The sequence below is a fragment of the Mus caroli genome, unplaced genomic scaffold (assembly GCF_978045245.1).
Source record: "Mus caroli unplaced genomic scaffold, Mus_caroli_1 scaffold_10, whole genome shotgun sequence".
NCBI lineage: Eukaryota > Metazoa > Chordata > Mammalia > Rodentia > Muridae > Mus > Mus caroli.
Window position 1 is genome coordinate 73,443,366 of NW_028227265.1, and position 72,089 is coordinate 73,515,454.

The 72,089-nt window shown below is 38.0% G+C and overlaps 1 protein-coding gene across 1 annotated transcript; it reads right to left on the reverse strand.

The window, feature by feature from the left end:
• Positions 1–15,925: 15,925 nt before the first annotated feature.
• Positions 15,926–44,039, reverse strand: Hpgd (15-hydroxyprostaglandin dehydrogenase). The gene is made up of 7 exons (XM_021170107.3): positions 43,746–44,039; positions 43,396–43,519; positions 39,961–40,067; positions 30,733–30,829; positions 19,073–19,149; positions 17,835–17,998; positions 15,926–16,942 (listed from the first exon to the last, which is right to left on the reverse strand). The coding sequence occupies exons 1-7, from the start codon at positions 43,836–43,838 to the stop codon at positions 16,795–16,797; spliced, it is 810 nt and encodes a 269-aa protein (XP_021025766.1). The 5' UTR covers positions 43,839–44,039; the 3' UTR covers positions 15,926–16,794.
• Between the last annotated feature and the right edge of the window lie 28,050 nt (positions 44,040–72,089).

Consider the following 72,089-nt stretch of genomic DNA (forward strand, 5'->3'; position numbering starts at 1 on the left):
GCATTTGAACTTACTGTGCTGGCAAATAGCTTTTGTGGTTCAAATGAGGTCCGTGTGGCCTCCCTAGATCCAGCCCATAAACTAGCCCTTTAAAGGAAGACTTTTGATTGCTAGCAATTTTACACAGCGTCATTTTCTCTCCATACTACAATTTTATTCCTCCAAAGTGTTTTCTTAAGATGTATTTTGAAAATAAAACATTAGATTAATATAAAATTATGTTAGCTTTATATTTTAATGTATCATCTCTTCCCTTTCTTCCTGATTTGGGCTTAGAAGAAAGTGAAAATAATTACTTCTTTTTAAAGACAGATTTGCAAGACCCTTATGTCCCAGGATGGCCTGGAAATCTTTCTGTATTTTTTTGAATTGAGCTCAACAAGGACAACAATAGACATGCTAATGTGGATGTGAAAAATACTCAGGCGGCTTCAACATTATATAAAGAACTATAGGCAATCAGGGATATGTTTGAATTTGTCATTCTTCTATATTTACTTCCCAAGTAGTGTGACTGAAAAGGTGAGCCACCACTGATTTATGTACTACTTGAAGGAGAGGAGAGGTCTAACTTCATGGATGCTGGGAAATCAGTTTACCAATTGAGCTACACATCCAGCCTCAAATATTTATTTTTAATATTTTTATCCTAGGGAAAAATCGCTTTCTTAAAGTGTCTTTTATGAAGATTTTCTTTCAAAGTACATAGGAATACCTAGAAGTATATCCAAAACTTAAATGTATTTGGTGTGTTAGAAGGAAAAAAAAGGTACCAAAAGATGTAGCAAATGGACAATAGACCTTGGGAAAGTAAAATTGATTAACTACAACTGGAAAGAGCTTCAGTATGTCTAGATGCTGTCCTAGTAGTACTGAGTCATCACTTCTGGTGACACAAGTAGGGAATTACATGGAACTCGTTAATTTCCAAACTGGATGGAAAATGCAGCAGAGAAGTCACACACACACCTTGTAAAGACAGATTGCCAAGAAAATCAATGACTGGTACGGCAGGGTGGGGTGAGGGCTGAGGAAAGGAAGTAGGGAGGGAGCTTCAAGCTTAGAACATGGTGTCTCTTTAGGTTGTTTGTGGCAAGCTTAGGGCATGAACTCACTGCTAGTTCTAGAATGTGTTATCTTATGGCCTTGCCAATTGTTGGTGTCTGAGTTCAGACTCAGGTAGATAAGTAGTCCAAGAATGAAGACATAATGCATCATCACTCTCAACCCAGGACTAGCACTGGCAAGTGGCAAATTGGACAGGAGATCATTTCCTTATTCCCTTTCTTCACCTCTGCCTGTGTGCATTATCTGGCTCTATTCATATCTGCTTCCTTTGCAAGCTCCTGTGTCCCAGAACACTTTCTTCCTTGCCCTTCCTCCAGCAGATAAACTTTGTATTCTGTTTCCTTTGGATTTTTATCTCTGCTGGGGAGAGTCTGATAAAACTAACATGTGCTGAGCTGTTTAATGTCAAATAATAGCTGCTATCTTGCCCATCAAAGATTGTAGTTTTGTATGCTAAGAACTTTCAAAGTCTCAACTTGAATGAACAAGGTATTTTATGCACTAGAGAAGCTGGTTAGTAGATTGAAATTTTTAAGTCAAGTAATGTCTAAAATGATTCATTCACCTTTCTGGGCATACTTTTCAAACCTAGTATCGAGCATTTATAAAATACAGTTGATTAGTTGAATTGACTACTTGATTTTCTTTAACTTGTTACTTTTTCCCCCACTTGATATTTCTCTTGATTAAAAGTACCTAGTTGCCCCCTCCCCCATTACACATATATAAGGCACTGCCACTGGCAGAAAGCTTTTAAAGCTTAAAGACTGGGCCATTTTTAGTTCCTCTCTCTCTCTCTCTCTCTTTCTCTCTCTCTCTCCCCTGCTTTGTGCTTGCAATTTGTGACGTGAGCTTTCAGTTTGTTGCTCCAATCACCATGCCTACTTGCTGTCGTGCTTGCCTGACTTGATAGTGAAGGTCTCTTACCTCTATGAAACTTTAAGTCCAAATGAATCTATACTTAAATAAGTTGCCACAGTCATGGTATTTTACCACAGCAATATAAAAGTAACTAATATACTTATTTATTTTGTAATGATAGGCACAGGCAAATTAACTTCCTATTCAACTATTTTGTGTTTGTGTGTGTGTGTGTTCATTTTTGTCTGTTTGTTTCTGTGTTTGTTTGTTTTTTTCAAATACTACACATGAGGGCAAAATATCTACAATATTTTTTATTTTTTGTCAGACTTATTTCAGATGGCATTTTGGACATCAAGCTTCAGGATTACTGGCATAAATGGCAGACTTTCCTTGTTCTTATGACTGAATAATATTCCTGGGCATGCTGCATTACTAACATGTCAATATACACTTAGGTTATTTCCATATTTTTTCTATTGGAAATACTGCTTCAACAAACAGGAGAATCACTTGTCTCTTTGAGATAGCAATTTCATTTCACTTGGATGCACATGCAGAAGTATATTGATATATCACTCCTTAAATGGTTCATCTACAATGCTATCCCTATACCTAAGGCTCAGGGACCATAACAGAAGAGGGACCAGAGAGTAGTGAGAGCCAGAGGACCAAGACTTCTGCTATGAGACAATGTCTTTTGACGTTAACAAGGAGCTGCCCTCAGGAAATCACAACTATATGGTCACCCAAACAAGACCAGTACAATGACAACAGCACTTGACAGCTCATTAAGAGCTTACAATTCTTACATTAATTAAGAATTTTTACAAGTTCTTTCCCTAGAATGAGGAGTTGTAGGCAGTTAATGGACACTGAGAGAGGGATACTATGTGTTCTCCAGGGGCGAGACCCTCTGATAGGTTATCTAATCCCACATGGCCAGTTCTAAACACATGAGAAACACTAAATAGACTCAGCAGGATATTTTATATGTTACATACATATATAATGTATATTTGTAATAATAATTACCTGGGTGATGAACTTGAGAGAGAGTAAGAGGAACATGGGAAAGTCAGAAAAGTGGAGGTGATGAATATACAATCTTCATGTGTGAAATGTTCAAAAATAAAATAATATAAATGTAAAAATATTGGTGATAAAGGACTATGTTATGACAAAACCCACTACTTTGTATGCTAACATAAAAATTAATAAAGTATTCCAAGGGATGGTCAGATTATGTAGAAGATTTACTTTTATTATTTTTACATAAAAATTAAGTAGTTATTTATTTATCACTTCTGCATATGTGTTTGGTTACGTGTGCCACAGTATATGTGTGGAGATCAGAGGACAACTTGTGGTTGTCAGTTCTCTTCTATTATGTGGTTCTCAAAACTCAGGTTATCTTTTGGGCAAGCACCCTTACTCTTCAGCATCTTGGAGGCCCATCTCTCTGATTAGTTGACCGTTTATATTTTATTTGAATTCTCTGCATACTTTATAAATCAGTTTTTAAAAATGTTGTTATTATTATTATCATTAATTTTTTGTATTGAGTTGTGCAACTTTTTATCAGTTTAGCATATTGATACCTTATCAAATCTATGGGTTGTAAATACTTGCTCTAATTTCATACTCTGCCTTTTAATTTTTCCAGTCATTTTCTCTGCAGACATTGAGCATGATGTAGACTTATATGTTTAGTCTTGTCTTTGTTACTGATGCCTCTGACTTCCTCTCAAAACTGCTGCTGCATTGATTGATATCAAGGAGCTTTTCCTCATTGTTTCTTCCTGGAGTTCTGTGGTTTTGGAGCTCATACTTCAGAACATAATTGGCTTCAGGTTAGTTTTTTCCCATATTGGAGGACAAGGGTCCTTCCACAACTGTCCTTACCTTCACTCATCCCATTACCTCATCCTCTAATACCAGCAGGGGGCAAGCTGAGTATTAATATCTAATACCTGTATCTGATACCACTATCTAATACCTGTGACCACTCCAGATGCATATGCCAAGAAAACAGTTAGGCTAACTGCAGCTCTTCACTCTCACCTTCTCTTCCAAATAAAATCCCCTAGTATCACCCTCAACTCTGTAGTAGACTCCTACTGTGAACTCTCAGCCATCCCTGCCCCATCTCTAGTAGACAACACAGATTATTCCCTCCTTCTTTCCTCTCTACACTTATCATTTTATCCCACTCCACAGCTCTAGCAAGCTTTCCCTGCTAATACCCAGGCCACTTCAGTCAAGTCTAACTGCCAGTCTTCACCTCTCCCATCTCTCCTCCAACTTCATGCCCCAGTCTCATCTCATCTCTATTGCAGACCTCCTGCAGTGGCCTCCAGCTCTTCTCTGCCCTCCTCTCTAGAAGATCACTTAGAACATCATCATGTTTCATCCCCATTCATCATAGATCTCAGTTACAGCAGAAATTCTCTGGATATCCTTTGGCAGAGTCTGCCAGCAAAACAAGCAAGCCATCAAAGCAAGTAGGCAAGGTTCAGATCTTAATTTTATCTGTTTCTTCCAAATGCAATCCCATAGCTTCTTCCACAGCTCTGTAGCAAACTGATGCCAACACCCCTTTGCTGAAGACAACACCTATACAACTCATAGAAGATGAGAAGTTTGCTGTCATCATTGGTATAGGGAGGTATTCTGCATGCTACCAAAAGGACAAATGTAAACACAAACACAGGAATAAAACCATTGATCTACAAGACTGTCCTACCAGCAAGATGTGATAGTGTCATTGTGGCACAAAGCTTGTGGGAATAACTAACCATTATCTGATATCACTGTAAGCCCACTCCATGAAATGGAACTCAAACCCAGCACTGCTTGGGTGACCAAGAATCAGAAACTAGATAGTCCAGGAACTTAGGGTTAAACCAAATTCTACTGATTTATTTATTTATTTATTTATTTATTTATCCATTTATTTATTTAAAATAGTTTCCATTCTTTTTTTAGATTTATTTATTTATTTATTTATTTATTTATTTATTTATTTATTATAAGTACACTGTAGCTAGCTTTAGACACACCAGAAGAGGATGTGTCTCACCCTCTCATTACAGATGGTTATAAGCTACCATGTGGTTGCTGGAATTTGAACTCATGACCTCTGGAAGAGCAGTCAGTACTCTTAGCCTATGAGCCATCTCTCCAGCCCAATACTACTGATTTATATAAACAAACCAAGTAGAAAAATGACTGTTAATAACATGTTGCTGTGCTTGTAGATCAGTGCCTTGTTCAACCATGATCAGAGAATTTCTTCCTGCAGTAGATGGGAACAAATATAGAGACCCACACCAGGCATTGAGAGTTAGGAACTCTCAGCCCTAAATGGCATATTTCCATGAAACCTTTCCCTTTAGGGCTTAGGAAACCCTGAGGGTCAGACAGAGTAGAAGAGGCAGAGGTGATGGAGTATACTAAGGAAACAAGGCATTCTAAACAGAGCAGAGCTGACACACATATGAAGTCATAGTCTGAAGCAATATGGTCTGCACTAGATGGGGTCTTAGAGCTCAAAAGAGAAGTACACACATGCCTCCATCATGAACCCAGAAACTACCTTCAATTGATAACTGCTTGCAAATGAAAATTTAATTTTCTTCAAGGAAGTCTCACTGGGAAAACAAGCTTATAGGTCGGCTGCATACCCAGCAGTAGATGGCCAACAGAAAATGAACTGATTTGAGTTATGATTGGAGGTTCTTTGTCTCATATTTTTGTGTTAGGCCTTTTTTTCATATAAAATTTTTTTATCTTTTTATCTCATTTACACAGACTCTCTCTCTCTCTCTCTCTCTCTCTCTCTCTCTCTCTCTCTCTCTCTCTCTCTCTCTCTCTCTCTCTCTCTTTCTCTCCTCTACATATCCTTTATACATATCTTATAGCTTCCAGTTTAGTGTCTTTATGGGATGGTGACTACTTGAACAAGTGGGTATCTGTTTCTTGTGCCTTTTCTTGGGCTCTTTTTGTTTGTTTGTTTGTTTGTTTACTTTGTCCAATTTCAATGAGTTAGTTTTTGTTTTATCTTATTTGTCTTTATTGTTATCCTTTAGAAACCTGCTTGTTTTCTCATGAGAGTCAGAAAGGGACCATATCTGGAGAGGAGAAGTAGGGGGGAACTGGGAGGAGCAGAGGGAGAGGAATACATTATCATGATATCTTTTGAGAAGAATATCTATTTTGTTGTTGTTGTTGTTGTTTTGTTTTGTTGTTTTTTCGAGACAGGGTTTCTCTGTACAGCCCTGGCTGTCTTGGAACTCACTCTGTAGACCAGGCTGGCCTTGAACTCAGAAATCCACCTGCCTCTGCCTCCCAAGTGCTGGGATTAAAGGCGTGCGCCACCACCGCCCGGCAGAATAACTATTTTGAATAAGAATTTAAAAAGAGATTTTAACCATTAATTTAATTTTTAGTGTATTCTATTATTCTTTTTCTGGGTAGAAATGGCTTGCAAGATTAGCAACACTGTATTTGTTGCAATTAACAGACCTCCAAGTCAAACTATCTTAAATAATAATTCAGATTTATTGTTTTCCATGCATGAAAAGTCCAGCCATCCTTAGGCTAGAACGGATTTGTAGTTCTCTGTATTCTTTTGGTTGGGACCTTCTCTGAATTCTTTTGTTCATTTAAATTCATCCTCAGGTCAGCTACTATCATATATACAGGATGGTTGTTCATCATGGTTGCTCATCATAGCTAACTAGAGCATCATTTTCTACAAGCACTGACCCATGTTTTCTGAGAGTTACTCTAACTGGGACAATCACTGTGACTGGAAACAAAGCATATGTGGATTAATCTGGGGTTGGGCAAACTACAGAACTATTTTGTTTTAAGTAGGATAAACTTACACAGTTTAAAGCTGGGATAGAGTAGACCCTCACAAGAGTTCATGGCTATAGCATGACAGGGAAGGGTAATTTTCAAAGGAAAATCTGGTAGAATATACTCTGAGAACATAACCAAGGTTCTTTCAGGTAGAGCTTATTCTCTGAAACTCTGAATAGTTGAATGAAAAACAGAGGTATAAAGTTCACTGTTTATCAATAGGAAAAATATGTCTGACTAATACCTCATATGGCAAAGAGAGTTCCTTGCTCCTCTATAAAACACATTTCACTTATTTTATAGAACTGGATATACAGACTTAAATTATAAATTAAATTATACCATTTAAATAGTACTTAATATATAATAAATGGTCCATCCAACTCCCAGTTATATGGGCAAATTCTGAGATGCCTTGCACAACTAAGTTAAGAGGAAAGAAATCAAAGATTATATGGAGATTTTTTGCCATGTTTATTCCAAAGTTAAAAATACAGTATATGTAAGCATAAATTTTAAAATAATAGAATTAATTATCTTTACAGTTTTATAGGTTCTATTCAGAGTCCTTTTCAGACCATAGAAATCATTGGCTTTCTAGATTCTCCTGCTTCCATGTATTATAACATTCAATGGCTATTATTAATGGTATCCCTATTCAGATTTTTGTTTTTAATAAGTGAAGGGAACAAATTTGTCCTCAATTGCTCTCTACTTTCAGATTATCATATTTAAATAAAGATAACTCAAAAGACCAAAAGCTGAAGACAGCCTGCTTTCTCACTTGGTAGGGAATCCTTGACCACAGGCATCAAGCTGCAGAGTCCATTTTCACTTCTCCCATGGTCTGTATATCTAAAAATACATTTTTAATCTTTCTTGGTGCCTACCATTCTTAGCTGAACAGTCATCTTTTATTTGCCTTTAGACTTTGTCACAATAAATTGCTTCAAATACATATTGAAAACATTTCCAGCTAATAAATATGCAATTTTGAGATGAGGGAACAACTATGAACTCTATTTGCTGAGCAGAAAGGACAAATATAAATTTCATTTATATGGAGAATATTTGTATAGAAGAGAAAGGTCTTCCCTTTATTATAAAGAAATGTAAGAAACAAGCACATGACAAAGAACTAGACTTTGCCTTAGAAATATCTGAAGTCTGAACAGTCTTTATGTGAATAAGGTTTCTCAAAAATTGATGTTTATACCCAGCCTGGATTTCTCCTTATCACATTACATTCTAACATATGTCACTGTGTATGAGAGAGAGAGAGAGAGAGAGAGAGAGAGAGAGAGAGAGAGAGAGAGAGAGAGAAAGGGGAGGGAAGGGAAAGAGGGAGAGAGGGAGATGGGGAGAGGGAAAGAGGGCAAGAGGGAGAGGGGAAGAGGGAAATGAGAAGAGGGAGAGGGAAATGGGGAGAGGGAGAGGGAAATGGGGAGAGGGAGGGGGACAGGGGGAGGGGGAGGGGAGGGGGAGGGGGAGGAGGAGGGGGAGAAGGAGGAGATCTCTGGAATGTTATTCCATGTGCTTTTTTTTTTCTTCTCATCTTCAGGACTTGAGTGTTTGAGTGCAGTGACACAGGTAGAATTGTTGAATATTTAACATTTCCATTAGTCATACATCCCAATCTGAGCTACGATGAAGAAAGATCATGGAGATGTGAGACCCATCAGTGCTTTGAAATTATATTGCAGAGCAGAATCTGCCCAGCTCCCTGCAGATCTGCCTTGGAAGGTTTTAGAACATGAGAAGAAAGAGTTGTGTGGAACTGATGACAGTGTTTTTTCTGACAATGACGATTGAACTTCTTGCTTCACGGTCCCCATCAACTCACAAGTCACATGCATTGCTGAAAGCCACTGTGGGACAAGACTTCATCACAGGGAAGCCTGCTTCTCCTTCTCAAGTGCTATGATTATAGTATGAAAAGCATACTCTTTGTTCAATTGAATCTGAATTAACAGTGATTACAAACATCTGCGTGCAGAGAATTGAATTCAGAAATCTATTCCTTATGCTTTTATGCTAGACTAAGTTGTAAGTGCACATTTCTTTGAGAAATGTCCTACTTTCCTCCTAGTGTCTCTACTTTAGAACCTATGCACCCGTCTTACTCCACCTCAATTTTAATATTTTTCCATTTGAAAGAATCTTCTCCCCCCTTGCCCAACGTCAACAGATGGAAGACTTATGGGCAAAGCAAATAGACTTATGAGCAGAGCCAGAGTACAGGGTGAGAAGCATGTCATTTGTAAGGAGGGGCTCTGACCTGAGATCCGATTGTGGATGTCTGGCATGTCTGGCTAGACGGTTCAGTTTCATGCTTCTGGAAATAGCAGACAAGGTTAGGGGTTGAGAAACTGTGCAATGAGAGGAGTAAGATAAATCACCTCAATAACAGTATTTGGGGGTTAATTGACTGTGGTAAACACTATAGGCTTGAGATTAATTACAAGAAAAATAAAAATAAATTAATGAGTATGCAATGTTAGGAGAGCTTGACTTTGTACAGTGAATGAGGGTCAGAGTAAAATATTAGAAAAGTAATTAAGAGTCTAGTCTAGAAAGGTTACTTTTTCTGACTTGATGACCTCATAAACCTCATGCTCACCTCCATCAAAATCCTAGGTGTCTGTGTTATTCCCATAAACTTCCACTACTCCCTTACTGATTAGATGCAGGAAGAAGAAAAACATAACCATGTTTTCACATTGCAGTTTGGCGACCATCAGATAAAGACAATGAAATTTGTTTAAGAAAACTGATACTCCAAATATCCTTGCTGATAGAAACCTTCCTGTCTCCATACTTCCCCATGGAAAGAAACAGTGGAACAGTCAGGATTTTATAACTCTTTCATCATAAAAAAGATTTGTATTGTATTAATCTAAATTTAGATGACTACTATGACTCATTAGATAGGTCTTAGCCAGACTGTCTAGAGAATTAGACACCTACATGGCCGTTATCTCAGGGCTGCCTCAGTGAAAGTAGTGTCACGGAATTCACAAGGTATCCTACCAAAACAATTCAGATTATGAAAACATTGGAGATAAGCAAACCAATATTGTTAAAAAGAAAGTTAAGTAGAATAACAATTCCAGAGCCAACCCTTTGGGGTTAAATAAAAAAATAAAGGTATAATTGTAAATGGCTTTTACTTTGTATAAACCAACAAAGTCATTGTTCTGTATTGTAAAATAGCATGTTTTTAAAATGCATATAAAATCATTTGACTTTACTCCTCACTTATATTTTGAATACAAGGACCTAGCCAGTGGTTTACTTTCATCAGCTGAATCATCTCAATTATTAGTGAATTCCCTACTTGGAAAACACATGCTTTTAAATTGGATGCCATAATTCTGATGGTACTTCATGATGCATCCTTTTTACTTGCACTTATTCAAAAAACCCTTCCTAGAGCACAACTATAGGTAGTCTCTCTTTCTTATGGCAATTCCACATAGAGTGGCTAAGATGTTAACTCACAGTGATAAATATAGAAGCCAAACTGGGTCAATAAAAGTGCAGTCATGATAACCTTGGAATTATGTGGTATGAGATGGAAAATATTAGGCATACTTGAGTTTCAGAGAAGCTAGTAAAACCCACTAAAATCATAAAAGAGAGAAGAGAAAGAGGGAGATACCAGGGAAGAAAACTGCACATTACATATTGCAAAAAGTCTTTGGTGCTAGATCAGTGGACAGAATGATTACCATAGAGCAGGATCACTTATGCAACCAGAAATACATCTCAACCTTTCAATGGAGTAACATGTTGATGAATATACCCAAGTGAAAATAACAGAAGTCAAAGTGGAGTGAGTATTCCAATCTGTTGTGTAAAATCCTGTAGTGTAATGTAATGTAACATCCACGTCAGGTACTGCTTTCTTATGTTTATTAGTGTGTGATGAAATAGGAGTTGTGATACCTTGTTGCTTCATACTCATAAGAAAATGTAGTATTATCATACACATTGGCACACTCTGAAAAATATTAAGATTAAAAGTTCAGTGTATTGTTCTAGTTGGCTGTTGATTGTCAGGGTGCCCTGAGAGCTTCTTGGCCAGCATAAGGGCCCCTGTGATAGGTGAAGAATGAAAGCGGAGACAGTGCCCTCTTTTGCAGGCACTAGGTCCTGGCCTCCAGGGATTGACATCATGGTTTACTCTTTTACACACTTAAACATAGTGGGACTTGGGACTGACGACCTTTACAAGAAGAATGGATTTTATTGGCTAATAAACAGAACTCAGAGGTAGGGCCTACGAAGGATCTGTAACAAAAAGGAGAGCTTGTATAGGTGGAGGCTGAAAAGTCCATAGGTCTTCTTTCATAGGGATGTGCCCCATTCATTGCAGGCATAGGGTCTGAACAGTGTTCAGAATATTGGGCAGATTCAGCTGGAGGTTGGCTCCTAATAGACTAACAAAGAATCACCAGGTTGAATGGCCACTTTTCAATCTGGCATTCCAGATGAATAGGTGGCATTTATTTCCTTCTGTTGAAGAAAACAGGCTAGTGTGGTTGAAAATCCTCATTTCTCCAATAGGTATTCGTAGTTGTGCCTGTTACAGTGTTTAACTCTTTGGCCATCATAAAACTAAAAACTGTTCGTTGAAAGATAAGTCAATAACTGTTTGCATTTGTTTTCTGTTGATCCTATCTGTAGCATTTTCTTTACTTCTAATAGACTCATCTACTAAATGTCCTAGTAGAATTGGGAGCTACATCTATCAAGTCTTACCAACATGACTGCTTACATATGATAAATATGACATGAACGAGGGAAATACCAGTAGACATACTTATATGTATAGGAAAAAGCACATGAGGCCTTTGATTGCAGACAAAGAATTATAGGTAACAGGACTACTGAAAGAAAGAAAACCAGGCTTCCTCAGGTAAGGGAACAATAATTGGTTATTCAATTATCTCTCCACACAAACACACATACCACCACCATCACCCCCACCAACAGAATAATGAAAGGAAAACAAGCTATGAATTTGAAAGAGCAAGAGGGATGGGACAGTACAAGGAAAATTTTGGAAGGAGGAAAGGGAAGAGGGAAATGGTAACATCTCTAACAGGCAAACAAACAAAAGCATAAATATTTAAAATAGAGCCCTTACAGGTTCTGAGAGAACTAAAGTTTACAGGATTCATGAAGTCCCTCCCCAAGGTTACAGACACAGTAAAAATAGCTGGGGTGGGAGACTCTGACTAGCCACGCTGTCTAGAGGAGACTCCCCTGAGAACTGTCTAGAAAACACACCTGTTGAGGGGAGCAAGCCATGTAAAACATGCCAGTGGCCCTGGTTTCATGAGTCATCTCCATGCTTCAGTGGGGTTCTCAGTGATGCAGCTGCTTTGGAGTCATCCCTACTTCTGTGAGCAACTTCTCACCAGTATTCCTGGAAACAACACCAACACACCCATTGGTTCACCAAGTTGGACACTTGGTGAATAGTTACTTCTGTCTGTGGTGAATTGATACGTGTTTCGTGTTTCCCCAGGAAGCATCTTGCACCAAACGTGTATATGTGTTTCTGTTTGGGATGGCCGGGAACTGTCTCAGGAGTTATTTTAGAATGACTGGTTGAACGGTTTGAATGTCTTAGTATGGGGAAATGCTGTCAAATAGTGGCAAATGATGTAGAGCAAATTTTAAGGAAGAGGAAATGGATGTGGTAAATTACATTGTTTTGTTTTAAGACACTCTCACAGGCGTCCTTATTTTTCAGTAACTAGTACGGAGATCCACCTTCCTATCTGTTTTTAGTAAATCTGTTGTTCTTACTAAGAATTAAAGCTGAACAGGTAAGCTAGCTGCCTAAAAGCCATGGTGGAACTAGTTACTGATTATAATGGGATAAATAAAGGATACAGCTGCTTCTGCAGTCTCTAAGGTGCAATCGCTCAGCACTTACTCCACCAAGCTTCCTTTGAATATTTACTCTTACTTGTAACTGTGCCATGGCAGTGCCCACTACAGCTGCAGAATTCAGTGAACTCTCCCAATCAGCTGAGCTGTGGGCTAAAAGACATCTTATAAGACATTTAACAAAGCTGCACTAATGGGGATTTTATCAAAAGGCCTGGAACCCCTTGTACAGCAAAAGAAATAAAAGTCAAGTAAGTGATGAGGAAGCCTAAATAATGGGAGATAATCTTTATCAGCAACATATCTGACCAAGGATTAATATGATGAATAAAAGAAAATAACTAAAAAAATAAAAATAAAATAATAATAAAAAAACCCAACCAACTAACCAACCAACCAAAACCAACCCAAGAAAAGAATAGATTGTAAATCTAAACATTGTAAATAAATTGTTTTAAGTTGTTTTTTTATTCCTTCGGGTGTTTGCAACATCAAGAAAAAGCTAATACTAAGTAACCACACTGCAATGATTTAAACTAGTATTATATTTAATCTTAAAGACATGAGAGGAAATTCAGATACATTAGCTCTTCCCTGAGAACCAATGCCTCATATTCTCATTCCAAATGTGGAATTGCTGCTGTAAAATGACTTTGCAGGTAGGGATCATGTTTCAAAATATCCTACCATGCTACCTTTGCTTGTAGGCGGGGCTGTTTGAGTAGCTTTTAAAATTACCACAGTATAGAATGAAGTAGATATGAAGCAGGTGTGCCTTGGTCCTATCTGAATAATATATAAGACTTTGAACTGTGGTGGAGCGGTGAACAGTAAGTGATATGAACCTTTGAACCATTACCTTGCCTACAATATACCTACATTGAATACTTTTGTTCAAAAAAGTTACGATTCTGTTTTGGTAAGGTCCTGAGATGTGAGAATGCATTTCCTACAGTACAGTAGTCCTACATTATCCATGGTTTTAGTATTCATTGCCAGCAATAGTCTGAACACGTTAAATGGAAAATTCCAGAAATAAACAATCCATAACTTTTAAGTTAGGGCCACTTTAAGGAGCATGAAAAAATATTGCGTGTTTTCATTTTTTTTCTTGCTTGGGACATGATTAATGTTGTTTGCCATGTTTACATTGTATATGTTACAGACTTATTATCGCTCATCCAAACTGGCTATTAGATAGGCAGTCATGGTATCTGAATGCTTCTGTTCATGTAATACTATTTTATTTAAAGTTTTTATTTGATGCTTCCATCCTTCTTAGAAGTGGGAACAAAATACTCATGGGAGCAAATACAGAGACAAAGTGTGGATCAGAGACTAGAGGAAAGGCCATCCAGAGACTGTTCCACCTGGAGATCCATTCCATATACACTCACCAAACACAGACACTATTGTCGATGCCAAAAAGTGCTTGTTGACAGGAGCCTGATATAGTTGTCTCCTGAGAGGCTCTGAAAGTGACTGACAAATACAGAGGCAGATGCTCACAGCCATCCATTGGATTGACCATTGAGTTCCCAATGGGAAAGGACTGAAGGAGTTGAAAGGGTTTGCAACCCCACAGGAAGAACATTATCAACCAACAATATCTCTCCAGAGGTCCCAGGGACTAAGCCATCAACCAAAGAGTACACATGGAGAGAGGGACCCATGGCTCCAGCTGCATATGTAGCAGAGGATGGTTTTGTTGGGCATCAATGGGAGCAGAGGTCCTTGGTCCTGGGAAGGCTCAATGCTCCAGTGTACGGAATGAGAGGGCAAAGAGGTGGGAGTGGGTGAGTGGGTGGGGGAACACCCTCATAGAAGCAGGGGGAGGGGGATTGAATAGAGGGTTTCGGGGGAGGGGCCAGGAAAGAGGAAAAATTTGAAATGTAAATAAAGGAAATATCCAATTTATAAAAATAAAATAGAAAGGAAACAAGGTCATTTTAAAAAAAGAAAATGAAAAATTAGGGTGGCTGAAAATTTCAATGTCTTTTTCTCAAGTCCTCAATCTCTTTTCATGAATTTGTATGTGTAGGTTCTCTGTTCTGAAGAACCTAATTTCACTTATAAAGAAAACTATTTTAAATAGTTGAAGTCACATATAATTTATATGAGGATTTTCACTGAAAAATACAATTAAGGAAATAAAGACTCCTATTCTGTATTCAATTTAATTATTTTTGCAACTATTATATAGACATGTAATATTAAAGATTTATCTAAAGCTACTTATAGAACATAGATTTTAAGTAAATGTTTAACATGTCATAATATTTCAGCTTTATGAGGTATTTGATTTTAAATACATTTATAGTTCATTCAAAATTTTTAATTCAAAGTATAACATACATTGATATCTACAAGTATAAAATATTTATCCATAAGTAAGAAGTCTAGGTTGTAACTTTACATTATAAGGAAAAAGATGTAATAAGATAAGGCATACTACACATACGTATAGTACTTGCTGATTGGTCACTACTAGGATATGCATATGTTTATATCTATTTGTAATTCATATCTACTAAATCTCCACAGATACTGATTTCCTGGTTCATGTCAATATATTTGGTGAAACTCCAGACTAATCATTCAGACCCAAATTACACCTTACAAATTAAGTGAATGGTTCTTCCTGGACGACTTAGTGCAGAGTATGCTAATCTTTTAGTATTTTGGAAATACTCGTCAATTTCAAATAAGTGGGTCTTTCTACACACTGAGAGGCCTGGATTTTGCAGGCACTGTGAGTCATTTACACAACATTTCTTTGAGGAATTGACCGATTTGAAAAACTCTTGTACTTTTACTTTCATTAGTGTTAATTACTGCTTGTAAATAGTATTACTCAAAGGAGGTATATCTAATGATTCTATTTTAAAACATCAGACAATCACACAGTGTTATAATGGATTTTGTGTCTATGTACAAATACATTCTGTTTTGCCTTTGGCAGAATTGCTTCTGTCGTGTCACTAGGTTTATATTCACGACTAGGCAGGACAGGAGAGATGGTTCAGAGGTTAAGAGCACTGGTTCATCAAGAGGATGCTGGAATTGAACAATTCCCAGAACCCACATGGCAGCTCAAAACTGTCTGTAACTTTAGTTCTTGGTCATCCAACATCCTCACACAGACATACGCCCAAACAACCACCAATGCACATAAAAAAAAAAAAGGAATTAAAAAAAAAAGGTTACAGAAAAGAATAGGCAATTTATGTGAGTTAGAATACAGAGTTTTATTGAAAGATCGGCACTTTTGAACATGGTACAAACCAACAGAGAAATAATCTGGAAAATACATTTGCATCATTTCATAATAAGCATATACAAAATATATATATATATAAAATTTACACCCACCCCCATTTTGCTATGACTGTTAAAAGTTTCATTCCTGAGGGTTTTGGAATCCATTACAAATTTTAAATTAGGAAGGAAAAGAAAATCATCTTCCTTGATTTGGGCCTGAACTGTGAGTTTTCAGTGTTGGTAACAGTTTCATATTCCCATCCATCAGACTTGTCACTGGGACATGGCCACACTGGAACTCATTCTCTAACACTGGCCCGCAAATACACCACTGCTTCAAAGAGTTGGAATGGTTAGCTTGCAGGTCCCGTACAAGCTTTTATTACTAAATATTTCCATTGTAAAGGAGCTTCCCGCTTTTGAAGTGCAAACACACGAAGTGAATCATTTAAAATCTGCTTTGACTTAAATAACAATTCAAGTATCTCCTTTAAGATGACTTCCTGAAAACCATTAATATTTATGAGGCACTGTTATAAATATGTTCTCTGAGAGGCAGAATATTTCTGGAATATCCTTTGTTTTGTCTTTAAGATTATAGGTTTTAAGATTATAGGTTTAAGATATTTATAGGTTATAACCTAGTTTTGGTTTGCACTGCATTTTTGTTAGCTTATCAAACAGGTTTAACCATACATTCAACTAATCATTTAGAAAAATATTAACATCAGATCCAGGAAGGTAGGTTTCATCATTTCATTGAAAAAGCTACATTGGTAAGGATGCAGTCTGAGTGAGTCACTTGTGCTTGTTCTCAGTTATGGCTGATGCTTAGGAGGTTAATGGAGCTTTGACGAGTAATGGAGAGATATCATAATCTTGAAAATGGATTCCTTTCGATGCCGTGATCTTCATAATGGCACCATTGAGAGCATCATCTTCAATGAGATTTATTAATCCATTGGCAATGGTTGATGGGCTAAAGATGAAGGAGACATTTGTGTTTTGAAATTAAAGAATCGAACTAAATAACTTCACGTTATTTTCTAACACACCCACGTCCTGGTCATAAGAAAAATAGTTCACTAAGGTATTGTTACCTCCAATTCTTATTAATTGAGATGATTAGTAAATTATATACTTAGTGATCATTTGGCAATGTATTTGAGGACATTAATTATATTGATAAAAACAATCATGTTTCCATCTATATCAGATCAGTAGACATCAGACATATCAGACAAACACCATTGCGGGAGGAATAGAATCAGTTAATAGCATTTATGGGAGATCTTTATTTTTCATTTGCCAGTAGTTGTCAATTAGAGATAACTTCAGGGTTAGGGATGGGGGCTTTTGTCTACTTTCCCTCTCAATGCTGGGACCCCATCTGGCCCAGACTTGTCCAAGCACTGTGTATGCAGCCACAGTCTCTGTGAGACCATATTTGTGCTGGTCCATCCATTCTGACTCAGACACAGTTCTTTGGGTCTCTCTCTCTCTCTCTCTCTCTCTTTCTCTCTCTCTCTCAGTGTGTGTGTGTGTGTGTGTGTGTGAGATGATCAATTGCTTTTATGAAAGTCGTTGAAATTTTTGGATGTAAAACATTTCACAGGGGTTTTATGTGCTTATTGCTTGAAGTTTAGGCATGCAAACTATAATTGCATTGAAAGGTTTCATATACAAAGTAAATAAAATAAAGGCTGATCAAAGCAAATTCCATAGTGTTTACTCATAATTCTATTCCTTTCAAAAGGTTTGTCAATTCAAACTTTGAGGTATATAGTCTTTTCTAAAGCCTAAACCTTTAAAATGTTGATTGCTTGTGTAGGTAATGCTTTGTTTCATTGTGCAAAGAAAGTTTTACTTACTGTAAAACCCCATAGAATTTCATCATAGCCTTGATCTGGTCCTTATATTCTATATATTGTCCCATGTTTTCTTCTTTTTCAATGGATTCAAGGATGGGTGTGTCCACAAAGCCTGGGCAAATGGCATTAAGTCTTACACCGCTTTTCATGAGGTTAGCAGCCATCTGCCAATCAAAAGAACATAGTCTCAGGCTTCAGCTTTTTCAAAAGCATGGAACATGACAATCTGGAATAAAAAGTTCCTTATAGGCTAATCTAAAGCACAAGAGTCAGATGTGCTCTGAAATATGGAACAGTTGCCAGCGGGCAGGAACATAGAGTGTAAAGACATACCTGACACACAGAATTCCTGTATGATAGCTTGACTGAATTGTTTGCAAAACAATACCACCAACAACTCCAAAAATTACAAAGTTATCTAAGGTTTTCTTTTTATTGAACTCTGTGAGGACCTGAAGCTAGGCAACTGAGGTTTTATTGAGGCAAACATCATAACAGAAGTTTTATTGCTTCTGAAATCAATATTTCTACAATATATAAAGGTAACTTTTCATTAAACAGAAATGCACATAAAACCAAAGTTAAATGTTGTGTGGTTGACAAAAAGGTTGTGAAGCCAGGCCGTTCATCATTTTACTTTTTATTTTTCCAAGAAATGATAGTTCAACACTTACAAATTTAGTATTTGCATGTAACTGCTGCAAACAATGAGAGCCAGCTGTAGCGGTATCTGTCATAAAGATAAATTCCTGCTTTGTAATGGTTGATCTTTTTCTAAAACATTGAAATATTTTCAAAGACAGTACTGGCTTCTAATCAATCCAAATTAAGAGTAAGGACTGCTTTTCTCTCAGGATGATTAACACTGACAGTTCTGTTTATTTTTTCCTAGCTAATGAAAAACACAGCATCTCCCTGGTCCTTCCATTCTATCAGTATCCCTCAGAGGCTTTCCAACCTTTTTTCCCTGTGTTTATGTTTTGTAATACGTTTCCCAAACAGCAGGCAAAATTCTATTTAAGTGTTCTGACTCTTGACATTAATATTACAGAAACTGTATACAATTTTAAAGAGTATCTCCTCATTATTTATTCTTAAAATATTCATTAGTGTCAACTAAGCTGTTTTCTCCATCTTTCAGCCAGATATATTGAATTTTGAACTTCTGTTCTTATAAAATTTGTGTTTTCATTTATGAGTGCAAGGAGGAAAAGAGGTTTTGATTATGATTTGCTCACCGCTGCTGAGCGTGTGAATCCGATGATGCCGTGCTTCGAAGCACAATAAACAGGTTGCTGTGCAACAGGCATGAGCCCTGAAACAAAGAAAAATTTTAAGTGAGTTGATGTTTTGAAAAGAAAAGTTGATGTTTTGAAAAGTATTATAAAGACTGCACACTCGGGGTTTCATGGTCATGTCGATTTAAGATTAATCTCTAAGATTCATTTATGTGAAAGCATTCACTTCTGTACAATAGAAAATCTAAGGCCATCACAAACCAGCACCCTACAGAACCTTTTAAGTGCAATGAATATTACTGTCAAGCTTATCCCTCATATCAAAACCAAACAGACAAATTTAGTCAGTTATATATTCTGTGTCTAATGAGTCTCTCACATTAACTTAATTTTCTCTTCGAGAGTCTCTCCCTCTACAGCTCAGGCTGTCTTTGAACTTGCAATCCTCCCGACTTAGCCTTGCAAGTACCAGGATGATAGGTGTGCACCACCTTGCTTGGTTTAGATGATCTACTTTTAATTCTTATTAAATACATAATTTCTCTCACTCAGGAAACAGTGACTGACCCTTGGTTACTGGGAGATTCGTATCAAATGTCATATTAATTTTAAATTATTCTGTTGAGATGTGTCAGTCTCCACCCAGTTAACTAGTCACACACCACCACCACCACATAGTTGAGAGTGTCATGCCAAAGTTCAGCAATACACACAGACCTTAACCACTCCCTCAGTGCCTTCCAGGCTTCAATTTATGAAGCACATTTGCTCAAGAGGAGTTTAAATCCCTGAGCATGGTAGGTCACACCTAGAACACAATGATCTCAAGGGACTAGAACATGTTGGCCCTCTTCTTGTTTTGGGTCAGGAAACTTTCAAGTTAATTACTTATATCAGTGGCAGTCAGCAAGAATTTACAATGTCACCATAGGGTACATTGAGATGTTAGAAGTGTAAGATAAAGGGAATAAGAAGGCATGGCTAGATGGTAATGTTTATACCCTTGCCTTACCTATTCATTAAAGGTTTACAGAACAAGGACAACTTGTGGAAGATGGTGCTTACATCTTGCAGGAGTCAAAAAAGTACATCTTAATCACAGGTAGGCTAATCGACACAGCCATGAAAAGGATTAGGATATTGTTCATAAATATCAGTAAATAAGATGATGGATTTTTGTTAGATATGGAAAGTTGACAAACTTATGATCTATAGTTATTTCAGAGTGTGACATATGAGAAGTATATTCAATAGTGTCTTGTTGTCATTAGCAAGCAAAAAAAAATATTACTTCAGAAGTAGAATCATAAATGCAATTAATTTATTTCAAAGAACTTGTTTGCCTTTGTGTGTATGTATGTATGATCTATCTATCTATCTATCTATCTATCTATCTATCTATCTATCTATCTATCTATCTATCCATCCAACCACTCACCCACCCAACCAACAGACCAATCAACCAATCAACTTACTATCCATCCAAACAAGGTCCCATTATGTACTCCAGACTAGTCTCAAATTTTCTAGGTAGCAGAAACCTGGTCTTGAACTTTCAACTCTTCTACCACAACCGTGCAAGTGCGAAATTTAAAAGCACGAGCTACCATACCCCAGTGGACTTCTTCCCACTTAAAAAGTAGTATTGGGTTTATGAATTTTATGCTAACATTCTTATTAAGTTTTCATCAGATTTAAATTTTTACAGCTTTACTGAGTTATAATTGACATAAAATAAAACAGCATATTCTTTTCTCAGGCATACAATATTCAGTAAGTTTTGACATATGTATAAACAAATGAAGCTATGGTCACAACCAAGACAATGAACAACCCCATCACCTGTAATTTATTTTAATCTCTTCCTTCTGACCTTCTCTGGTGACACAGGAAACTATTGATGTGCTTTATGGCAGTGTGCATTTTCTAGAATTTTATGTATATGTCATCATTGAAGTTGTTTTTATCTGATACTTTTGCATTTATGATAATTATGTTGAGATTCATTTATCATTACTATGATGATTTTTCTAAAGAGAAATCCATGGAATGATATAGCATTTACCTATAATATGTGTTCACCTGGCAATAAATATTTGGGTTCTTTCCAGTTTTATGGTAATAAAAATCAAAATAAAGAGGATTCTAATTTCCAGCTATGTGTTGGTTATTATAGATAATTTGGTTAAATGGAATAGACTATTTTCATCATACAGTAGGTACTGATTTCAATTATTGCTTTTCATGTTTTGGGTGGGTAGGGTGGATTATTGATCTTCAAACTTCAGATAGACTTGTACTGGTGTGGGAAAAGTGTGACCCTGGCATTCCATTCACACAGTAGTTCAGTTTTTGTTTTCATTTGACTTGATGTCTTCTTTAGTAGCAAACACAGTTATGCTTTGCAAGCCTTTGCTCCTTCAGGCCAAGCTCTTTCTTCCTCCTATATATTCGTATATGCTCCTTGCTGCTCTCCTTGGCTAGATCTGCAATCATGCTGAACAACCCCAGACTTGTCTCTCACTCTGTTTTTGTGGATGTTCATGTTCTGGATGACTTTATCGACTTGAAGCGAAAATACAGTCTTTCAGGTTCTCTCTTTTTGTTTCTTGTGCATGTGCATGTGTCAGCACACACATACACATACACACACACATGGGGGTGGGGTGGGGTGGGGGGAAGCTTATTTTCAAGTTTAAACTCTAGTTTTTCAGCAAGACTTCTCATCGGCTGTGCATTCTTGACAGCTTTGTCTTAATCACTGCCACCTCTCTTGCCAGGTTTCCTTACTTAATTTATAGGTATACTAATTTAAATATTTGGAATGCCCTGAATTCATTTCCAATACATACATGAATGAAATTAAGAACAAATGAAACCATATGCAAGTTAAAAGGCATATAACCAATGGAATAGACTAGTACTACATAAAAGTGTCACCACTAAATTCTACTTTATTATTTAGATATGACCTCTTCTTCCTTTTTCCACAACCTAACAACTTTCACAAAGACTGGGAGACTATCTATCTATCTATCTGTCTATCTATCTATCTATCTCTGCTAAAGAACTGTTAACCAAACATAACTAACAAATCTTAAAACTCAACAGAAAAGAAATGAAATGACTTTTTCATATAGGTGAAATTAGCTTTCTTCTTAGAATTGGGAACAATCACCCATGGAAGGAGTTACAGAGACAAAGTTTGGAGCTGAGACAAGAGGATGGACCATCTAGAGACTGCCATATCCAGGGACCCATCCCATAATCAGCCTCCAAACGATGACACTATTGCATACACTAGCAAGAGTTTGCTGAAAGGACCCTGATATAGCTCTCTCTTATGAGACTAGGCAGGGGCCTAGCAAACACATAAGTGGATGCTCACAGTCAGCTATTGGATGAATCACAGGGCCCCAATGGAGGAGCTAGAGAAAATATCCAAGGAGTTAAAGAGATCTGCAACCCTGTAGGTGCAACAACATTATGAACTAACCAGTACCCTGGAGCTCTTGACTCTAGCTGCATATGTATCAAAAGATGGCCTAGTCGGCCATCACTGGAAAGAGAGGCCCATTGGTCATGCAAATTTTATATGCCCCAGTACAGGGCCAAAAAGTGGGAATGGGTGGGTAGGGGAGTGGGGGGAAGGGTATGGGGGACTTTTGGGATAGCATTGAAAATGTAATTGAGGAAAATACGTAATAAAAATATTTAAAAAAAGATTATACACACACACACATGGCAAAGAGGTATAAGCAAATATGTTCAACCTCATTTTATTATGAAACTGCAAATTAAAGTGAGGTACCCCTCCACCTCCCAGTTTTATCTCTGGTTCTCTTTGTACACACTGCTGATGGATGACATACTCTCAATTTCTTTCTCCTTGTCATATGTACACAGGCAGCCACAAATTATTTTTTATTTAAATTTTAGTTCTCTAGCCAGAAATAATTAAAATAGCCCCAAACACAGGCACCAACAGTTGTGAATGCTGGTGAGATAGTACACTAGGATTTCCTATTCATTGCTGATGGATGGGAAGGTAAAATGGTACAGGCACAATAGAGTGAGCCTGGAAGTTTTTGACAAAATGTATTTTTACAATACAATTTTTTTCTTGGAACTGACCCAAAGTAATTGAATACTTACATCCTCATAAAAATTCTGCACCCGGATGCTTCCAGTGGTCTTATTTTGCAACTGCCCAAAGTTGGAGACAAATTAGATGTCTTTTCATGAATGAATGAATAAATAAAGCAGTGTACACTGTACTTAGCACTAAAAGTTAATGCTCAACAGCAAAAATGACATACCCTGTGATTCAAGCTCTGACTGACAGGGCAATGAGTGGAGTATTACAGTGTATGAATGAGCATTTATGTCATGAGCAAGAATATGTCAAGGACTCCAATACTCAGACGTATGAAATAGCAGGACCTTTGCGAGGTCAGACTTGGGGAATGGCATGGTCTCCTTTGATTTGAATAAGAATCTTAACAATGTGTACAGAAAGTATCAACCCCAGCTTCCTCCTTGAGAATTTCACTTTTGTCTGTTCCCTGGCTGAGAGCCTATAACCCACCTCCTTCTTCAGCTGCATATAATAAACGTTACATTTCCTGGCTGCTGGTATATCCAGTTGCTGCTGTCTATCAGAGCTCAGGGTCCACCAATCACAGTTTTTCTGTACAGGTATCTATTCTCCATCTCCCAGTTGGGTCAAATTCAAAGCTGTGTGGGTCACAACACAGTAGAAGAAGAAACTCTTCACACAAATATTTTTTTGTGACCATTCAAGGAACTACTAAATGGTACCCAGTTATTAAAATGATTTATATAATCTATATAAGAAATCTGAAATACTTGAAATTACTGAACATTTTCCTTCACAATTGTATATAATCTGCAAAAATATTTGTTATTCAACAGAAAGGAATCATATAAGGTGTACTATGTAAAAATATTAAAAATAATTTAATTTAGGAATATTAACTATGAATTCAAGGAAGCTAATTTGGGGGTTTGAAAAGCAGGATCTGAATCTTCAACATTTCCTATACAACCCCCAAGAAAGCCCAATCAGTCTATTCTCATCTCCACTTCCTCATATAAGGGGGAATGGAGAAGTGGTGGTGGTCTATTTATCAATGTTTATGCCCCAAAGTGACCAAAGCAACTAAGGACTTCCTCATTATAACTTTCCACTGGACAGTTTTCTTTAAAGGCAGTTTTGTTGGCTTTGTTTGTTTTGTTCAATTCTGGGATAGAACATAGAAACTGATGCATGCTGGGTAACTGTCCTCCCACTGAAGTAGCTCCATCCTCAGTTCTCAAGTGGCTTTGCTCTTTATCGTTAGGTTTATGTGAGGTTATATTTGAAGGTGTGGTATGCCAGAAAATGTGACAGAATCTTTTATAACTATTACATATTTTATAATAAAAATCTTTCCGGGATGATAAATCCAAAAATATGTTCCAGTGATTGATTTTCAGAAATTTGATGTTTCAGTTTCCTAAAAGTCCACTCCCTACTGTGATGTTGTTATAAGAAACAGAGATGAACTTTAAGTAGACAATGAGTATCTCTACTCACACTGAAGGCTGGTGTTGTGAAGTGGTTAACTATACCTATGTCTTGTTAACTGGGAATAGAGTTTCAGGATCACCCAAAGTCCTATTCCTAAGTAAAGTTCACAGTAATGTTTATACACATTAAAATGAGAGACATAGCTCTAGAAGACATTTATTTCTCATACTACGAAGCAGTTAATCTGCTCACTTCGTAAACACATTTAAGTTTCCTTACCAGTCCTTCCTCATATGTAACTTCTTAATTATTTTATGATCAAATACAACAAAGTCGATATTAGTCTTTCTGGGCTAGCAGGAGGAGCTTCGACAGTGCCGATCAGGAAGTGAGGCTCATATAATCAGTTTGGCAGTGTTCATCTGAACAATTAAGTTCCAGGTAACAGGAACAGTCCATACATTTCATGACATTCACTAAAATATTACAAGATGAATTTTCTTTTATTATCACTGTGTCTTACAATGTTTTTCATGTGACATGTTTCCTTTGAGATTATTGGCTTCACTGAATTCTAAAGATAATCCCATGAATTATCTAAATGACTGAATCAGAAGCTTGTTGTTCTGGGTCAGGGTCAGAGGTGGGGCAGGCTGGCTGGCTAGCAAGATATTACAATCCTCCAATCTCCACCCTTTAGTACTGGGATTACAGGCATGGGCAGCCATGCCTAGCTTCTTTGCATGAATGTTGAAGACTTGAATGGTCTTACTCTCTGAGCTATCTCCCTATTCCAAGAAACCCATTTGACTTGTTGGGGTGTCTTATCCCAGCACAATTCTCTGTTGTTCTCTCCAACATTTCTTGTGTGTGTGTGTGTGAGTGTGTGTGTGTGTGTGTGCGCGCGCACACACATACACACACACACACACACACACACACACACACGTGCTGAAGAATGAGTATGACAAAATGAGTGTTTGTAAGTCTTGTTTAAACAAAAACTCCTATAGAAGAGTCTATGCGGTCAACAAGGACCAGAGTCTCTTCTGTAGATGCAGAGGGAGCACATTCATTCCTCCAGTCAGGCTCGCCTTGCTCTGCTTGTTAGACCCATTAACTGCATTTGAAACTGCATCAGTGGGCATTACTCATTAGGTTCTCTGCCCAAGCCAGTATGACAACTTGAGGCTTTACCATAATAGTGAAGGACTCTGCAAGTCGCTACGGAATCATGATGACCTGAAGATGGACTGCACCTCTGCAGGCACTAGTGTGACCAGAAAAAATAAAAACAAGAATTCTGTAAAGGAAGCTTGCAAAACAAACAGGAAGCAAATGTTAGAAGCACTTTGAGTGGGAGAAATCATCTTCTCTGGGGAAGAGCCTTTCAATTGCTTATCCAATACAAAGTGGTCAGTCCTGAACACATAGACACAGGCAACATGATACAGGATGAGCAGATTACATTTAGGAATTATGTGCATGTAACAACAATTAATGGAAAGAGAATACGTGAAACTAAAAGACAGCAAGAAGGGGTATGTGAGAGGGAGGAGGGGAAGGGAGGAAAGTTGTGTAATTACAATATCAAAAATAGCATTTACAAGTATTTGCTATTTAATAATTCCTCTAAGAATTTTTTTATTTTTGGTTTGATAATATCAATCTATGTACTGAGACTTAAAGTCATACAGTTTTTGATCATTTCTGAGAAAATTGTAAAGAAAAGGGGTTCTTCCTTATCATTCTAAAATTCTGTTTGTATGTACTTGTGTGTAAGCACACATGTGCGTGCATGCATGTTTGTGTGTTTGTATGTCTGTGCACACACACACACACACACACACACACACACACACACATACATTTAATCATGCCTGGTGAGTGCTCCTCTACCGAGCTATATGCTTAAACTTTTCTTTGAGAACAGAATCTCAGATGAACTCAGACTGTCTTCAAAAATTGGCCATCTTCCTATCTGCTCCTCTCAAAGGTTGGGATTATATTCTGAAATTTCAACCAAGCTAACCCACTGTGTGAAAGATGGACGTTATCTGACAAAAATACAAAGTTGCTTTAAGTCTTTCTTTTTTTCCCCCCTCTGAGAAAGTTCTTTTATTACTTCTGTTTACATCCATTGGGCAAGAAGAGTCATGTGACCAAGCCTGAGGTCAGTGTGAGGAAATAGGCTCCTCCCCCAGTTAGTCTGGTAAAGGCACTCAGTAAGCAGTTTTGAATACGTAGTATAATTTATTAATATCACATCATTGAGATAACTTCTTAAATTATAGACTCTTAGTTGATTCCTTTTACTAATACTTACATTTCTCTGATATAATATTTACCTTCAAAAATATCTTAATTCGACTTTAAACAATTAATTTTAATATCCCCCTATGTAACTGCTAAGCCTGGCACTTCCCATTTTAGCTTCCTCTCACAGGTTTCCACATGAAGAATTCCATTATTATTCTTTTCTAAACATTTTCTAATCTCTCTCATGACTTCTTTGATCTGCTGACTTCGATATTTTTAGATATGTGCATTTATTTAATATTACTCATTACACTCTTCAAACAGTCTTGTTTCCCTAACCAGGTTTCATACTTAATCTGTCATTTCTGATAGAGATATGATGAAGTTGTGTCAGTGAAAGCTCTGGATGGCAAGAGTGATAGGGAGAGCAGAAGACTGGCTAATGAGAACAGGAGAATGATACCAAGCCTGGTCAGTGTGGAGGCTGCAATGTGTGTTCCATGGAAACCAAGCAGAGTGGACAGAAAGAAACCTAGCTCTCTTCTTAGCCCTTTTAAAACAGTGTTACATGTTAGGATGAAAATCAAAGAGAGAAGGAATTTTGAGAGATGTGATAATCATTATGGTAATCCTGCCAGAAGGTTAATTAAAAATTCAAACTGAATTTACCTGAATTTATAACAATGCATAGGAAACATGTTACTGTTGACCTATATGCCCCAAGCTCCCCTGGCTCCTTTATTTTTATAAAGATTTGTGTGTGTGTGTGTGTGTGTGTGTGAGAGAGAGAGAGAGAGAGAGAGAGAGACAGAGACAGAGAGACAGAGAGACAGAGAGACAGAGAGACAGAGAGACAGAGACAGACAAACAGAGAGAGATAGACAGAGACAGAGAGACAGACAGACAGACAGAGAGACAGAGACACAGAGACAGAGAGAGACAGACAGACAGACAGAGAGAGACAGAGAGAGACAGAGAGAGGGGGGGGGAGGGGAGAGGGAAAGGGAGCAGCAATCCAGAGCACATGTGTGCTGTCAGATGCCTGCAGAGTCTAAAACATCTGGAAGTGGAGCTGCCTTTGACTGAGCTGTCTGATGGAACTCTCCTCTTATGCAAGGGCAGCAAGGGCTTTAGCTGCTGAGTCACCTGTCCAACTCACCTCTTTTATTTAAAAGTAACATTTGGGACATGGTCTGGCTTATTTACAGAGGCTATTCATAATCTTATTGTCTAGACAGAATTTGAGCTTGTGATCTTTCCGTCTTAACCTCTGAGTGCTGCAGGTTATAAACCTGTACCTATATGAGGATATACTTATCGATTATCAATTATCAGACTTATCAGTTGATCACATCCTCAGGCTTTATATATTTGTAATTTCAAGAAAATAGGAAATATCCTTTTATAATTCACTAACCATTTAATACTTTTCTTAAAATTTCATCTCAATAAATACTGTAAAATCAGCTTTGCCAATTTGTCTTTAGGGTTTAGCCCTAAAGATTTGTACCTTTCTAAAGCATGCACTACTTTTAAGTATGGTTCATGTGCTCTCTCTTTTTAGTGTATCTGTAGAAGTGAGCCAGTGCCATTTATAAGTAGATACCATAGGAGACAAAGTAACCCAATTATCCTTAATGTTAGAATTAGCTTTGTAATCATGTTAGGCATGCCATTCTGATTTTAAAAAACCCAGAAAATAAGATGTCAGTCTCATTTCAGAGTTCCTAAAGAAGAATATTTATACATATACAAGTGGTAGTTTTATAGTGGCTCAAGTGGCTGAAAATGACTCTTGGAAGAATTAGGAAAATTCTGATAATCAGGGATTGATTGAGTCATAGATAGCTCCAAATACTACTACTGGTCACTCCTGCCTCACTGATACCACAAGTGGTAGAAAGAATCTCTCTCTCTCTCTCTTTCTCTTTCTCTCTCTCTCTCTCTCTCTCTCTCTCTCTCTCTGTGTGTGTGTGTGTGTGTGTGTGTGTGTGTATGTGTGTGTGTTAATACTTCTTATCTTGAAGTTACTACACTGAGACCAATCAGGTAGTTTAAGGTCTTCCTATTTTTGTAGTTTAGATAGGCTCTCAATAGTAATCAGACTTCTTAAATCTTATGAGTTCACTTGCACCCTTCCTGCTAGAAGCATTAATGGATTTTCCATCGAATTCTTGTTGCTTGTCTGTCTGTTTGAGAGGGTCTCTGTTGCTGGCTAAACTGACCTCTACCTCTCAGCCCTCCTAACGTTGCTTCTCCAAATGCTGGTGTTACCGGTGTCAAACAACATATCCATCCCTAAATGGAGTTTTTACAGTATAATTTCTTGACTAAATTGCTCCACATATTCCTGGATGTTATTGCAGAACACAATGTTTAGCTGATATTAAACTATTTTGCTTTGAATGAAAAACATGTTTGGATTGCTTGGGTAGTGTCAGTTCTCCAGTCTTTGGTGTGGCAAAAGGCAGTTGCCAGCTGTAACCATTTTTCTTATACGCATGACTAGAGTATATTTTCCAGATTTTCAAGTAGCTAGATGAACCATGGCATCAAATTCTACACTGTAATGTGAGCACAGTGAGGCCTGCCAAGGCTTGGGTGGTGTCAGGGTGGGGGCTAGAAGAGCTGCAATGTGTTCTCCATGTGCCTTTCTTCTTTCTACTAGGCAAAAAGGAGTCTACTCATTGTTTAGAAGCTCTATTGTCATCTAGGCCTTCCAATTGCTCATATAGAATAAGTGCCCAGGAATTCTATAAGAAAGCAGTCTGAGCAAACAGTGATGATCAAGCCAGTAATCAGCGCTTCTCCATGATCTCTGCATCAGCTCCTTCTTCTAGGTTCCTAATCTTTGTGAGCCTCTACCCTTACTGCTTTTCATGATGAACTGTTATATGAAAATGTGAGTGTATTAAATCACTCCTCTCCCAAACAATAGGCACCCAGGGATAAGGAACATGCCCTTGATAATATACAGGGGTTGACTAAACTTTTCATATTTTGAAACTAGGGTGTGTTTGGATATATTTGTTTTAACACTTTGGCATATACCATCTAGCACAAATGTCATGTTTTTAAATTACACATCCCTACTAAATTCACAAGGGAGTAGAGGCCACTTCATAACACATTGCCACTTTTTACCCTGTCAAAAGTTATCTCACATGTATTACCATTTGGAAATGTTAAAATAACCTTTGAAAAGTAGGAAGTGGAAACATGCACACAAATACAGACACACAGAGAGATACACACACAAACACACACACACACACATACACACACACACACGTATATATACAGAAACACATTCACAAAAAACATACACACAGAGACACACATATATGCACATAAACAGTCACACACAGATTCATATACACACATACACACACATATACAAAAACACACATATACACATACAAGCCCATAAAGACATATACAAAAACACACATAGGCAAACAGACATACACATACAAACACACAGAAAGACATACACATATATACATATACACACAATCACACACAGACTCACATATATATACATACACACACAAACACACACTCCCCCACACACATACACACCTGTACACATAAAGACATATGCAAACACACACTCATAGGCAAACAAACATAAACACAAACATACTAAAGCAATACCCAGGTGAGAGAACTTTGAAAAGTATCAGATGCATTGTTCAAAATGTTTGTATTATGTATGGAAAAATCTAAAGAATCATTAAGAAAATAAACAGAAATTTAGATTCAATTCAATCTTGTCTTGATGATTCATAATATACCTCACAGATATACTCTTGTGGTTCAAATTATCAATATGAGAAGTTCCTGTGCAAATAGGAATTGTCCTTACCTGCTAATGAAGACATGTTGATGATGATGCCGCCATCACCTCCGTTTTGCTTACTCATGTAATCCAAACCAAGATAGGTCCCACTGATAACAGAAACCTAATCCAGGGGCAGAAATGGGAAAAGTGATACATCTTTATCATATCTTTATCAGATGCCCACATACCAAAGACGTTGCTCAGCCAGGCATATAGGGAGATCTTCAATAATCAATGAGTGCTTCCTCATGCTTTAAAACTTTTAATTGAGCATCATTTGCTTTTTGCCTGCCTGACATTAGTGCTCCTATAATATTTCTGCATACTTTCATGTAACTTAGTTGCCCAAAATGTGATTCTTATGATAAAGATTTACTCTTGCTTGCAGTCTTTTCTTCTTTGACTCAAATCCCACCAGTCTATAACAACTCTATTCATTCTGTCTTCTTTTCTACATATTAAAAACAAAAAGTTGATTCTCTGCATGTGCTTCTTGTACTCAAGCAGTCTATATTAACTTATACTGTATGATTCTTATGGTTCTTGCATTACAGAAGAATGGACAAAATTGATTACACACATATATCAGTGTACAGAGAAAATGACAAATTACATTTATATATATAATATAGTATTATAATACATATAATATCATATATAGTTTTCTGTGTTGCTCACTGAATCTAATATTAAATTTTGTTATTTTCAATGTAAATTAATAATGACAATTTCTCACAAATGTATAATATAGTTTGAATATCTTCACCCTCATTCTTTCCCCTTTCTCTTCTCTCCCCTTCAGCTAATCTTTTTTTCCCAAGTTCCCTAATGTTTTGATGTCATACACATATGTGTACATGTGCTTGTACATATAAAACTTCCCTGTATATATTTTGTGTTTCTATAAATAATCTGGGATTTCCTAAATAAGAGAAAAATGTGGTGTTCTTTCTGAGCTTGGTGTATATTCCTCCAAGGACATAAATTCCTTCTTCATTCTGTATTTATGGATTACATTATCTTTGTTCATCCAACTGTTGCTGGGTACCTAGGTAGGTTAAGTGGCCATTTTGAGGAATGCTGTAATAAATGGGTATTGGCAGATATTCCTGTGGTATGTTGACTTAAGAGTAGTCGGGTATACAACCAGAAGTCATAAGAGTAGGACATCTGGTAGCTCTACTTTTAGGGTATTTTGTTTTGTTTTGTTTGTTTTGAGAAATCTACATAATGATTCCCATCCTTGTTTTCTTGTTAAACAAATGAACTTTTATTTCATCTATTTAAATTGAAAACAGTATTGTTTTTATTCAAACCAGTATGCAGAGTGTATGCAGGTACAGTAAGTATGGCTGATTACACTGGCCCTTATATTTTCAAGTAAATGTATGAATTAAGGCTATTCAATGATCATTTACTATATGTAGGAGAACAGTAAGAGAGAAAGTGTCACATATTCTTTTGTTTTGTTTTGTTTTTTTGTTTTTTGAGACAGGGTTTTTCTGTGTAGCCCTGGCTGTCCTGGAACTCACTCTGTAGACCAGGCTGGCCTCGAACTCAGAAATCTGCCTGCCTCTGCCTCCCAAGTGCTGGGATTAAAGGCGTACACTACCACCACCCGGCTAGTTTCACATATTCTTAAAATCATACACAAACACACACGTTCAAATATGTATCTTTTAGGTTAGCAATTTATTAATTTTTTGACTTTAAAAATATGTGGATACTAAATATATGTATACTTTACATAATTGAAAACAAAATAGACAATGTATCTGTAGCATTATTTCATTTATTTTTGAGAGTATAAGTTAATTACAAAATTTCTCCCTTCCCTTTTCTTATTATATACACCTAAGTAACCTAGATACCCTCCCAACTCTCCTTCAAACTCATGACTTTCACTTATATTCATCCAGTTTTCTTATGTAGTACAGGACCACTTGCCTAGGCATAGCACTGCCTATAGTGGGCTGGACCTGTCTACTAGTTAACTGAAAAAAAAAAAAAAACCCTCAGATATATCCACATATCTGCTCTGATCAAGGCAGTTCCTCAGTTGAGTCTTTTGTTTCAGAGGACTCTAGGCTGTGTTAAATTGACTGTTAAAGCTAACCAGGACATGTGATTCCAAAACTTGTTATAAATTTTAAGGCATTTGATCTGTACAATATAGTAATTCAATATTAGCAATAGTGATTTTTAAAAAGGATGGCTTCTTTTTCGCTGTTATTGCAAATACATTGTTTCCCTTTTATTGGAATAGATTTTTTTCTCACATAATAAATCCTGACTACAATTTTCTCCTTCCACTATTTCTCTTCCTCAACACCTCCTCTTCTATCCAGATCTACCCCCTTCCTGTCTCTTGTTAGAAGACAGGATTCTAAGGGAATATAATATAATTAATATAATATAGTAATGAAACAACTAACATATTGAAATAGGATGAAAGAAACAGAAGAAAAGAGCCCAAGAGAAGGCACAAGAACCAGATACAGACTCAGATATCCACTTATTTATATACTCAGGAATGCCATAAAAACCACTAAACTGGAATCTATAATATATACTGAAAGAACCTATAGGGTAAAGAGAGAGACAAATGTGTGTATAAACACACACATACACAAACACACACACACACAGAGTATATAGTATATTGTATTTGTATATATTATATACTATAAAATAAAATTAAGGCATAATGTAAAAAACAAAATGAAATAAAAGCTCTGACATGGCACTATGAGACAAGGAACCTCTAAAGACGCCACTGAGTTTGCTTTCTGTGGTCATATCTACGTCTGTGCATGCAGCCCGCCCTTACAGGTAATCAGTTTCTTCAGGGAGAGTGCCTTAGTGAAAACTAAATTGTCCTTTGTGTGCGTATACATTCTTATCAGCAGAGTACAAGGGCTCCCTGTTCTCTACGTCCTTGTAAACATTATTTTATTTACTTTCTTTCTGACAGTCATTCTGGAGTCTTGGTGGAGTCTGTATTTGCATTTTGCTGGTGAGAGTGCTGAATGCTTGTTTTCTATCTGTGGGTCCTATTTGGAGTTCATCTTTCAAGTATTATTTGTTCACTTCACTAACCTATTTATCGACGATGTCTTGTGTTTTACTTTCTGACTGTGGTTTTCTCTTTGAGGTCTTCATATATTCTGGTTACTAACCTTCCACTAGAGCAGTGGTCCTCAAACTTCCTAATGCTGTGATACTTTAATGCAGTTCCTAATGCCGTAATGACCCTCAACCATAAAAGTACTTTTGTTGCTACTTCATAACTACTGTAATTTGACTACGGTGATGATTCTTAATCGCCATATTCCTGATGTGCAGGATGTGATGATTGTGAGAGGACCCTTTGACCCACACAGGAGTTGTGACTCACATGTTGAGAACCACTGTGTTGGATGAATAGTTAGGAAAGTATTTTTCTAATTCTATAGGCTACCTTTTCACTTGGTTGTTATTTTGCTGTGAAACTTTTGACTTTTCAAAAATCCTATCTGTCAATCATTGCTGTTAGTTCCTAAAGACTGGAGTCCTTTTCAGAGAGTTCTTGTGTATGTGTGTATCTTAAAGTATTTATTCAGGGTTTTCTTTGAACAGATTCAGAGTTTTTGGTCTTAATAAGGTGTTGGATACATTTTGCATTGGTTTTTGTACAGGGTGAAAGGCAGAAATCTAATCTTACTCCTCTACATGTCTAGACCCAGTTTTCTGAACATCACTTAATCAAGAGGCTTTTTTCTCTAGTACATGTCTTTAGCATCCCTGTAAGAATTCAGGTAGTTTCAGCTAGGAGGGTATAAATGTGACTTCTATTCTGCTGATTTACATACCTGTTCTGTGTGAGTTTCATTCTGTTTTTGTTACCATAACTCCGTAGTGTAACTTGAAATCAAGTATCATGATCCCTCTCATCATTCTCAGGATTGGGCTGCCTATCCAGGGTCTTCTGGGCTTTTCACACTATGACCCAGGTTGGCCTAGAATTCACTACGTAACCCAAGCTAACCTTGAAGTCAAGGCAGTTTTCCTGCCTTTTCTTCCTGTGTTCTGGGATTGCAGACATAAACTATCTATTTTACATCTGTGTGCATCTTTTCCATGTAACACAAAAGAATTTGACTTCTGTAGACCTAGTGTAGACTCTGGCTAATGTAATTCAGTCTGGGATATTCTATTCTCCCTTAGTGTTCTCTTTGAGAACAAGGACATAGCCCAGTTCTGACTAAGTGAGACTCAAGGCTGGAAAGTTGCAGGTGGAGGTAAAGAATAGGATCTGGTGAGATTCTGTTGTTGTGTTGTTCTTAAGAAAGACATAAAGAAATGGCTACACTATCCCCTTGACATTGACATTCACACACTATAAAGCACTGCCATGTTACTAACATCATAACTGTGAAACCAGTATGAACCATGGCAGGTTGATGAGGTGAAAGGAGACTGGATTATAATGACAGCGCTGATCTGCAGTATCAGATAATCCTGTGGCCTTCAGTCTGAGGAATTCGAGTAACTGTTTTCTAGTTGTAGTTTGAGTGAAGCTTTTCTGCCATGTGGACTTGGTCTCTAGAGCTAATACTATGTCCTTCCAAGCTGAAATGGAGTCATCCCCATAGCCTAATGTTTTCCTGATCACATCCTACAGTGGAAACGCTTCCCACTTTTATTCTGACTTTTAAGAATTTATTACTATCAGAAATAACTCGAGGGAAAACTGATAATAATTTTTCCTCTTCCCTCCTCTTTCGTTCATGCTTTTAAAGAATGAAAATTGACTTTTGACAGCTTTATTCTTACTTTTTTATGCAGCAATGGATAGGAAAAGGTCAAGAGTCCGAAACTTAAGAGTCCAGGTTACTGTGTGCCTTCTTTTCACTTTAAAGCATCCTTTCTTAGCAACTGCTCAAGGACATGCTCCCTTCCTAACAGTATTTTTTGCAACAACAACAAAATTAAAAATTTGATTCATTTAAGGCATTTTCCAGTGAAGTTCAAGATTAAATTATCACAGTTTCCCTTTAAAGGAAGAAAGAAAACCCTATTGGATTATATAAGAAGGAAAGAAATATGGAAATGTTTGCTATTACTGAAAACAGTTAGATACTGTTAGTGTCTTCCCAATTTTTCAGCAAGTCTGAACAGGGTTCTAGTTTACATTTATCAGTGTATGCTTTTATTCTGATATTTAAAGCTTTTGCTCACATACAGCTTCTGTGTTTTCAAAATCTGCAAGATGAAGAAAGGTAAGAAATGTATAAAAGCTTAAGCTTCAACTTTAAAGTCTTTTATAGAGATGATTATTTTTCTGAAATCCACTTCATTGTTTAAGTTTTCATGTCTAAGCTTTTTTTTTTTTTTTAGTCTTTCCTTGTCTTAGTGCTAAGCATTATATCTTCCACTTTGCTAGAGATATTTATAATTTAGCAAACTCTTCCCAATATACTTCAACAACTCTCATTGTTTTAGAGAATCAATGGTGGTAAATAGTTACTTGTTTCAATTGTCTGGAGTCAACAAAAGGAAACCCATTCAGAACAATGCTTCTTTAAACAAACTAAAGAGATGATGACTAATTAGCCCTTTAAGGAGACCCTGCTTTTGCCTCCCCAAATTCCCACCCCAAGTGCAGCCCCTGGAAGCTACCAGGAAGTTCTACCGGGTCTACTCATGGCTCTGAGTCCTGACTCAGAAAGAAGAAACTTTCCCTTTACTCTCATCCACTTTTTTATTTTTGGGTATTGGCTAGAGTCTAGTCTGCTTTGATACTTTGAGATCTTTCACTCTTTCTCCAATGTTGCCCTTCCCATCATTTGTCTGGTGTCTGCCATATGGATCTCCATCTAGGCTTAACTCAAACAGCATGGAGATTGTCTATCTCTTAAGTTCTCATCAGTGGATCCAGAGTAAACGTATATCTAAAGTTTTATTAAGTAGCAAAATTTCTACCTACTCTCTCAATTCATTTCCTTATCAGAGGCATGTCATTGCATCTAGTAAACATTAACCATTTATGTCCCTCAGATGAGAAATGCAATCTAATTTAGATGCATAACTAAAATATTGAACCCTTTAGTGTATTCAAGTAAAAAACAAAATAGAAAGTTGTTGATGATTTTTTTTTTCCAGAAACACTAGTTTCCACTTCCTCAGGGGAGGGGGTAAAGAGGAAGAAGGAAATGATGATATAAGAAAGAGGAAGGGAAACCTAGGTGATGAAGTTCTTTTTTTTTTTTTTTCTTGGTTTTTCGAGACAGGATTTCTCTGTATAGCCCTGGCTGTCCTGGAACTCACTTTGTAGACCAGGCTGGCCTGGAACTCAGAAATTCACCTGCCTCTGCCTCCTGAGTGCTGGGATTAAAGGCTTGAGCCACCACGCCCAGCTTGGTGATGAAGTTCTTTATCTCACAGGTTCTTCTCTGATATGGGAGCTAATGGAGGAAGCATTTATAAGGCAGAAACTGCCTAAGATTAAGGCAAAGAAAATGTGTCTAGTACAGAGCTTTTTCTGTTTTAAAGGAGAATGTGAATCATAAAAAAATATTTGCACTACACTAGCAATGATAATCAAATTGGAGAAACAGGGGCTGGTCCAGTGAGTGTGTCTGTCTTGTGGGTGCAGGTACAAGAGAAGTACCATATTTTAAAGTTATGTATGAGTTAACAAAAGTAATACCTGAAGCTAAGAAGATAGATTATGCAGTAGGTCTCACGAACCACTAGGATGGCTGAATTTCAATGTGGGAAAATATAGAAGAGTTAGTTGTATGTATAGAAAGGGGGTTAATAAAATTCCTCAAGTCTTCCTGAATGTCTCATTTACAGCTCAAAACATTTTTTTTTAAAACAGCTCCCTTTAATGCAAATATGCCCTTGGTTGGTAAATTATCCAAAACTTGGCACTTCTGTGACAATACCTTTGCTGTTTCATGTTCTGTATATTAAGTCTTGTCACTGTATCTTGTTTCTGGCTTCCGTTTTTTACAGATAAAAGACACAAGTTCATTAGAAATGCACTGAAGATAGGAGGCCCATTTTCAAGTGATAATATCCATAAATTTCTGATAAAATTATTAAAGACATTAGTGATGTTGAAAGAAAACCACCGGCAAATAGTTTGTGTTTTCTCATCAGGATATGTAGACAAAAATAAAGTCCTTGTGTTTAAGTATGATTGGAAACTTGCACAAGTTTATAGGCACATACTCTTAAAAGTTTCCAACTTTCAAGTCTTTGTATATTCAAAACTTCTTTTTTATCAAGTAGTAAATGAAATATGATTTTAAATAAGTTCTTAATAGAATAAAAATTTACAGCTATACAATTAATTTACAAAAGGTATAGAAAAGTACTAGAAACACAAGAACATTAAAGTATAAATGGTAAATATATAAATAAATATAAGTGGCTTAAATTTACAAACACTTAAAAAAATAGTTCCTAGGTATAGTTTAACAAAGTAATTGCTCACCATATAAAATCAGGAGAAGACATTTACCTTGAAAGGTTGTTTACATTCTCAAAAGGAAGGATGGAAAAGGAGACTTAGGTAAATAAGAATCCAAAGAAAGTGGCACAGTACTAATTTTAAATCCGGAAATATAAGCTTAATCATGTAACTTCTAGGAAGCAAATTGGGATTTAACTTGTAAAATCCAGTGCCAAAAATGAGCATGGCAAGAAACTTAGGATTTCAATATCATTGATACAAAACTTTTGCCCAAATTGACAGAACTCAAGGGGAGGTGAGCAAACTGTCAATGGTCATATGATATGCAAATTCTTTGTTTAGACAGAAGGATTGACAAAAGAATTTATATAAGATCAAGCCAGAACATAAAGCCAAAGTATAATTGACACAAACCTCAACAGAGCGGTAAGTTTATAGCACACATGGTACCCCCAGACCCCTGAAGAGAAGGAAGGTTTTGTGTTGTTTGGAACTAAAGTCCCAAGCAGTTGTAAGCTGCCACTGTGTTCTGGGAACTGAACTTGTGTCCTCTGTGCGAGCAAAACATGCTTTTAACTGCTGAGTCACCTCTCCAATTCCATCTACTTCCTGTTTTTAAGCTTATTGTCCCCAGAAGACACTTGTGAAGCAGAACTCTCTATTCCTTCACATGTACTTGACACTGCTGCTTTGCAAATTTGTAAAAATAACCTGAGCCACGCAGGGCATGGTGTCCCTGTATAAAATCCATCTGACATTTTGTTTTAGCTACACACTTGTTTTAGCTACACACTTCTTATGTTTTGTTTTTCGATCTTGCTTTCTTGCAATGCTGAAGAAGGATTTGGGTTTTATGAAACATTAATAGCTTTATGTTGAGTGTGTTCACAAAATATAATCAACCCATTTGTGCTACATTGCATGCATTGGAAACTCCACCTTAAAATTTACTTATACTGTACTTCAGAACTAACTTATCTTCAAATATTGTGGAAATCACAGACAGGCACAGACACTAACACAGATACACGGACACAGACACAGACACAGGGAAAAGAAGTCAGGGAGGCTAGGAAGGGATGGAGGGGGAGGGAAGGAAGGAGAGAAAGAGGTAGGGAGAGGGGTTGTGAGAGAGTGGGGAGGGGGAGAGGGAGAGAGATAGGGACAGAGGAATGGATTTCAGTCTTACTAACTACAAAGTTTCATTGTCTCTTTAACCTTGTTTTCTGATCCATTTTCCAAAATTTAAGACTTGTTTTGTTAAATAAGTAAGTTGAATCAGAGTTTAGCAATGTCAGACAGTGAATATTTTTAGCATTGCAAGCCATAAGGTTTTTGTTACAACATTGAGTTCTGCCATTATTACAAAAAGCCAGGCACAGAAATGCATAACAATGACTGCAGGGCTGCATTCTAATAAAACTTTATAGATACTCAAATTGCAGTTTGCTTTATTTGTGTATTTCTTGTTATTAATTCTTTAACCACTTAAAGTGTAAAAATAATTTTTAGTTTGTAGGTTATCTGAAAACCAGTGGCGGGCCATTTGGGTTGAAAATGCACTGAACTCTGCTTCTCCTTATCTCTAATCCCTTAAGAGAGATTTTCATAATTACAAATATCAAATATCTTCATATTAGTAAAACATCTACTTTCTAGCTTTTAGTAACTTCTCCTTTTCTCTACTGAAAGGTTATTATTGCTCTATGAATACATTAGTAACCTCTTATGTATAAAGAAGTAGTGCTAAATACGTTTAGACAATAAATGAGCTGGATATACCTTACCAAATTAATTTGTAGAGTCTGTTCCCAGTTTTTCTCATTGTTCACTCCTGCGTTATTGACCAAAATATCCAATCTTCCGAAATGGTCTACAACTTTTCTAAAAGTATCTAACAAAAGAAAAGGAGAGATTTTCATTTTCCATATATGCACTGAAACCATTTGCTGTAAGAGGAAATGATTTTATTGGTTTTACTTTATGATTTTATTCTATTTTATTATTGCACTAGAGGTTGAATTTAGGTTGCCTCTTCTAGTCAAAGACCTCTCCTATACTCCAGTCATCTTTTACTTATTATTTTGAGTCAGGGTCTCACTAAATTTCATAGATTGTCCCTAAACTTGAAATGTTCATGCTTTAACCTCTGTAGCTGAAAGTACAGGCTTGTACTGCCAGGTTTGGCTAGATATTTAAAATCTATTAGACCACATGGTAAAAACTAACCTCATAACCTGGTTCTCTAGACCAGTTTTGTTGCCTTGAGTAACCTACACGTTAGAAACACAGTATAGTCATTGCATGGCTACTAAATCAGAAACTTACTTCAGCAGATCCTTAGATGATTTGAGCTCACATTTAAGCTCTATAATCAATAAACTGATGGGGTGAGCACTAGAGAAGTGAGCATCTCAACTAGAAGCTCTTTCAAGGTCAGTTCAGGCAGCTGTTATCATTCTCTTCCTAAGAAGTAATTGGAACACTTTGGTATAGACTTGGTGTTTGTTTGCAGCAAGAGTCAAATCCAGAGCCTTTCACATTCTAGGAAAGTGCTCTACCATAGGAGCTATGCCTCTAGTCCTTCAAATATCTGCTCCTAATAATCTATATTTTATATGCAGAGCATTAAACTAACTCAAGTACTCAGTGAGCTTAAATACATTATGACTGTATTTCAGGAATCTCTGAAGCTGGGCATGGTGGCGCAAGCCTTTAATTCCAGCACTTGGGAGGCAGAGGCAGGCGGATTTCTGAGTTCGAGGCCAGCCTGGTCTACAAAGTGAGTTCCAGGACAGCCAGGGCTGTACAGAGAAACCCTGTCTCAAAAAACCAAAAAAAAAAAAAAAGAAAAAGAAAAAAAAAAGGAATCTCTGCTAAGTAAAAGCTGATGCTTTATTCAGTCAATTTCATTGTGTTAATGCTGCTTTCATGTTTACTATTTCATTCTTCTTTCCTATTATCATTGCTACTTTACAGTATGGCTTTGTATAAAGTGGTGTTTATTTGAGAAACTTACTATAGATTCCCAGACCTGAATCTTACTCATTTCAGTGTCTAACGATATATCAAAGTTTTGAAAACCCTCAATAGCTAGTTCAAAGAGGGCGTCACCTAACCTTGGGAAACTCGGACTTCTTAAAGCAGCCTCTTATATACTTCTAAAGATTTGACAAGTTCCATGATCATTTTCGATCTATCTCTATTACTTCAGACTGCAGCCAACTATCTTTTTTCTTTCCTTTGGAAGATGTGTATTCTTAGGCCTGCAAGTTTACATATGGGTTCTTTGAAATAGACAGATCAACCCAAAATTTATCTTGAATGAAATAAATTTAAAAAGTTATTAACAACCATCAAAGGTGATTGTTAAGCATATTGACAAAGCTTTGCATAAGCATCATTTTATACTTACTAAGCCAAACTGGAGACCAAAACTAAAAGTGATATATAGTGATATTATATATATCATTTATATTTCAGTGCAACTTTAAAACAGTTCCTTAAGTCTTAAATTGGTTCCAGCCAATGTCTAGGTTTCATGCTCATTCCTGTTGGGCCGCCCCAATTTTATGGAAAATTAAGCTACTGAATACATATATCTGATTTTTCTTTAATTTTCTTCCCTCCTGGAGGCCACTGGTTAGACTTTTACCAAAGTGTCCTATGCCATCTGCTGTCTGACATCTCCTTGAGATTTCAGCTCAAGTGACTTAGAAGTTTAGCTCCTTCTGCCATGTACATGCTATGATACTCTTTATAATTTGTCTGAACATTTTGTGCTATTCTGGTTTGCTGATTTTCACCATAACATATCTAGATGGGCTGCAGGAACCCTTTCAGCTCTGTGTCTTTATGAGTCCAGTGTATCTAAACAGTCTTAAAAGTTGTGGGCAACCCTAAGTTCTGAAGTTTCAAGAATCCTTTCCTTTTATGTATGAGGGTCTCTAAACAAGGTGGGGACTTCTTATGATTGACAGGTCTTCTGGGCCATTTACTGTGTGCTTGAGGTTCCTTCACAATCACTTAATGTTTAAGGAATATATTCATAGACATGATACTCATTTTAAATACTGGTAGAATAACATATTAAATACCACTCGTGAAGCCATATAATTTATCTTTACTGGTCCCTAGTCCAGTAGCATGAATGTTGGGACTGGGCATGACTGTCATTGAAACTAAATGATATAGTATCAATAAAACCATCCTCTAGCAAAGGATGTTCTATTATGACTGCTCTTAAAGATCTCTTCTACTCATAAAGGCTACCTCTACTATCGGACAGATTAGCATTTTCAGATTTTAATGACATTCTCTTTAATCCAATTACCCCTATCTTAGGTCCACTGTCTTCTAATGGATCGGTCCATTTTTATTCATAGGGTATATTCTAAGATGTAAGAAACCTAAGATCTCAGTATTCCATGGATAGACACTCTAGAGCAGACTGGGTTTGTATTCTACCGATTTACCTTGTTTCTTTGAACAATGCCTTTTGAAACATCTTTTTTTTTTCTATATTTTCTTGGGGAAATTATCTTTAGGAAAATACTTTGAGCCCTCTCTACAGCCAGTGTGCATTGCTGAAGACAATATTCTTCCTGACGTTTCACAAGTAGATGGATCTATTTTAAGAGACCACAGAAAAACAGGAAAACATTGGGGGAAAGCGATAGAGCCTTTTCTTCTTTAATTCTAAAGAAGAAGAAATTTAAGGCCACACAGTTATTATTTTAAGTGCCATCTTAGAGGGGAAACCGAACAAAGATCTGGCTAAAAGCAATTGCTTTGCCTGTGACCATGACCTGGAACTTGGAGTCTAAAGTGTCTAAGCAAAAGGCACACTGAGTTTGATTGTTATTGGAGAAGTCTTCCAGCTCTCTGAGAACTGCTTGCCATAGTTCCGCAGCCTGTCCCCCTCACTGGGTAATTAACTGTAGCAGCACTGTCTTCGAATACACAAAAGATTTGATTACATTCTGTGCTGCCAAGTGCCTAAAACAGAAGGATTTCTTAGGCAGTCCGTCTTACTTTTTATGTCCATTGGGTTATCAGAAAGAAGCACAGAAATTCAAACTATCCATTGGAATTAGAAGGTCACAGCTTCCTGTGAGAGAGCGTTGCTGGCTCTCAGCCTTGTCTGCTCCTACCTGGCAGTCAGGTTGCTGCTTGCACAAGGTGTGTTCCCGAGTCTATGGATTGATTCCCCAACGTCTTACCTCTCAGTTGTTTCTGGTCAGCCACATCACACTGGACGAACAGTGTCTTCTGAGGTTCGAACTGCTCATCCAGGGCAGCTTTACATTGTACACCTGCCTCGAGATTCCAATCCACCAGTGCTACCTACGAACAAGAAAAGAGGGAGCAGGTCTCTATGAAGGGAACACCCGCCACCAAAGCTACAGACACACAAGCAATGGATAAAAAAGACGCTCCCTTCTTAGACCTCAGAATGTGCTCATCCAAGTTCGGGTTCTCTGCCAGCGGCTTTGGAGGTCGGCTTGCGAGCCTGGGGCTCGGCACCCCAGGGGCTCCCGCGGCGTGTGGATGGACACGGAGAAGTCCTTACCTTGGCGCCATGGAGCAGCAGAGCCTCGGCAAAGGCTTTGCCTATGCCCTGCGCCGCGCCGGTCACCAGAGCCACTTTGCCGTTCACGTGCATGGCGGGTCGCGTCTCTGCGGGTGGTGGGCGAGCTCAGACTCTGGACGCCGCAGCAGCTTTTATAGCCCACTCCGGGTGCGCGTGTGCAGCGGCCCTAGGAGCTCTCTTGCAAGTGGGCGGGGATGAAACTGTCAAGCCAGCGCCTAGGAAACCGACATTGTGTCACCTGCCCCTGAGCACCAGGGTAGGGTCGGCTCACAAGGTGATCTTTGCCTTCTAGGCTTTCAGCTGTTGCAGATTCCCCAGCAGGAATTTTCCCCAAGCCTCTGGCTGCGTGAAGACAGTGAGCTAAGAGAGGAAAAGCTGAAAGGAAGGAAGACAAACTTTCTGGAACAGTTTCTTGAACGACTCAAAAGTTAATCTTACAGGAGAGAAGAGAAGAGGCTTGGAAACTTGGATTTCTCCTCACAGCCTCAATAAATATTAAATTAAAAGCAAGCAAAAGAAGGAATCAAAAACAATATTTTAAGGGACGTTGCTGCCCGTGTGTGTGTGTGTGTGTGTGTTAAGCTTTTTCATAACTTCTCATTTCATAAACAAATATCGTTATGGACTTGGGGTGAGGATAACGCTTTTATTTACTGACGTTTTGTACAAACAGTGAGCATGAGAGTTTAATTTTGCTCTGACTCCCAAAACCTGAATCGTGTTCCAACGCCAGAGTTTTAAGAATCTTCCTGGAGTTTCTGTCTCAGATCAGTGTCCATTGTGTGTCATCTTGAATTGTCCTTAGTCATGCCTTCACTTAGACTGCCAGCATCAGTGGTAGCCTTGCATATTGTGGTTTTGTTGGAAGTTTACTTGCTGGACCACCTTGGCTCCTATGGCTCAGTAATCCAGATTTGGTATTGAGGTCCCCAGACCTGCAGGAACTGGAGCCCTGATTTTATGCCAGGGTGACTGTTTGCCAGGACACGAGTCCACTGACTAAGTCCCTTTCTCGCGTACACAGCGGCAGGCTTCAAAGTGCGTTCTGTCAGTTTAATTCATTGGCATTTATTTTCAAGCACAAAGACATCTGAGCACGCGGGAAGCCCGAGATTAACAGCAGAATGAGTTCTTTGTGTACTTTGCCTGCTGAGTGAAGGGAGCCTTGGTGAATGGGCCTGGTTCCTCAGGGAAGTGTTTGGAGAGGCTGCAGAAAATACAGAGTTGGTGTTAAGCCAACTGGTTTCAAAGTTGCCTTGAAACTAGATCTTGAAAAAAAATGCTGAGAAAAGAAGATAGGAACATATTTATATCCAGCATTGTACTGAGAAGAGGAAGTAGAGGCACTGTATTTTAATTTTTTTCTGTATTCTTGAGAATTTTTTTTGTGGGGGGGGGGTTTCGAGACAGGGTTTCTCTGTGTAGCCCTGGCTGTCCTGGAACACACTCTGTAGACCAGGCTGGCCTCGAACTCAGAAATCTGCCTGCCTCTACCTCCCAAGTGCTGGGATTAAAGGCGTGCACCACCACCACCCAGCCAATTTCATGCACATATACAAGGAAATATGACTTGCTCCCTCCAAGTTTCCACATATGCCCGAACAACCCCTCCTCTTTTATTGTTTTTTTCTCCCAAGTAAACTGCTCAGTTCAGTCAGTCCTACCTGTATACATTTGGGTGTGGGATTCGTCACTGAAACTCACCAGTGGGTGTATGTAAGGGCTTGATGTTTAATGAGAACAGCAGAGACAAATAATAAGAAAAGGCAAATAACAGAAAGCCAGGGTTGAAGGCTTTAGAAAAAGAACACATCTTCACCAGGAAGGATTTGCCCAAAGCTAGAAAAACAAAGCAAAACAAACAAAACAAAAACAAAAACAGCTACTGCACTATGAGTGAAGGTGTCTTAAGAACAGTGGCTTTGCAGCTCTCAACAGAGAGGAAACGTTCCAAAAGTAAAGTGGTCCCTAATGCTTTGATGGAGATGAGCGCAACGTTTGGCAAATGGTTTTCAATCAGCTAGAGCAGTAATAGCCAGTATGAGTAAATTTAAAAGGCACAGCACCTGATGCTGAAGTTTTAGGAGAAAGTAGCTGATGAAGGGAGAGAGGTTGTTTTACTGTCAAGCCCATCATTATGGAACGCGGACCGGGTAGTCATTGGCGAGATTAGGAGGGGACTAAGTTTTAAGTTTTTCCTTTAAGAAAGGACAGGATTGGTTCAGACTAAAGAGACTGGTGTCACGAAAAAAAAAGAAAACAAAAACAAAAACCAAACAGCCAAACAGGAGTCTGAGGGTCTATGGTTGAGATTTCAGATGACCCGGAGGGTGTTGCTCTTCCCTTTATCGTGCCTCAGATTCCTGATTTGTTAAGTAAGAATTGAGCAATGCATGTGAAGCATTACCACAGAGCCTGGCACAGAATAATAGCATAATAAATATTAATCTTAACAAATTGTTTCTAGATTGTTCATAACTCATACACGTGAGAGAAGGGGAAACAAGGACTTTTATTTTAAGCACAAAAGGAGACCTAAGGTTTCAAAATCAGTTCCCCTTAACCCTCTCTATCAATTCCCACCACCAATGGCTCCCTTCAAACCTTGGCTTTTGTGATAGCAACAGCACTTGGGCTGCTAAACTGATTTGCCCTTCAATTTCTGCTTCTGTGCTCAGACCAGAAAAAGTTCTAAAGGCATAGATTGACCCATGTTCCCCCACTGTAGTGATCAAAATTCTTTAACTCCAGGGTACTGATTAAGATGTAATCTACTCTGTACAGCTACCCAGTAGCCCCCTCCTACTTTCCCAGAAGCAGGATCAGTAACAACACACTCCAGTCTCTGCCTTCAAGGCCTTGCCCTGCCTGGCTTGCTCACCTCCATATCCCTCTCCTCCCCTTCATTCTCCAGCTACCAAATCCCTGTCCCAGAAAATCCAGCTCATGAATGACTTGAATGAGTTTACAATCTGAGGGCCTTAGTAGAAACTTGGTTCTTTTTCTATGCTTTCCAGTATCTGGCCTAAGTGTGTGTGTGTGTGTGTGTGTGTGTGTGTGTGTGTGTGTGTGTGTGTGTATGTGTGTGTGTTCAGTGCATGCTGGAAGAAGAAAAACAGATAAACAGGAGTTATGCCAGGAGAAGATGAAAAGTATTTCCTAAACGCTGTGATTTTAGCCACTGTGTTGATTTTCTTTACATGTTAAGATCAGGGGAAAAAATATTTTTTTTTAAGAAAAAGATTTAAAATGTTTAATATATTTTATAAGTGAGTTACATTTGGGTTTTAAAATAACTACTGGTCATTGTGTATTCTTTTCTAAAAAGTAAAAATAAGAATACCCAAACATTCTTTATGCTGTAAAGATGTTTTGACTCTTCTGTGGAGTTTGATAAATGTTATTTCCACTTCCCTGGGAATTGTGTGAATTGTATAATTAACTTTCATTTACATGAGCCACATTTGTCTACCACCCCAGCAAGTTGCTACTAAAAATGTGATTCATGTCTTAAAAGATGAGAAACCCAAGGCTTATCACTAATAAAACTTTTTGAGAACATTCTTAGGATTGCCTTTGCTTTTAAGCAAGATCTTCTGAAACCAAAATACTATGAAATTTAAGAAAAGATAATTATTCCCCAGGGAAACACAAGTATTAAATATTTATCATTTTCTGGGGGTAGGGTCAGGTAGATATCTCAAAATAACTAATAGCTCAGACTTCCCGGGGCCACATCCAACACCTATTGTCCTATGACCTACAGCAAGTTATTTAGACTCCCCACTAGCTTCCTCACCAGCAAAATGAGAATAATGGGGGTACTTATTTCATAAAGCTGTTGTGAAGATCATAATAAGTTCAATAAATACAACTCAAGGGCACAGGCCAGTGACTGGCGCACAACACATAAATGCTATTATATTTAAGTACCATACATGTATAATTGCATCTATTATTTACAGCCAAACTCTGAGGTAGTTATTATTGTGAGTTATTTTACAGATGAGAGAAACAGGTTTGGGGAGTCTGGAGAACTTGGTTTAACACCTGCATCACTTATCTAGGAAACTGAAGGAGAAGGCTTTGACTTGGGTTTGGCTGATTTTTTTTAGGAGAACTTTATTTTTTTCAAATAACCATTTTCTTTTGATAAAATGATCACGAGTGCATTTAATCATATCTAAATAGGTTTGGTTAGTTTTATTTGTTCAATGTAAACCATGTAAAATGTATACAATTTATTCACTGAACTAGACAAGCAGCAACATGGACATCAAAAACAAGAAGGCAATTTGGGGTAACTCTGAGGTCTTGGCACTTCTACCTACAACTATCTGTCTTTTTAGAATTCCTGTGCTGGAAACTTAATTCTTAAAGTTATATGCTAATGGTATCTGGAGGTCTTACCTTTAGGAGGTAATTTAGATCTAAGAGGTCATGAGGATGGGCCCTCACCACTACATTAATAGTTCTGTAAGTAGAGGAAAAGAGATCACATTTGCTCTTTACTGCTGAGTGCTTCATTATCATTGTCAAATTCTGCCTGTTTTAAATACAACCTTGCAACCTTAGCCTTCCTAAGGATGAAGGGAATAAATGCACCCAGATTCTTCTATTTTGTTACAGCAAATTTGACAGAAATTGGACAAAATTTTAAGCTACTTTTCTTTTCTTTTTAATTGGTTGTTTTATTTACTTATATTTCAAATGTTATCCTCCTTCCTGGTTTTCCCTTTGCAAACTCCCCACCCCTCTCCCTGCACCCCCTGCTTCTGTGAGGGAATTGGCCTACTTGCCCACCCACTCCTGCCTCACCACCTTAGCATTCCCTTACACTGGGGCATCTAGCTTCCACAGGACCAAGGGCCTCCCTTCCCATTGATACCAGATTAGGCAATCCTCTGCTAAGTATGCAGCTGGAGCCATGAGTCCCTCCATGTTGCTGATATCAAAGGGTGCTTGCTGACAGGAGCCTAGTATGGCTTTCCCCAGAGAGGTTCTGCCAAGACTGACCAATACAGAGGCTGATACTTACAACCAATCAACCATCTAACTGAGCATGAGCACAGGGACCCCAATGGAGGAGTTTGGGGAAGGACTGAAGAGCTGAAGGACCAGATTCCCCTCCCCCCACCCAGAACTCCCAGGGACCACCAACCAAAGCTGTCTACTTTTCAGTGTCTGGTAAATCCCTGTGCTTTTGTAAGATACCTCACTTGGTCCATTTATCAACTCTATAAGGTAAACATTACTTTTATTTTCATTTATAGATGAAGAAGTTGAGGCTCAAGGAAGACAAGTGACCTAACCCCAAATCACTATCAACTTTGGCAATGAATCTGGGTCCTTATTCAAGCCATACAGTCCCAAAGCTATAGTTTTACTTTAATTCTAAGCTGCTTTACATCCAGGTTTTTATTTTTTATTTTATTTTTTAAATTGTTTTAATTTTTAATGGAGCCTCTTTTCGCTTTTGTTAGCTACGAGAGAGCTTAGGTCAGTACTCCTGAGCACTGAAGGGAGTTGCTGGTCCCTGATTCACCCACTACTGCACCTGGCACTTACTTAGTGATAATGAATTGTTTACAACAGGTTTCTTACTTGATGGTCACATTTCTTTCTGGATTATAAAGATAATAATTAGGTGCAGGCACTAAATGAATGACTGAGAGGATCACAGTGGTAGATTTCAACTGCAGATTGCAACTGCTTTGCCAGACTCTCTAGAATGAGTCTCATGCTATGGATAGAGACCCCCTTGGGGAGAGACAAATGACACGTTCACAGGGGTTGAATATCAGACCTCCTGTCTCTCAGATATTCTATTCATTACTATTCATAAGAGTAGCAAAACTGCAGTTATAAAATATCAACCAAACAATATTATGGCTAAGGGTCACCACAATATGAGGTACTGTATTAAAGAGTAGCAGCATTAGGAACGTCAAGAACCGTTACTCTAAAAGTAAGTACTATAGATTTGGGTAATATCAGTAGAATTTTACATTTCATGGTTCTGGAGGGTCTAAGTTCAAAATCAAAATCTGAGAAGCTTGATTTTTTTCTGAGGTCTATTAGGTATATGTTTGACCAATTTCTTCTTTTGTGGCCAAACTTCTTTATATATGGAGACAAAGCAGATTGGATTAGGGTCTAACCTAATGTTTTCATTTTAAGTTAGTCATCTTTTTAAACCATTTTAAGTTAATTATCTTACAAAAAAATTATTCAAGAGCCAGAGGTTGGGAGGTACTGGAGAGAAACTGTATTCTAGAGCGGCAGGGTACCATGCTCCTTACAGTAACTGCTCAGAGCAGCTGCAATCTTTCTGCATAGAGTCCAGCAGGAAGAAGAAAGGGACTCATAAGCCCCTCCTCTAAAGGAGGAGATATGGACAGGTAATGGATCCTAGAAGAGAGACTCAATTTTCTTTGAGGGTGAGGTCTGTTGTAAGTTGAATCCCTTCCAGTTTATGGCCCAGTACTCAGGATTATATGGGGAACACAAAATGACCTTGATGAGTTTCAAAAAAGAAAAAAAAAGAAAGAAAGAAAAAGAAAAGAAAAGAAAACCAAAGGACACACAATTAAGGATTAGGGAGGGGGTGGATATGGGAGGAGGTACAGGGATAAATGGGATATAAATAAATCAAAATACTTTGTATAGAATTCTCAAAGAATTAATGAATCTTTTTTTTTAAAGAAAATAAGTAAAGGCTCTTTCTTTAAATATCATAGTCACGTTGTATGTTTCTGAGATTTAGTCTTAAAATTTGGTGGTAGCAGGCACAAAATTCTTCCCATTCCAATCTGGAAATCGAAGTCTGTTTAATAATTCAAATGTGTATTGGGAAGCCTTGTTGTCTCATTAATGATTAAACCAGTGTCCTGGTTTGAAACTTATGAGGCATTTCATAATTCTATGAATAGCAAGTAGTAAGAACTAGAAGTTTGGGGAGACAGAAGAAAAACTGAATGGTCAAAATTCCTATTACCCAGTGGTTGTATGGTGGCAATCTGCTCAAAAGAAGCAAGAGAAAACACAATCTACCTCTTATAAGTAACCTTGAGAAGAATCAGGATAACTTCTTTACCTGTTTTTGTACTGAATGACATTGTTGCAAACAGTGACTCTGCGGCTACCTCGGTTGAGTCTATCATGCATACGTCACTTGTAGGACTTACTCATCAGGTGTTTCTCAAGCATGTGAACACTAACCCTCACTACCTTCTGGGGACATATGAGCTGCCTGGGGACGTGGATGTTCATTTGGAAACAGACATGTGTGTGAGGGTTTGCATAGAGGAGCTCAGCCCCGTGAGGTGGGGGAGGTGGGTCTCCTGCGGAAGGGTTATTTGTGTTCATACTGGAAGGAGGAGGAGAAAATGTGTTAGTGAAGACAGAAGGGGGGTAGCATAAACAGGGGTCTAAAGCTACAGTGCTGGAGAGAGTGAGAAGACTGTTTTCAATGAAATAAAACAGAAGAAAAAGCTAGACGTTGAGATAATGGTGGGGGATGGGGGAATGACAGAAGAGGATGCTGGGGAATTAAACAAGGACCAGGACACTGAATAGTGTAAGTCAAGAAAATGGATTTCAGATTTCCCCCACACATAGCTGAATATTACTGAATAGCTTTTAAAGCCCGAGAGCTTTATCTTATTTGGTTGTTTGCAATTTTATATTGGTGGCTCTCAGGGAGTGAATGGTTGTCTAGGCAAAGGTGGCAGGGTTGCTTACTGACTTACTCAGCTGCATTGCTTATGAAACATACAGTACTGGGAAGAAGCAAAGTAATTCAAGCAAAGTCATGGAATACGTCAACATGATGCTGACCACAAACATTGACTTGACAGAGCAGAGGCAAGAAGGAACATCAGCCGCTCACATCTGCATTTGCTGCTTTTGAGTTTGTCATATTTTTCACAATAATGAAAACAGTATGTTGTGCATAATACAGTAAGCTTGTACATTTGCTTTTTAGATCTAAGGAAGGAAACTTCTCTGTGCCTGGCTGAACTGTTCCATCTTTGGGTCGTAATTTATTCCTTTTGAACTGTTGGGCAGTGTCCTAGAAAAATCTCTTTGGATTGGCACTTTTTCTATTTGGCAATTCAACTGTCTTGGTCAGAGATGCGTAATCACATTAGTCTTTTCAAATTTCACAGTCGATGAGGAGAAAAAAAATGCATGTTTTCCACACTTAAAGCATTGCATGTAGTGTTTTCAAACCTTTTTATGCTTGGTAGAAACAACGGCTTCATTCATTGAGAGTGTACTGGAGTCCTTATCAGACAGGAAGATCTCTGAAGGTCATAGAAAAATTGACCCATAGCTCAGCCTCCTCAATTGAACAACCAATCCAGAATATGACTACGTTGTCAACAGGCCATTAATAATATGAGAAATTTCCCAGCAGATATCAATGTCATCCTAGCTCTATAATACCTAATAACGGAGAAGGAGACTTTCAGTATCCAATTGCCTAGACATTGAAGAAATTCCTTGAAGTTTGTTTCTATCATTAATTCTTTAGATTTTGGAGGCAAGAAATTCATAAGCTAAGTATTTAAAAATTACAATTAAAGACTTCAAATACAATTTTGGTTGTAAAATTCAGAGTGCTCAAAAGACATTTAGAACCAGAAGCTGTCGAGAGCTGTAACTTGGTATTCTGGCAAATTTGCTGGAACCTCACCTGAAATGAATGAGTTACCTGACATTTACATAATCAAATTTTGTTTCCTCCCTCAATCTATTAGGCATTGGCTGCACTGTATCAGGTTGTCCTCTTCTGATGTCGCCTACCCATTTTCAGTCTCTGCTTTCAACTCTATGCTGTGTTTGATGATTCATGATTTGCAGGGTGGAGGATTTGAAATCTTTGCTCCAGTGGCCAGTAAAAGGAGTGAACACAGATAATGGGATTGAAAGGAGCAGAGTTTAGAACTCAGGTTACACCTGCCCATTCTGACTACCACCTCCTCTCTGATCTTCAAATACTAATGAAACCTCATAGCAACATAGTTAAAGCATTAGAAAAGTATATGGCAGTTGGATGTAGCATTTGTTAATGTGAAAAAGTTTGCAATGTGTGTCTATTACATTGCATCACACAACACTAAATGCAAAAATTAATATATTTGCATACATTATGTGACAAGATTTTTTTTCCAGGAGAGACACCATACACTCATCTACACACATTAGATAGGGAGCCAGCAACCAACCAAAGTGCAGACACCATCAAAAACCAACTTGCTAAAGCAATGAGTTTAATAAGGATTGTTTACAGGAATGTGGGTGAAGGATTTCCTAGGAGCAGATGTACCTTAAAGACAGTTGCATCACCAAAGCCCACCCCCCAGCATGCAAAACCTGGGAATGTGGAACACACTGCACAGCCTTTGGGCATCTCAACCAACTGGAAAAATGCCTTTTCTGAGTGACTCAGTTGATCTAAACCCTTTCCAGGAATCCCAGGCTGCTGATCTGGTCTCAGAGTGTCCTTTGCAGCTTTTCTTGTCTGACAGTGACTCCAGCCTGTTGGCTAGTTTACTCCCGGGAGAAAAGGTCCTAGAGACTCTGGTCAGTTTCAGGGCCTTACTGAAGCTATTTTGAGTTGTTTACCCTCTGGTTTAAGGAGCTTCCCTGTAATGTGGAATATTTCAGTCTCATAGCAAATGTTATGCAACAGAATACGAGGAAGCTGAGCTTTATGTAGGACACCTCCTTAGGTCGGTGGCTTATGAAGAGTCACAACATACTCCCCCCTCCCCTGCCCCCCAAGAGAAAAGGATTAGATTTACTCCTAAAATAACAAAGAACTTAAAGGTAACTTTCTTCGAGCTGGAACTGGTTTGTATTTAAGAAGTGGAGTTTCCAAGGTGATTTAATGATAAGCAATGTAGTCAAGCATGCTTTACAGTTTATTTGGTTCATGTTGGAAGTACTTTGTCACTGGGCTCGGAACACACTGGATCTTATGAAGCTGTCTTTAATCAAACCTTCCTGTTATCCTTTCTTCTGCTTCATGGCTCACAATAGGCCACTTTTAATTGAGGGAGTCTGGGTGAATATATTTGTGAAGATTACTCTTTAAAAAAACGAAAATGTTTGAAACTGAAAAACGTATATACACATCAAAACAACTCAAAGCTCTTCATCAGAATCTTGGTGCTGAAGCTTTGGAGAATTCTACTTGTATGTAAAAGCACTGGCTTGCATATTTACCCTGCTTTAGAACTGTTTTTCTAATTGACAATTTTAAATTGACTCATGGTGCAGAGAATGGGACTCAGGGCCTCAGACATTCCAGCCAAGGACTCTGTTGCGATGATACCCCTAACCCCAATGCTTTTTGAAAGTACACATGATAATTTACCATGTAGAATAAAAATAAATATACAAATTAATTGTGGGAACGTGAAAGACAGCCTGTTTTCTGGTTGAGCTAGGTCTAAACCCTAGAGACCCAGCAGGTGTTCCTGCAAGGGAAGGAAGGTGTTTGCCACTCCTCCAGACACTATGCTCCTGACACAAGGCCTTAGCTCTCCATAATTCTGTAGCCATCAGTCACACAGGGCAACGCCCCAAGCTCCTGGTATTCAGTCTGGGCTCCACTCCCACAGTTACCTGGCAAAAGCCAGGTAGGCCTGGCCCACTATAAAAGGGGCTACTTGCCCCCTCCTCCCTCTCTTACTTTCTTACTCTTTCTCCTGCTTGTCTTTCTTGCCCCCTCTCTCCTCATTCCCTTCCCTCTCTCTCCATGTGGCCATAGCCACCCTCTACTTCTCTACTCTCTCCCTCTCTCTGCCTTTCTCTGCCTCTACTCCTTTCTACTGCCTCTTAGCTCCCCTTCCCAGATACTCCTCCCTGCAAAAGGTATTTAATCTCAGGCCCGTCATGAGAAAGTGGGGTAATTTTCCACTCATCACAACTCTCCTACATGACAATAAACATTTTAAAATCATGGGCTGTCTCTTCTCATTGGGATCTGCCATGCTGGAGCAATGGAGCAGGTCTTCCTCTAAAGAGCCATCACATCTCATGGAGGAGGCCTCCCTGCATTCTCAACTATGGTCTCTGCCAAGCTGTCCTCTGAACAAGCCTAGGACACTCTTGTCCCCTTGAGAACCAGTTGAAACTCTCCTCCCCCCTTTTTCCCTTCAGGCCCCCCAGAGGGTCCCCACTCCATTCTCAGATCTTCTCGGGCACCCAGTGGCATCTGTGGTGCAGGAGAGTATCAGTCAACTCTGGCACTTCTGCAGGGACCCCAGACTGTGCTTCCCCATCCCCCAGAGCAAGATCCTGCAGCTTCTCACAGCCCAATGGCCACCAGGTGGCATGGGATGCTTGAAGTCAAACTTCTCCCATCCTGCCTCGCCCAGTGGCTCAAGCCCTAGGCAGGACACCATTTTAACCCACAGTTAATGATAGACAAAACACTCTTGGAAGGTGTTACAGAGACAAAGTTTGGAGCTGAGACAAAAAGATGGACCATCTAGAGACTGACATATCTGGGGATCCATCCCATAATCAGCTTCCAAAGGCTGACACCATTGCATACACTAGCAAGATTTTGCTGAAAGGACCCAGATATAGCTGCCTCTTGTGAGACTATGGCAGGACCTAGCAAACACAGAAGTGGATGCTCACAGTTAGCTATTGGATGGATCACAGGACCCCAATGGAGGAGCTAGATAAAGTACCCAAGGAGCTGGGGGGATCTGCAACCCTATAGGTAGAACAACAATATGAACTAACCAGTACCCCCCGGAGCTCGTGTCTCTAGCTGCATATGTATCAGAAGATGGCCTAGTCGGCCATCAGTGGAAAGAGAGGCCCATTGGTCGTGCAAACTTTATATGCCTCAGTACAGGGGAACGCCAGGGCCAAGAAGTGGGAGTGGGTGGGTGGGGGAGCATGTGGGGGACTTTTGGGATAGCATTGGAAATGTAAATGAAATAAATACCTAATTTAAAAAAAATAGAAAAAAAATATAGACAAATCCCTACTGCTCGGTCCTACAGATTGTACCTGTAACTTTGTCAGTAATCTTAGATGTCTTGTATAATTAGAAGTAATAAGAAAGAGACTTAGACTGGGGAGAGGGAAATAAGAGAACAAGGCAGAGGAGACAAAAAGTGAAATGGAAGAAGAAAGGAGGGAGAAAGGAAGCAAAGAGGGAAAGAAAGACAGAAGGGTTGAAATAGCAATATTTTCAAAGACAGCACCTCATTGCCTGACCAGGGAATTAGTCCCTATCTGCTCTGAAGCACACTGGAGGAATAACATCTCTAACTATATAGAACTGATCTCATCTCTTTGGTTTGGTAGGTAGATAAAATATGATTAAGCCAAAGGAGATCTTTGACTTGATTCCTAATCTATTTACCATGCTATTTCTTAATTTGTAATTAAATTATGAATGCTTAAATAATCTGATATGGAAGCTTACCAAACCAGTGTCTTCTACAGACTCTGTTCACATTACAAGTAATTTTATTCCAACTATGAAAATTCCTTGTATTTCCCAAGCTTTTTTTCCTCTTGCAAGACAATAATGCTCTGTTATATCCCACTTAGATGCTTACTAGAGATTTTGTCAGGACTTATGTAAAGATACTGACAGATAAGAACAATTATTCAACTGAACACATTAATAGGCCTATTTGGCATTACACTAATATTTCCAGGACATTATTAATTTCTACTAGACAACTGAACTATTTTTATTTGTTATTTTTGGAATGAAGACTGTGTAAGAATTATCTCTGTTAGGTAGAAATCAATGTAGAAACCAGAGAGTAATCGATTCCTTTCTACCATAGATGTTAATTATTTGACATAAGGCAGAACTAACCTAAAGGAAATCTAACAATTTTAGTTTCAGTGTTGGCATCACTAATTAGGATCTGTTCCAGTACCTATCAATGAGTAAATTAAAACAATTAACAATTCCGTGATTTTTTTTGTACAATTCATTACAATCGAGTCTAGAAGTTAGATTAATTTTTCTGAGAGGAACTCTTTGTACCACAAAGCTATGTGTATAAGAAATCATTGGGGTCTACAGTAACTCAGTTACCCAGAAATCTCACATTAGACTAGGGTAAGCTAACATATTTTAAGTGATCACTTTGTAATAGGTATTATCTCTAGAGGGTTAAACATTATGTCATTTATTACCCAAAACATAAAGCATGGTATAACTCCCTATGAGGGTGGACAGCAATTACTATGAAAGTGAGGATTAGAGACTCTGGTAACGCCTAACATTAAGGATTAACTATTTTGTACATTGAGTACCTCAATATTCCTATTTGTTAAACAGATACTAGAACTGGCACTGATATTTCAAAATTGCCATTATAAAACCTTGTATTTCTTTGACAAATAGAAATAGCATAGGAGAAAGAGAATATGAGATACACAGTCATGGAAACTTCATCTCTGATGGCTAGAGCCCTCATCGTGTTAGAAGGTACTAGTCAGACTGCTGGAAGAGAATTGTCTTCACCAGTCTTATTGAACTGTGCCCCCCTGTGAATAGCAATACTAGCTGTCTATACAAGATGCACTTCATACAACAGTGGCAACCAACCAATGCTATTTGATGACTACATCACATCTAGTATTAAAAAGTCCATGGATGTGGAGGCCATAGGACTTACTGGTGAAAGTTTCTATTGTTATTTTTACTAAATGACATGTGGTCCACTAAATTGCCTTTTAAACATTGGTGTTCGTGGCATATATTAGTCGTAGGTACCATCAGCTTTGGTTAGAGATTTTTTTTTCCCACTTGGTCAAGTGTGACTATAGAAATTCATTACTGGCCAAAGTACTGAGAATAAATGTCTATTGCATGGACAGCCATAAATCTGATATTGGTATCATTCCTTCATGAGTCATAGTAGAAGAACATAGTAGAAGAATGGGGCAGAAGAATCTTAGGAGTTAGAGGCAGCTAAAACACTGACTTCTGGGACATGACATCTTGAACTCATGACAGTTGTGATTGCAAACACAAGATATATATAAATTTATGTATATCAGCCCCCTGCTATAGAGATGGAAGGGGGTCATGAGGTCCCACCCCTAAGTGAGGATTAACATGTAATTAATGGTTGATGAGACATATTTTCTGATCCTGAAAACAAATCCTAACCTATGCTTCTGTCAGTAACTCTAGTAATACTCATTGGGTCACCATCACAACAAATCACAACAAATTTCATTCACACACAATCACATTAGGAAAAAAATAGTTTATTTGCCAATAGTTACATTGTATAGGATTTCATTTTTTTTCATTCTCTATCTTTAGAAATTCAGATTCCTAATAAAGTATAAAAAGAAAATGAAATTTTTGGTTTTTAGTAAGGAGAATATTCATTTTAGTATCTAATACATTTCCATATTTTCCTTTGAAGATATACAATTGAGCAAATTGATTCGTAATACGTATACAGTCATAGTCACATATGATAAAAGATACCAGATTAGGTAGAACTTTGCATTTGTACATTCTTTAAAAGTGAAAACATGTAAGAGATTAAGCTGAAAAATCCCATGAGGCTGTTACAGTAAAACCATGAATTGCCTAGAAGTGCTGTTTGAGTCATGCTGGCAAGACATGAGACAGAGCGCTTGATAAGTTCACTTGATAAAATATTCTTTAGTTATTTTCTTTTAAATTGTTTGACACTTTAATTTACTATATAATAAATCATAGCCATTGCCACACTTATTCCCATCTCTCAATCATCTTTGTCCGACTGCATCTCACACGTTTCTCTTACTTTCATGTCTTCTTTTCAGGAAAATCCACTCAAGTTACAGTGGAGTTGCTTGTTTAAACAGAATTTTAAACTGTTTTCTTTGTTTTTATATTATCTTCAAGGTTAGAGAAATAGTTTTAAAATATTACAAGGGACTGATTTTTTTTTCTGACTATTTGAAGGCAGTTGTCAATATAATGTTCTATCATCCAAAAAATATTTTGAGCATGGTGATAGTGCAGTCTCTTTTACAAAAACTCAAAATAATCATCACAACTCAAGTGTAAGGGGAAAACGTTTAACAAAAGAGTTGCACAATAGTAAAAACTCATTTTCTTTCTCCTCCATGGTATAGATACTGTATTATTATCATCTTCATATTACTACTAGTAGCAGTTGTAGCCTTATAAATGTACTGGAACACACAAAGTTGTCAGTTGGTTGTATTTTTATAAACACATACCATTTTTAATATTTTTGTTCTTTCTAGATGATAAGTCATATAAAACACAAGATATTGATTTATTTGTAATTCAGTTGTCAAAATGCTGCCAAAGTATTCACATCTAAATGCAAGTAAATTTTTATTGTGTCCATATAATAGTTAATAAAATTGTATTATAACATAATATGTTATAATATTATATATAATATGTTATGTATAATAGTATACACTATGATAATTAATAAAATATATTTTATGAATTCTATCAGTTTTGTTTATGGTAAGTAATGTTATTTGTAAGCTAAACTTATAAGCTAACAATTAAAAGCTAATGACATAAGAAAGCACTAAATAATAGATTTAACATACTCATATAAGCAACACTTATGACTCTTAGAATAATTTTTAACATTTTATTCATTCTTTGTTAATTTTACATTATGTAGCCCAATTTCTTTTTTTTTTTACCTTGATGGCATTTATTTATCTATTTATTTATTTATTTTTTAATTTTTAATATTTTTATTACATATTTTCCTCAATTACATTTCCAATGCTATCCCAAAAGTCCCCCATAGCGCCCCCCACTTCCCTACCCACCCATTCCCATTCTTTTGGCCCTGGCATTCCCCTATATTGGGGCATATAAATTTTGCAAGTCCAATGGGCCTCTCTTTCCAGTGATGGCTGAATAGGCCATCTTTCGATACATATGCAGCTAGAGACAAGAGCTCCGGGGTACTGGTTAGTTCATAATGTTGTTCCAACTATAGGGTTGCAGATCCCTTTAGCTCCTTGGGTACTTTCTCTAGCTTCTCGATTGGGAGCCCTGTGATACATCCAATAGCTGACTGTGAGCATCCACTCCTGTGTTTGCTAGGCCCCTGCATCGTCTCACAGGAGACAGCTATCTTTGGGTCCTTTCAGCAAAATCTTGCTAGTGTATGCAATGGTGTCCATATGTAGCCCAATTTCAATCATCTCCCTGTCCCCTCATATCTGCCCTCCACCCTTGCATCTTTTCCAAATAAAACAAAACAAATGAACAGATAAAATCTCCTCCTGGAAGCTGGAGTTATGTCACAGTGTGTCATGCAGTATTCCCTTTTGCCTCCACATCTTTATTTGCAAAGGCTCATTGCAGTTAGTCATCTGTCTGGTTTGAGGCTTCGGGCTTTTGCATCCTATCAATACTGAGTCTATGGGTTGGTTGCTCACAACAGGTGATTCCTCTCCACTCTCACGTTTCTAGTTCCACCTCTTCAAAGTGCTCAAACCCTTCCTTCTCTTTCTCTCACATATCTCCACCACATACCTGTCCACTGTTGTTAGGTTTAGATGCAGTGCATATCCAAGCTCATTCAGCTTCATACAGTAAATATAGTTTATCAGCTTATCAGTTGTACTTTGATTCAGCTTTAAGAGAAAGGTTAAAGTCCACCTTTGCCTCTTTAGGAACAAGAATATTTATTTGATAACTCTGAGTTGACTCCACCAAGACTGGCTTGGAGAAACTAGGAAGCACTAGCAGGAAATACTTGAAAACAATAAGAAAACTTTCCCTCCCTCCCTCCCTCCCTCCCTCCCTCCCTCCCTCCCTCCCTCCCTCCCTTCCCCCTCACTTCTTCTCCTTTGCTCTCTTGCTCTTTCCCTTGCTCTCATTCTCTTGACTGTCCAAGAATGTCTTTGATGTCATCACAGGAGTAAACAATATCTAATTTGCTTTGACAATGATATATATTCCAGGGAAAACACCAGTATGAAGGGGGGCTCTTTGTCCAACGTAGCCATAGGTCGTGGCCCATCTAAGGATGTGCTTTCAGTACCTTTTCCTTACTATGATGCATCCTTTTCCAGGTCATCTTACTCACCTAAAGTCTTTAAGTCACCCAAAGTCTTTATACTAAGTTCGACTTCAGCCCGGCTGTTGTAGCCTTACCATAAGTGACACCCTCAAACAGAATTTTGGGCATCAGTATACTTGTTTCCAGTGTGGTGACCTGGGAACAGTCAGTCCCTCCTGAGTCATTGTGGGTGTTTCCTCTAGGAGAAAGGGGATGTCAATTTGTGATTTCCCCAAAGTTCTCACAATGGCCTCTCAGTCCTCAGTGAATCTCTCAGCAGCAGCTCCCAAAACTCAAGGCCCCATGGCACAAACTGGTACCACAAAAAAAATATAGTATTTTCTTAGGCAGCTTTTACCAGCAATGCAAATTAGATAAAAACTGAAAGTAGCTGAAATTATTTACCAATAGTACTTCAGTCTGGGTCTTGATCAAAATTGTGTCTTAACCATGCCTTAAGTAGTAGAGGGGAAGGATCAATATTCTTCTGAGGGATCAAATTTTCTCCTAAACAAACAAACAAACAAACAAACAAACAAACAGAAAGAGATTCCATTGGGTGATCCACAGTGGAGAGGACTTGTGATAAAAAAATAAGAGCCTATTCGTCACAATGTAGCAGGGATTTAAACTTGGCAAAGACCTTATCTTCCACATCTAATGTTTCCCACAGTTCCGTAAAGCTTCTCATACAACCTGAAACTTCCCAGAAATGTCTCAATTGTGGATGTTCAGACAGGTGAAATCAGGTCAGTAGACAGTTCACCCACAAGGACTCTGTCTCATCAAGTCGTTAGACTGAAAGGGGATGGTTTTTCCCAGTGTGAACAGGCTAAACTTAGATAAAGCCAAGGCTCTGTCAAAGAGATTTTCCGTATGTCCTCCACTTTCATGAATCCTTGCTTCTCTGTGGACACTGGTGAATTTTAAGCAGGGAGTCCTGGCATGGCGAAAGGCTCCTTTGCCACTTGGAATCTTCACAAAGGCTATAGTGTCCGAATTTGTTGTGTTTGTTCTGATTCTGGGTCAGGTGTTCAATGAAGCAAAATCGTTGCCAGAATGCCTCATAAATGTACAACCTTGGCTAAGCTAGTATCCCTTGATACTCTTGTCAAGCATGGATCATTCAGGACCAAGACCCCAACTTACAAGGATGAACTCTCCGGATGGGGCAGATGCGATACTATCTAACAAAGTATAGAAAATGTCTACTTGCCCTTGGCTCCTTGTCAACAACCTAGATAAGATACGCAGGGAAAGAACTACAGAATCCCACAGTAAGCTCCAAATCTTCTTTAACAAAAACCCATTCTTCCCACGAGTTAGTGATGGTCCAAAATCTTCTTTAAAGTCACACAAGCAATTTCTCCATTTATTGATGGAGGAAGACATGAGCTTTGGGTGATCCAGAAGAGCATACTGGAATTCAACTGCAGTTCACTGTTATTGTTGTCTACTGCCATCGAGAAGGAAGGTCACCAGAGGATGAGGCTGACTCTCAGACCAACTTTTCCACACTTACCACCATGAGGCAGACTCATAGCCAGGGAGAGTGAAGATAATTAATCCCATTGTTAAAGGCTGCTTTTTTTTCTCTCCTATTGAATTTAAAGAATTTATAACTAAATAAATTGATTTGAGAAAATTTTGTTTGGAGTCAGCATTGCATTGGTTTTAATGTGAACAAAAACCAAGGTTGATCATCTTTTGGAACATCTCTTTTTGTCAGAGAGAAAATAAGGTTTTCATCTGTGCCAATGTGATTCAAGAATGGGAGACTGCATATAGAGCATGTAGCCTGTATGATATCAAATTTGTAATAATTATTTATTTATATTATGTAATATTCCTGTATGTTATCTGAAAGCCAAGTCTTAAATGCCATAATACCACATTTGATGGTAATACACACCAAGCTTGTATGTTTTCATAGTCATTTTCTTTTCCATTTCCAAGTTAGAAGCATACAGGAGACCCAGAGGGAACTCCAGATCTTTATACTTGTCAAAGATATTCAAGTGAAAGTGAAACATATTCTAATTAGACTTGTGCATATTTGGTAGTGTGTCTCTAAGCACCAATGGGGATTAGGAAAATGACTAGATGGCACTGCACACTTAGAAGGTAACCCTGTATTCCTTGATTTACAGAGTAATTGTTCATAATTCTGAATCACTTGAGAAAGAAATCTAATACACATGTCTTTCTATTTTTACATGTATTACATTAATATGGAAATGGAGGCTCATAAAATTTATATTAGCCACATTTTAAGAATCAGTAAGTGCATTTTGGATTTGATTATAGTTCTTCTGAGTACAAATTTCACATTTCCATGACACCATCCTGAATGGTGTTATGTGAACAAACAAAAAATCTGAAAAAATACTGTGACTTTCTTAATATTTGAGCGGTTCTTTCACTCTGAGAGTAAAGCCCACTTTTCTTTTAAAACATATAATTAAAATGTGTAAAATTCTAAAGTATTTTTTTGCAGAGAAAAAAATTCTATACACTGATTGCTAATTCATATAAAATTTCTAGGTGCATTTGATAGGCACTGTTTGACATTTAAGCTTGTTTATTATTTTAAACCCTGTTTGATCATATTTAATTTGTTCATGAAAGTAGTAGAGTGCATAATCAACCACATTGTCACCAACTGTAATTTTGGCCTTTTCAAAAATAGCTTCTTTTGAAGTCTGAGATGCCATGTCCATAGAAAGAATGTGGTATATAATTATAAAAGTCATAAAAGAAGTTTATTTAAAAGGTCATAAATAGTTGTGGAAGAAGATCTAGTTATTAGAATGAGTTATTGCTTAAATACTGTAAAAATTTCACGCGGGGGGAGGAGTCACTGAATAATAAAATAATATGATATGATTTAGGTTTCAGATTAATTATTCCAGCTGTTACGAAAAATGGATGTAAATGGCAAATGGAACAAAAGGCATCAAATTAAAAGTTAAAAATGTACAGGAATTATATATATATATATATATATATATATATATATATATATAATTATCACAGAAGTGGTTAAAAAGAGAAAGTGGGTTGTGAAGATTGTTCACAGCTAACGAGGACTTAGAAGTACTTAGAAGTATAATGTGGCAATGCTACTGCAGTGTATATTATGACAAGGTAGAGAGAAATATTGAGAGTAAATTTCAGATTATTAGAAGTGAGGAAAGTAGGAGAGATGGAGAGATGTCTTAGTAGTTAAGAGCAATAATGCCTCTTCCAGAGGGTTTGCCTTCAATTCCCAGCACCCATGTGGCAGCTTGCAATGATCTGGGTCTTAGTTCTCCTGTCTCAGGGGATCCACCTCCCTCCTCTGGCCTTCTTCGATGCTACATGAACATGGTACATGGACACATAAGCAGACAAAACTCTCATACATATAAAAAATAAAATATATAAATTAGAAATGAGAAAACTACAAATGCCTGCATTAAACTCTCTTCACAAATTTGAAATAGTGCTTGGGCATCAATAATTATCAATATTATATTCTTACATGTTTCTGATTCTATTATCAGAAAAAAAAAGGAGTAACTCATAGGAGATACTGACCTAGTGTTTAGAATGGGACATGATGTGCAGAGCCCACTATTTCACAAGTGTTAGGATGTGTAAATTGTTAAGATCATAATTTACCAGGTGACTGAGCACATGGCAGTTAAGGTCAGAGCTGTAGAAAGTGACCAATAAGAGTTCTAGTCCAACATGCAAAGAAATTGGAAGATAATTCCCTTCCTAGAAACAATGAAGACACAAATACACTGAAGAGACAATAACTTTTCTCATGGCAAAGAAAAAAGGATGCATCAGAGAAAGACTACAGTTCCCAAGATAGAGTGACAGGCAGATATAGAGTTTTACAACCATTACAGGAAGAAGCCACTGAGCCTAAGTCCACATGGGAAGCAAGCCAGCAAAGGAAAACCTAAACAGTAGATGATAGCTTGCTAAAGGCTAAATTTGGAGATTCCCAGAATTTTGAGCTTTAGCTCTATAATTTCTAGCTGGTTCTCAAAGCATCAGGTCATTCATATATGTATATGGTGAAAGAAGACACTTTCAGTTATACCAGAGTTGTTTTTAACAAGGTCAGTGATCCGGAGAAACTAATGAGAATCTAACTGTTAGGCTTTAATCAGAGCATAAAAGACTCGAGGGAAAGGAAATGCTCAACTCTAGTCCACTGTTGATGAACCACTTACAAGGATGGAAAACTGAAACCCAAACATCAACAAATAAAGTAACCCCCCACCACCACCACCACCAAACAAACAACCATAATAGGAACAAAATACACAACAAAACCAAATCCCATAGAAAAACAGATGGGAGGTACACTGTAGAACAGTACAAAGTCAGAGTCCTTAGCACACCAAGATCTAATAATAGGACTATGGAATGCTTCTCCAGACAAACCTTATAATGATATTGTGGGGTCTAATTATAGGACTGTAGAATGGTTCTTCCCAGACTCTCTATAATGGTATTGTAAAGACCTATTTATAGGTCTCCTTACCTACGACATCATATCCAGCTCTCAAGAAACAATTACAAAGGAAGGAAATGAGGACAGTTTGAAGAGAGAACTAAGCATTAATTAGTACCAGACTCAGAAATAGCAGGGATGCTGGAACAAGCAGACTTGTAAACTCAGGCAACTATAATTTCTGTGTTAATGGCTTTATGTATGTAGTAGACAGTGCACAAAAATGTAGACACTCTAAACAGAGATGAAATTGTAAGAATAAATTACTTCCAACTGTAAGAAATTATAAGTAAAAATAAATGCAAAGTTGTTATTTGTATCCATGTCCAAATATGTAGATTTTGTATTTATATATAAATGCAAATACAAAAAATAAGTACAAACTCTGTGGATTAAAAAAAATAGCAGAATTGGAGAATACCATTGTTAGCAGTAACTTTTATGCAGAGGTAAAATTCTTAGAGTTCAAGGAAATCTCAGCATAATGAGACCCTACTACTGCCACTGTCCTGAAGTAATCCCTAACTTCATTCTAATACTTGTCTTTAAATGTAGCTATCACTCCTCATTAGAGAAACTTGGTTTTGAAGCAGATGGAGACCATGGCAAAAAGCCGTAACTTTGTTGGTTAAAATGGGGCTCTCAGTGAAACTAACCTATATACCTACAACACAACCTCTACAACTAACGCTTGGGGAACATCATGGAAGAGGCGTCAGAAAGCCTGTAGGGGACAGAGGACCAGGAACTCTGCTGTGAGATTTTGTTTCCTAGAAATGACAGAATACTATCCTTCATATCTTAAGAGTAGGGCTGCATAAATAATACCCAAACAACTAGTGCCAACAGCTGGCACCCCAGCGCAAGTGTGTCTCCACCCCTAGGTGAACAACTACAGGCAATTAATGAGTGCTAAGAGAGGGAGAGTTAGTCTTTTCTAAGAATGAGCCCTAAAATTATTTACCTAACACTGAGTTGCCCCGACCTCAGGGATTATCAGCGGGGACCCAGGGCAGGAGAGAGAGAGAGAGAGAGAGAGAGAGAGAGAGAGAGAGAGAGAGAGAGACAAGAAACTTGAAGAATGAGAGCAAGTCAATTTCCTGATCAAGCTCTTAAAAACTTTATTCAGGAGTGGCAATATAAGCATAAGCAAGAGGAGGCTTCAAGGGAGGGGGAAGAGTTTGGGGGGGTGGCTCCCCGGTCAGGTGGCAATCTTCAGCTCCTAGAACCAACGGTCACAGTATCCCAAAACATTCTTACTCTTATGATCATGAATGTTCTCTTAGGATTGTTTATGTAAGCTAGAAAATATCCACAAGGCCATGGCTGAGGCCATGGCCCCCGGCACTGAGGGATCAGCTTTACCATCGTATACATACAAGCAACACAAAATGGACTTGTCAGGTTGAATCCATATATTTTTTTCATATATGTGTGTGTACATATATATATAGCCTGTCTTTAAGTACTATTGTTTTACATATATTATTTTGTACACATACATATATATGTATACACACACAATATATATATATATATATACATACAAACATAAATAATACACACACAGACACCACACAGACATGTATATATATACCATCAATTTGAGGGAGGATTGTTGGTCAAACCGTTCACATTGCAAACTGCTGGCCGGCCACAACAGAGGATGACATGGGAAGGGTTGGAGAACATATACACAAACACACACACACTCACTCACATACACACATAAGGGATTGTAAAAGCTTAGTTAAAAAAAAATAAAGGCAAGAAAACCAGTAATAGGTATGGTAGACGTCATGCAGGTGTAACTCCAAATGTCAGTCAACTTAATGTGACTAAAGACTGTTAGGTGGACCAAACAACAAAATAGGTAAACAGAATATCCATTTTATTGTTAGCTGAAAGTTTACTTGAAATATAAAGTGGAGTAAAATATAAGTTACGTGCTTATGTTGATTAAAGTAAGGTTATCATAGCTATATGATTTCAAGTGAAATAGACTTCATGGTAAGAAAAGTCATCAAGGCCAAAAGAGGTTTATATGATTAAAGGGTCACCATGACATCAGAATCTTCAATATGCCTCCATTCAACACTAAAAACCTCAAAACACATGAGGGAAAATCTGGAAGAACAGCAAAGACAAAGAGATGAATTTTCTACTACAGTTGGAAATTTCAGTGCCATGCTATCAGAAATAGACAAACAGATCCAGCAGCCAAAAAATCTGTAAGCAGAGATGAATTCAACACTGCTTCAAATCAACAGGCTGTAACTATCGTTTACAAAGGGCTTCATCCAACAAGAGCGTAGTACATGTGCTAGCTAAACTCACATTTAACAGAGTCTCCAAGGGACACTGCAATTTTTGGGCCATTAAACAATTTCCCATTTAAAATGAATAAAAAGCACACAGAATGTTCCTCAAACAATCTTGAAACTCAGCTGAATATGAGTAGAAGGGTGGATGGGAGCTGAGAGTGTACAGTTTCTGTTAGAGCAAACAACTGCTTTAAAAATAACATACATATAGGTCAAAGAAGAGATCTCCAGAGGAATTTTTAAAAATTCTAACTAAATGAAAACAGAGCTTATCAGAAAATTTGGAATGTGGTGAAAGCAACACTTAGAAAGGAGATTAATAGCCCTGAGAACACAGATGAATACTCCCTGATTTATGATGGGTAGACCTATAGCTTATCATCACTGGACCTGGGAGTGGAGGCAACCAGCATTCAGTAGAAAAGGACTTAAGATTTAGAATTTTGGTCCTTCCTAGGCTGATGAACTTCCCTTGATCCTTGGCAGAAATGATGAAGAGAAAGGGAGAAAAGATATTTTAAACAGAAACTTCTGCCATTTGCATGGGCTACCAGACTACTGAAGAAATGGGCCCCAGAGAACATAATTTCCCTAGGAATTTCATGCCCAGAGAAGGAAAAAACCTGAAGATCTGGTGCCAGGCAGGAAAGGAAGAGATTCCAGAGTTCTACCAACTTATAAGATCACCCTGCAGGAGAGCCTAGAGCCAAAACAAACAGTGGGAGGCTGATGGGGGAGGGGGAAGCACAATGACCAGTGCAGCTTGCAGATTGATTATAGATCTGAGTTGACCTCTATTTAGAATTGAACCTCATGTCATTATCCTCAAGCTTGGGGCCCTTTGGCTTCCTTTATTTGTTCCTCTTTCCAAAGGGTCTACATTGGATAAATTTTCTCTGTTGTCATTTTTTTTATGAGCATATTGGAGATGCATGGCTGGTCCTAACTTGTTGAGGCTGGCATTGCCGGCGCTTGCACTCTAAATCCTTTCATAACAGCATCTCTCATTTAATGCTTGATCTTGAGGACAAGCATTTGGACATTTACAGTGTATTGTTTTGCTAAGCTGTGATGATCTCACGTAGAGGAATCACATTTGTTCTGGGTGTATATTCATTTTCTCACATTCATATCTCACTCATTTTTCAACTTATTAAAGCTTGCCTGTCCCAGTTTTCTTGTCTGCTTTCCAGTTTCGGGATGGATGCTTCCCTAAGGCAGAGAGGTTTTGTTATGTTTTATTTTTGACATATCCCAAGTGTCCCAAAGAGTCCACTTTCTCTTCCTTATTTTTGACATATCCCAAGTGTCCCAAAGAGTCCACATTTTCTTGGCCAAATAAAGCTATTTAATTGGTTTTTTTTTTAACGTATTAGGTATGGTGGTACCTTGCAGTTATTCTATCTATTGAAAAGCTGAGAAAAAAATGTGGTAAACTTAAGGTTGCGTTGAGCTATATAACAAGATCTAGCTTCAGAACACAAAACTAAACACCTAACAACTTGAGTTCCTGCTTTGGCTTTCCAGGGTGATGGACTGTAATCTGGAAGTCCAATAAACTCCTTCCTGAATGAGTTGCTGTATCTTCAGAGACTTTATCACAGCAACAGAACTAAACTAAGAGAATGATGCACCTCAGTGGATGGTGAACAATAGTCTCAAGGAGTCAGTTGGAGATGGGGAGAGGAAACAGTACAGCACTAACTTTTTCTCATTCCAGCCCATTGCGGTTGTGTAGCTTGGTTGTCTTTATAAAAACTTCATCCTCCATATTTATATTCTCTGTCATGGATTCCTCCTTTCTTCCTTTCTTTCTTCTTCCATCCCTCCCTCCCTCCCTCCCACCCTCCCTCCCTCCCTTCTTTCCTTTCTTTTTGTTTCCCATGTATCTCAGACTATAGTCAAATTCACAGTATAGCCAGGTGAAATAATCATGAATTCTAATCCATTTGCCGTCACTGCCTATGTGTTGGAATTACAGTTGTCTATGACCCTAGCACACTTTGTATATGCGGTGGTGGGATGGGAAGCCAGGGTTTTGTACACAATTTGACAGGCACTCTGCCAAGCAGCTTTATACCCAGTCTTCTTTTTAATCTCTTTATGGCACGTTTTCTTATGTTAAAATTTATAACCCTACACTGTGGCTTTGATTTTCATCTAATAGTTTTGTCTTTGGTGTATTATTTGTATAATCTTCTTTTGATTACCATTTGCTCTATCACCTAAATGTTGATGGTTTTTAGAAAATGCAGTCAGGTCTTCTATACATTGTATAGACTCAGTATTATATCATTTCAAGGGAAATGTAGGTGTCCATCAACTTAAAACCTACTTCTCATACCCACATTCTACTCAGTTTACCACTCTCTCATTTTTCCTCCCAACTGTCTACAGAATCAAGTCACCCCTCTTGCATTTCATTGGTCTGTATACTATGGTGATATTTCCTTCTTTTTCCATTTCACAGATCATGATAAGTTCTAACCCTATAATCTTTACATGGTCTTCTCTAACTCAGCTATATCTTCAGACTTCAGTAAATTTTGGACAATTTCTATTCAGAAACAACCAAACTTGTCTATTTATTGCAACACTAATTCTCTTATGTTATAGTTGCTTCTTTGACTTTTGCTTCACTCAAAAGTGTAATATTTTATTAATTTTTTTCTTTTACTAATAATAGATCTCCTTTTCTCACATAATAGATACAGATGCTCTAAGTTCCTCCCTACCTTCTCTCCCATCTGCATCCATTCTGACTCTGTCTCTCAGTAGTAAACAAACAGCTTCTACCAGATAAGGATAAAATAAAATATAACAAAATAAAAACTAACACATTGGAATAGGACAAAACAAACAAACGGAAGGAAACACATCCAAGAAAAGGCACAAGAAATAGATACAGAGGCAGAGACCTACTCATTTACATATCCAGGAGTCCTATTTTAAAAAACAAAACAAAACACTAAACTGGAATCTACAAGGTATATGTAAAATTTTGTAGGGTGGAAAAAATAGAAAAATAAAAAATAAAAGTAAAAATAACGAAAAACTAAAGAAAAGGGAGGAAAGAAAGAAAGAAGTAAGAAAAGAAAGGAAGGAAGGAAGGAAGGAAGGAAGGAAGGAAGGAAGGGAGGGAGGGAGGGAGGGAGGGAGGGAGGGAGGGAGGAAGGAAGGAAGGAAGGAAGGAAGGAAGGAAGGAAGGAAGGAAGGAAGGAAGGAAGGAAGGGAGGGAGGAAGGAAGGAAAGAAGGAATAGCAAGGAAGCTCTGCCACACTATCATGATGTCTCAAGAAACCTCCAAAGCTGCCATTTAGTTCCTTTTCTGTTGGCCATCCACTGCTGGGCATGCAGCCTACCGGAAGGTTAGTTTGCTTTCCCAGTGAGACTTTCTTGGAGGGAACTGAATTTTCATGTGCTAGTGATTACCAATCGGCGATTGGGTTAGAGATGGACTCATGTGCTCACTTCTTTCAACTCTAGGACCCTGTCTGGTGCAGACCCTGTGGTGCAGACATTGTACATACTGCCTCATTCTGTGAGCTCATATGTGCTTGTATTGTAACCCCCCAAATTACTGATACTAGAGAGACTTCAGTGTTTTGTACAGTCAGTTTGCCTCTGTGTTCCCAGCCCCCAACCCCAACTCCAACCCCCTACGGAAGCACCTATTCTCCCTCCAGCAGCAAGCACTGATACACAGCTGGTTTCTGTGCTGCATCTTCCTGCAGCAGCCCAGGGCTCCCTCTCCCTCCCCTAAGATTAGAATGGTACCGCCCATAAAACTCCCCTTTAATGAGGACATTCTGAGGAGACATCCTTCCTGCCTTTGTATCTCCTAAAACCAACACTCCTGCTGATAAACAGCAGAACTCCGGGTGCCTGTCCTTGAGACCTTAGAGAAATAATAAGCTCAAGGGAGACCATGGGAAAAAAGGTAAACAGAGGTCAGGTCACAGACAGGTAGGACTGGCCATAATACTAGACCTTGAACAGACACCCTTTAACCCCCCACCCAGTTCAGTACTATTCCACCAAACGATTACAGCCTTCTACTTTCCTCTCACACTATTCCTAACTATACTGTACATAAACCCAATGTTTTCTGGTTCAAACTTGAAACAATAAGAGACTCCTTTGAGAGTTGCATCAGACTTTGAAATTCTTGGGCTCACCTGGGTTTCCTGTGGACTCAGGGCACAACATTTGGATACTGTTGATTTTGAAGACCTTGTTTTCTTGGGTCCTCCTTTCCCTCTGGCTGTTACAGTCTCTTTGTCTCCCCTTCTAAAGAGACCTGAAGGGGTAATTTGATGGAGACATCCCTTTTAGGGCAGAGTGTTCCAACACCACTCAGTTTTAAGGAATATCTAGCTGTGAGTCTGTATTTGTTTCTTTGTTTCCA

Bases quoted from the DNA above. Each gene is read 5' to 3' on its own strand.
- Hpgd (XM_021170107.3), bottom strand. From the start codon at position 43,838: ATGCACGTGAACGGCAAAGTGGCTCTGGTGACCGGCGCGGCGCAGGGC. The intron at 40,068-43,395 runs GTAAGACGTTGG...TTCTTTTGTTAG, and splicing joins TGACCAGAAACAACTGAGAG to ATACTTTTAGAAAAGTTGTA. The intron at 19,150-30,732 runs GTAAGGACAATT...TCTTTGTTTCAG, and splicing joins CAACATGTCTTCATTAGCAG to GGCTCATGCCTGTTGCACAG.